Below are 70,172 nucleotides of genomic sequence, written 5' to 3'. Positions count from 1 at the left end.
CCTAGAAATTTTTTATTTGGGGAAAAAATGGTTTCCCCTGCAATTTGATCTCTTACAGAAAGGATGGATCCAGAAGATGCCGAAGAGGTGGCCGCTGAACTGCAAGGCAAGAAAATTGATGGTTGGGGCGTCTTGCAAATTGCAGCAGGCACCGGCTTGGTGGCTTATATTGTATGGGCAGGAATTCTCATGCCCGGTTTCCGCAAAGTGCCCTTAAAACTGCAGGTAAAAGCAAATAATTTGACATGGCGTTTTAAAGGGAGAGTGAAATGTGTGTTGAAATGTGCAGGCCAGTGAGAAAACAGGGAAGGGGACATTTGTCCTCCCCCCCCCACCCTTGCTTTTCACATGTCTAGTGCTGGATGTATTTAGAGAGGGGATCTTTGAAGGCAAAACTTTGGGGTTTGGCAGGAAGGATCTCGAGTGGATTCATAAAAAAACTGAAACGGTGACTCTTTAGTTGGACATGCCTGTCTCTCTGATCTCTCTTGTGTGTGGATAGACAGGCAGATATTGTCAGCCCCACTAGGTAGACCAGACCAAGAAATCAACTCCACAGGAAGGCTAAAACTACTTTTATTGTTAGTTCTTTTTAATCCATTCAATCGTGTCCGATTCTCAGAGACTGCCTGGACAAGTCCCTGCGGTTTTCTTGGCTAGGTTTTTCAGAAGGGATTTGCCATTGCTTCCTTCCTAGGGCTGAAAGAGAGTGACTGGCCTAAGGTCACCCAGGTGGCTTTGTGCCTAAGGCAGGACTAGAACTCCCGGTCTCCCAGTTTCTAGCCTGGTGGCTTGATCTCTACATCAAAATGGTGCTCAGTAATAAGAACTCCCTGCAGTTTTCTTGGCAAGATTTTGGAAATGGTTTGCCATTGCCTCCTTCTTAGGGCTGAGAGAGAGGGACTGACCCAAGGTCACCCAGCTGGCTTTGTGACCAAAGTGGGACTAGAACTCCCGGTCTCCTGGTTTCTAGCCCAGTGCCTTAACCCTGACACCAAACTGGCTGTACCTCCTTCTGTACTCCAGTGAATTAGAGCAGCGATGTAGTGGGCAGAAGGAATAACCGTGAGGAATAGGAGGAAGAGTCACAACCAAGACAACGGTCAGATAAGAGAAATTTGAGTCCCAGGAAAGAACTGTAATTTGAGAAAATGTCTCAGACTGGACCCTCCCTAGTTCTCGTGAAGATAAAGGGAGGGACAGGAAAGCACATTCAGCCTTGCAAGTTTCTGTTGCCGCAACCTTATAATAAAAGTAGCATCTGCACACATCACTTTGGTTTCCTAATCTGGTCTACCTTGAAAGGCTGACAGGCATCTGGCTGAGCTGCTTCCGAATGTTATCTCGTTTCTAAGGACTTAAACATCTTTTAGCCCCGTTTGTCTGGGGAACAGTTCCTGCATATTTCCATCAAGGTCCTCTTCCTGACAGGTAGTCCTCGACTTATGACTACAATTGAGACTGAAATTTCCATTGTAAGTTGTTGCAATCGTAAGTCACCACATGACTGGACCTGATTTTTATTATCATTTTTACGACGGTTGTTAAGCAAATACAGCTTCCCCAATGGAAGGTTTTTGCCAGAAATCAGCAAACAAGGTCGCAAATTGCAATCACGTGACCACATGATACTGTAACCGGTCATAAATGCAAGCTGACTGCCAAGCACCCAAATTGCAATCACGTGACCGCGGAGGTGGTATGTCGGTCGTAAGTGCAAGTACGGGTTGTAAAACACTTTTTCCGAGGCCATTGTAACTTTGTAGCATAATTAAACGAACAGTCATAAGTCAAGGACTACCTGTATTCTCTACAGCAGTGTTTCTTAACCTTGGCAACTTTAAGATGTGTGGACTTCAACTCCCAGAATTCCCCAGGTGGCCAGGGAATTCTGGGAGTTGAAGTCCATAAATCTTAAAGTTGCCGAGGTTGAGAAACACTGCTCTACAGATACTGCCAATTTATAAACACATCATGCATCTAATGATGGGGAATAAAAGGTTATGTCACGATAAATTCATTAGCTTTTAAGGTGCCGCAAGGATTTTTTCACTACTACAAATTTGGTTCATCTACACCTTCATGTTGGCCACCAGAACAACCAGGTGTTTATTCCAGGAATGTGCTCTGACCATGAGATATGCTGTGGGTCCAGCATGATAGGTTTTGTGGTTTCTCCGGTGCACAACGCATTTCCTCTTTCCTCATCCAGGTGCCCTATGTCCCAGCAAGTGCTAAACAAGTCGAGAACGTGATGGAGTTGCTCAAAGGACGCTCTGGGAAGATTGCAGATTTGGGCTCAGGGGATGGCAGAATTGTAAGAGAAACCAATTGCCTTGCTGGTTCCTCTAAGAGCATTTAAATGGTGGATCTGCAAGTACTTTTTTGCCCATGAAAGATACTTTGCTGCTCATGGGGGAACTTCCATGTGTGAAGGACATCTTTCTTTCTGTTGAATGCGTTGCAATCTTTTCCCAAGTGATAACACAGGGTAATCACTCTTGATGTTTCATTATACTTGTCCATACAAAGTCTACACCTATTTTATTTTATTTTATTTTATTTTATTTTATTTGGTTTTATTGTTTTATTGTTTTATTGTATTTTTTATTTTTTATTGTATTTTATTTTATTACACTTTATATCTTATTTTATTTTGCCACAAAAATGGCATAGCTTTAGAGGTCTCTATAGTATTTCAGTTAAACTGTTTTCCTTCTGTGAGTTTGTTCTGGTACTAGATCAGCTGTCATGTAATTTTTGGTGCTCTTTTGATTCTCCCTAACTCTGTTAAGAATGGAAAGATGATAGTGTGCAAAATATTTGAGGTTCCCTCCTTGGTATTTCCCATTCAAAATTAACTAGAAGATGGGGATAAAGATTTTTCTTTCTCTGAATCCTAAGAGAGCTGTAGTCCATCAGAATAAAACCAGAGCAAGGTGGATTGCTTGATCTTCTGGAAAGCTGCTTCTGAGGAATAGAAATCCAGTAAATAAACAAGCATGGTCTGTATTTTCAGGTCCTGGCGGCCTACAAACGAGGCTTCAGGCCAGCTGTTGGCTATGAACTCAATCCATGGTTGTTACGACTTTCCAGCTATCGTGCGTGGAAAGCTGGGTGTTACGGAAAAGTTTCTTACCACAAGGAAGATCTTTGGAAGGTGAGAAAAACAGCAAAAAATTGGAATTCAGAGCATAACACCAGGGCATCCAAACCCAGTTGACTGGATTCACACATGGTTTTGTGCCTCTGGAATAAATGCTCTTTAACCAATCTTTTTGTGGGATTGCACATCAGTGGCAGCTGTGCAATCCCAGGAGAGGGCACATCTGCTTTAAGGAATTGCCGATAGGCACATTTTTGCTTTCAGATCTGAAGCTCTTCATAGTCCTAATGCTATGAATTATATGATTCTGATTAAGAGACAGTACCTAGAAAGAACAGGGAAGTAGCAAAAGATGGTGCCAAAAAGTGTTCCATAAGCATCTGCAGACGGGGGGTCAGAATTGCCAAGATGGCAGAAGAAACACTGTGCTCCAACCCATCCCTCCACCCCAAAATTGTGTGCTACATCAGTGCATGGTTAAAAGGGGCAGGGCCTCCATTGCACATTCTGTTTGCCACCTTGCCAGTTTTGGTCCTCCCCATGGATGATATCTATGGCACGCTCAATCCAACTGTTGACTGATTGATTGACCATGTACCATCAAGTCAGTGTTAACTCTTAGTGATCACATAGATAGATTTTCTCTACAGGGATCTGTCCTCAACCTGGGTCTTTGGGTCTTCCAAAGATGCACCCGTTGCCACTGTAACTGGCAACGGGTTACATTCCCCTAGTTGCTGGTCATCCTCTTCCCTTCCATCTTTCCCAGCATGATGGACTTCTCAAGAGAGATGGGTCTTCACATAATGTGCCCAAAATATGGTAGTTTGAGCCTGGTCATGTGTGTCTCCAGTGAAAATTCTGGGTTGATTTGTCCAGTGATCCATTTGTTTGTTTTCTTGGCTGTCCGTGGTCTTCTCAGAAGTCTTCTTCAAAACCAACAATTGACACGAACAACACATGAGCTCTCTAAACAGTGCTGTCTGTATTGTATGTAGTGATCAATCACCCATTGTGCTAAGTTGTGGTTTGTTTAGCTACAGGCTCTCAAGTGAATCACACTTGGCCGAGATCAAACTCCCTAAGCTCTCATTTGCAAGCCAAAACCTCTTGGTTCGTACAACACTCTGTGCTAAAGCCAAACCAATATTATGGCTTGTAAGTTAAATGTGAATACCCACCCAGTGAATTGGACCAAGAATACCCACCCAGTGAATTTTTCCCTTTTGCTGCAGATCCTTTCAATGAAAACTGCCTTAAGCATTTCACAAAAGTAACCTTTTCTCCTATTTTATCTTTTGCCTTTTTTTCAAAGGTGAATTTATCGGATTGTCAGAATGTAACCGTGTTCCTGGCACCGAGTGTGGTATGTACAACATTTGTCCAGAAGAGATAGGCCTTCCTCCAAAAATATATCCATGGAGATGGTGGTGGTGGTGGTTAAAAGTCTTGTTTGTGGCAACAGTAAACTTCATTACTGTCACTGACCAGTTCAAACACGAAAAGAAAAGTTCGGAAACGGAAGGGAAGAAACACCGTAAAACTTAATAATTACAAAACTGATGCACTAAAGTATGGCGTGTTTTACAAATAACAAAACCAAACTTTGCCATGTTCAGGAAAATAAAATTACATTGATTAGGTGATAACCACTGTAAATAAAATGGATCCAGATGGCCTGGAAATCTGGGGAGTTATTAGCTGCAACAAGGCATCTTTATAATAGGAAGAATTCCTGTTTGCCAATTGGTGTTTTTTTGTTTTTTCAAGGAAGCAACAGGCTTGCTTTTCTTTTTTAAAAAAACGAAGTTAAGTCTTCTTGGAAAGGAGGGTGCAATCAGTGGGGCAAAGCGGCAATTTAAAGAATTTTGGAGAGTTAGGGAAATATGACTCCATTCAGCATCCATGACCATTTCATGATACAAGTGCAAAGTCCTTTGGAATTTGGGGAGGGAGAGGATGTGATTTTGGGAAGGGCTTGTTCTCTGCCCTTCATTCAGCTTCAACCAGGAAGTTCCCACTATAATCACTGAAAATTGCAGTTTGCCAAGGCTCGGAAGCTTTGCTGAACTATAATTCCCAGAGAAATCATTTGGGGTGCAGTATGGAGGAAGTGCATATCAAGAAAGAAAAATTATTTCAAATCAAATAGGCATCCATAAACAGAGCAAGAATGGGCAATCTTTTGGAAACTCAGCTTGTCCAAATGGTCAGATCTCCCAACCTCGCTAAATCTTGCAAGTTTTCAACATTCTCATCATGATTCAATAAACCTAACCATTGTGCTGAACTTTAAATTCAATTTTGGGCATTGCAAGCCATCTGGATCTGCAAAATGATAGCAGATAGAGGATAGTTTTAAATAAATGAAAAATGAATGTATAAACTTACTGGAGCATCAGTGAACTCTCTCATGAGATTTAGCCTTTAGCCTTTGTAAAAGTCCGTATATGCAGTTTAATTTAGTAGGGAGAGGAGTGCAGTTTGGGGCATTAAAGGCAGTCTCTTCCCTGCGGGCTTCATGATGTAGACCCCAGAGTGTTCTTTCTCAAAAGCCTGTGTCCTCTGTGTCCTGCTCTGTAGCCATCAAAGGGTTTACTTGGATTTAGCTTAGCATGTGGTATGAAGCCATCCCTGTGGGTTTCTAAATCATGATTTCTAGCTTAGTGGTCTATGTGTACCCAAGCAATGTGGCTGTCCAACAAACGGTAGGTAAAGCAAACCATGGCTTAGCGTAGTGTGTGTTTATTTATCTACAGGACTTATATGGCCTCCTATCTCATATAATGATTCTAGACAGCTCATAACAATCCATAAAAATGATAAAAACAAAACCATCCTTCCCTCCAGGCGCCAGACCAAACAGCCTCCCAGCTCACCCCTCATCCTAGCCCAAAGCTTGGGGGAAGAACCAGGTCCTCATCACCCTCCAGTTGGCTAAAAAGGTGGTGATCCCTCAGATCTCAGGTGGGAGGTGTAGCCTTTGTGTGCGGTGAAACAAGGAGATATTTATAACCACCTAAGCACTGAATGATTACATAAGAAGGTTGCCCATGCTGGATCAGACCCCTGCCCCATCTGGTCTGGCATTCTGCTCTCGCAGTGGCCAACCAACTGCAGAAGGAAGCCCACTTGTCTCCCAAGAGATGGCCTTCGGGGGCAGTCCCACTGCCCTTAAGGCTAAGAGCCAGTGATCTCCATGACTCTGGGAATTGGTCCAACCCTTTCTTGAAGCCAGCCAAGCTGGTAGCCAGCACCGCATCTCCATTTCAAACTGATGCCATCTTCTTCAGCTTCAGCTGTAGCCCATGAAAGGGCACAGCTGGTCTGTCTTTCTTCCCTATTGAGAAACAGATCCTTCCCACCCACCACGGAGGAACGGTTGGTGAAGGTGATGGAATTTGCAGAGATGGCTAAATTGACTTCCTCGATTAGAGAAAATACGACACCTACATTTATGGCTGACTGGAAACCCCTTATGGACATTTTGCATGAAACAGAAAAAAAACTTAGGATTTGTGGTTCTGAGGATTAGAAAAAAAACTAGATAATAAAAAAGAGTGCTTTTCTTTTTGTAACCATAGAGTAAGAGATAATTTTCTAATTATACTTGTATTTGCTGCAAAGAAAATCAGAAGCTGCTGCTTTTCTATTTTTTCTATTTTCTTTTTGCACTTTTTTCCTTTTTTCTTTCTTTTCCTTTCTTTCCTTTCAATTAGCTTTTGTTCATTTTTATCTTTTTAAAACTTTCAATAATTTATAAATATATAAAAAGAGAGAAATAGATCCTTCAGAAGGAAACCTCTGCTCTTTCTTCTCTTCCTAGCTGACTCTTCTGGAGAAAAAGCTGCTGTTGGAACTTCCAGAAGACGCTCGAGTGGTCGCTGGGCGTTTTCCTCTCCCCAGCTGGACTCCCACGGACACAGCTGGGGAAGGTGTGAACCAAGCCTGGGCATACGATGTCAAGGTGGTCCAGCAACTGGCGAAGGATGAGCCAGAGGGGAGCCCAGTGTGAGAAGAGGTCACCTTGGACATGTCAATTTCTCGAGACCCCCATGTATCTTTCCTGGCCATTGGGCCACCTGGAAGGGCCCTTTCTCCATTGCTGAATCAACAGCTTATTTAAGCCGGGGTGTGTGTGTGTGTGTGCGCGCTGTTCTTTAGGAGGAAAAACAACACATTCTCCCCCCCACACACCTTTCCCCTTCAGGGCAGTTCTCTAGAATTTTAGCCCAAAGATTGGTCAGCAGAACCACCCACGTGGGACTGATGTGCCTGTTTATTTTACTGATTTGCAAACTGCTGTGATCTTTTGCAGCACCTGTTTTTTTTTTTTTTTCTTTCTTCATTCGTACGAGCGGCATGGCAGTCCCTACCTTCTCAAACCCAGTTCCCACTAAGAACGGCGGGCTGGCAGAAGGAACGAATCTGTGATCTGCTGGATTCTACGCCAGTTGTGGACATGTCCTTCTCGAGTGATACGTTTGTAGATGGCTTGCTCGGGGATCACTTTTAAAAGTGTCATGTTTCTTAGACTTTATTATGAATGCCAGCAGTTGGTGGAGAGTCCTTGGAAGAGGATGGAAGAGAATGCAATTCAGTGAGAAATGTGTTCCTTGCAGTCATTCAGGAGCTCACATTACAGATGGTCCTCGCTTAATGACCACAATTGGGACCGGAATTTTGGTCGCTAAGTGATGCAGTTAAGTGAATCTGACCTGATTTCACCTTTTTTGTGGTGGCCATTAAGTGAATCACTGAGGTCATTAAGCGAACCACACAGATCCCTATTGATTTTGCTTGCAAGAAACTGGCTGGGAAGGTTGAAAATGGCTATCACATGACTGTGGGACACTGCGACAGTCATAAATGTAAACTGGTTGCCAAGCGCCTAAATCGCGATCACGTGATTGTGGGGATGCTGCAATGGTAGTAAGTGCAAGGACTGGTCGTAAGTCAGGGATAGCACCATCTTAAGTCTGAAGAGTCACTAAACAAATGGTCATTAAGCGAGGACTACCTGCATATTGTGGATGGACTGTCCAAACTTCAGGTTCAGATTCATATCTTCCCGTGTCATGCAGTGGACAACCTTGGGCTGGTTGCAGTTTCTCAACCTGCCCTACCTTGGAAGTTTGTTGTGAGGATAAAGTGAACGTTGGTGCTAAATTATTTCTTCTTTTTAATTATTATTACAATTTTCTGGAGTTTTACTTAAATTGCACCAGTGATAGCAACTGAATACAAAGGGGGGGGGTAAAAAGAAAAAACTGAAATATGGTAATACAATAAACCTAGTGAACTGAAAATAAAATCATAGAAATCACTACAGTTTTCAGCCAATAAATTAAACAGACCAAATGGAATCATATTTGATCTTGTCTCCTAGAAAGACAATACAAAGTGTTGACAGATTTTGTTTAACTTTTACAGGATGTCCTTCCAAGAACGTATAATCACCTTTTTCACAGCCCTCCAAACAATACATCCAAAGGCTCTTCATAAACAGACAAATTCCAGATTTTTGGAGTAGAGTTGAACAACACATTCACTTTTTTAAACCTTAAATTCCACCCAAGGACCCAGTTGGCCACTATGAAGGACTTCAGGTCTTTTTCTTCCTAATATCTCTGGCTCGAAATGCTGGATCCAGTAGTTAGGCCAAGAGTCCAGTCCCCTTGAGAACATTTGCAAGGATTCTGGTGAGAGCTACATTTCCTTGCGGTGCTGCCTTTGGGGTATCAAAAGCATTGGAACCTCAGATGCTCCAGCACTCAGGGCTCGGGATCTGTCAGTTCCCAGGAGTTTCTGCATTCTCACGATCTCCTGCTTGTATCTGCAATGGAAGTGCAGAGGAGGTATGGCTGCTGTTTACCCTTGTTGGACATGTGAACAACATGAAGGGACATTGACATTAATATATATGATTAAAGATTTATATATATATATATATATAAAGAGTTTATGTGGTCCTTTGGATACTAGAAAGGAAATAAAATATTAAATGGAAATAAGATGTTAACAATAGCATATTAATAAAATATATCTTGAGTATTAAGAGTTGAATTAAGAATCCTCAAATATTAGTATCTTAAGAAAAACTGAATAAACCATTGATTGCTTGATTGATGAGCCGTAACCACGCAAAAAATCAGAGATGACTGAGAGTTTCCACAAAATCAGAATTGGGGGGAACCTGGCAGTACGCTTGTGTGATTTCCATCAACTGGACAATTACACTGAAATTTATACAGAGCATCAAGAACTGCACTCCAAAATTGGGCAGAACTAGGATCCCATTGGGAGGGGGTTGGGAGTTTTAAGCCATGAAATAGCGGCCTTCAAGCTTCTTAGCCTGAAGACAATCGTTTTGCTACTTAAGCCACACTCCGTTTCAAAAATGCAAAGACGGAGTGGCTAAAATTTTGGGTCCCGCTTCTTGGACCCCTGCTGGTTGCAAAGGTGGTCATCTGTGAAGCTTTCACCTTGGGATTTTTGAAAGCTCAGCATGAAGACAAGACCGCTTTGGGCCCAGAGAAGAGTTTTGCCTTTGGTCTCACCTCACCAGGTGTTTGTCCACATACTCCTGCAGTTCAGCAACCTGCTCTTCTGCCACCATTGCCCGGGCCAGCAGCTGGCTTCTCTCCCTTTCCAGCTCCACCTGAAGTTATGGGAAGGGAAGGAGAGAGCATGATGGCCAATAACTGAATGTCTGTAGAGGAGTACTGTCAGCCCTTCAAGATAGACCAGAGTTGAACAAAGTCATAAATACCCCACCTATAGGGTTATGGTAACAGAATCTTGCAACTCTGAAACGCCTCTTCCCTCCTTGCTTTTACCCTAAAGAGAATTACGGATGGTCAGAGCTGAGACACTTTTTCCAATTACATTTCTGCTTTGGGACTCAAATTTCTCTTATCTGACTGTTACCTTCACAGCAGCATTTCCTCCTGTTCCTTAAGGTTATTCCCAGCCCATTACAAGTATAGAGATGGCCTTGAAGGAAATATGTAGCAACAGTTGGGAAAACAAAAACTTAACGCAGAGTGTGAGAAAGAAACTCAAGATTAGCCTGCCTTGATTCTCTTTGGTATAAGGGGGAGGGAAGGGGAAACAGTGTCTGGCTCTGAAGGTTCTGTTGTTATATCCTTTAGCAATCAAGTGGAGTTCTAGCATTTTCTGTGGGGTCTGTTTCCTGACCTGGTCTAACTCAAAGGGCTGACAATGTCTAAGATTTATGGGCAGGTTTTCTGTCTATAGATGGGAGATGAGCCATTTATGGGCTTTTTGTAGCCCCAAATCCATTGTTATGGCCCCTGGAGCATCCCCAGATGGCACCACTGAAATTCCACACTAAAACCACAAACTTCAAGCAGTATGACTTTTCTCAAAATAAGACCTAAAATGAAGGTATGCTATGCCTCCAGAAGCTTTAATGTACCAGTTTAAGCTTTAGGCTCCCCCAGACCCAACCAAAACATGAAAAAGGCTTTGGTCAGGCCCGCTGTGACATAACTGTGCCCCTAGAGCCCTGAGGAAACAAATTCCCTTCCAAACTGGAAGATGAAAGTGCAAATTAAAAGTGATTACAAAACCATGGAATAATCTACAAACACAAACACACATGATAGGTTAATTATGGGAAAAAAAGCATGTGTGAACTGCAAAGTGTCATGTTTAATTCAGATTCATTTTAAATGCAATGACTAATCTTCAGCTTTGGGAGTGGAAGCCAACATGGGAAAAATGCACCCTAAAGCCCTTTCATGGATTGGCATTGCCACATATTTGAGAGTTTGACTTACTTGTGTAGCGTGGGTGAATTCCCGTAGCTGCTTCCTGAGTTCAGCCCAGCCCTCATCCTCCAGCAGACTAGGGACAGAGACACAGAACACATGTGAATTTTAAAAAAGCCACCATTGGCAGGCTGTCAGTGGCTGTGTGTAATGGTATATGAGAAAGACCTTGAAAGACGGGGCAAAGAGAGGCTGCTTAGGGAAGGGTCAGATAAGAGGGAGCATAGCCCGCAGCTGCATAATGGGGGTAGAAAGAGGCTCAGAAGGGACCCTCCCTAGTTTCTTGGGCTGTAAAGGAGATGGGGGGGGGGAGAATTGTGCTTTCAGACTTGCAAGATCCTGTTAATGTAGCCTTACAATAAAGTAGAATAAAGGGACCTAGCTATATCTATTCAAAGAACCTTACGGAGAAGGAAGGAAGGAAGGAAGGAAGGAAGGAGAGAAGCTGCCATAGCCGATATCGAACTGATTGGTTCCTTGCTCTCAGTATGCTAAGGCCACTTCATCAGTTCTGTCTGCCACCCTGAATTCATCCCTGGATCAACATCTCTTCCAGAGATTGAGCAAATGCGAAACCAAACTGCTCCCTCCTAGTTCCTGCACAAGAGAAGCATTCTCTAAAAATGGAGGTGAGGAACCATGGGAAGAAGGCGCCATCGTCTTGACCCTCACCCATCTTTTATGTTTTCGTTCTTGTTTTTTTTGTACTTCAGGGAGCAAATCCCCTTGCTTCACTTGTGGGGTGTTGAGGATAGGTGATCTAATTGTGGGGAAATATGCGAGCAAGCCGTGGGAAAGTTCTGCCGAGTTGGTCCGAGTCCCGCATAAGTAAAATATAGGTCACTTTTGATGGTTGGGGAATTCTGACTGTATAGAAAGAACGGAATGAACTCTGGAATGCATTGTGCTCCAATTTGCATGCGTAGAAAGACTTTGGGTATCCAAAGCTCCCTCTGGAGGGCACGTTCATTGCCGCAAGGAACACACAACGTAGTTTTTTTCTCCCTTTCAGCAATTTAAAAGAAAGAGATGGACGTTTCAACAGCCAGGCCTGGCTCCGAGGTGCCCGTTTATTTCTTAGGGCAAATAACACGGTGTGTTTTTCACCGATCGGCTCTTGAGTTTTTCTTTTTAGGCTGGCATTTATTGTTAGCCCTCTTGAACAGCCTGTTTTGCCAGATAGGCAAAACAAAAACAAAAAACCACTGATTATTTATACGCCGGGGGTGCCTCTTCCCCTTTTGCTGATTTGCGTTTGCGGTTTTGTGAACGTGAGAAGCGCTTTGGGGTTTTGTGGCATTTACTTCTGTAGCTGGGCTTAACTGTAAATACTTCACTGAAAATTCTTGACACCCTGTCCTTTAGCAAAGGTGATATGTCAATATTTAAAATAAATGCGTGGCTTCTACTAGCTTTCTCCTTGACGTGCTGTGTTTCTATATGCAAGTTTTAAAGTGATTTTGTTGTATGGAGGAGCGTTCGGTCTGCCCCCTGTTTGCAGAGGGGAGAAGCAAATCTTAGAGAGGTATCTCCATGGCATCACCCCAGATGCTGGGCTGACACCTACCGGATAAAATTCGCCCTTAAGGTTTCCAAATTGATGAGCCCCTGGCCAAGGATGATCAGATGAGAGAACGAGAGAAGGGAAAAAAAACAGCATTTGTTGCTTGCAAGGCAAAGGTGGGTCCTCACATCTGGTCCCTCTGTGAGAAAGGAAAAATGTTTCATCTGATTCATATGGCCCTTTGGCATTATTATGGGGAAGACACCCTAAAATCCCATTTGAGAGTTTGCCCGTGTGGAACTGGAGATGTCGAAACAGTCCAGCATGTGTTACTTTATTGAACCATCTATATTCATAGTACCTCTTATTCATCTTACCTCTTTTGCATCAGTTTCCAGTTTCCAGGCGATGTGACAATACAGGTAGTCCTCGTTTAGCAACCACAATTGGGACCGGCAACTCGGTCATTAAGCGAAGCCATCGCGAAATGAAATGGCAACTGTGCTTATGATCTTACTTCAGCTTCAGACCTGCAAAGGTCATAAATGTGAGGACTGGTTGCAAAGTTGCCTGTTCATCACCATTGTAACTGCGAATGGTTGCTAAACAAGGTGGTCACTAAATGAGGACTACCTGGTACTTACATGCTCAGCCTTTGCTCAGATTGTAAATTGTTTATAACTCAGGTTGTAGCAAAACACTGTGCAGCCATGAAAATTAGGTGCCCATTGATGAAAGGTCTCCCACTGTTGTAATATAGTCTTATTTCAACGGTTACAATTGCCTGTATTATTTTACTTCTATTCAATGATTTCTTGGCTGTTAGCTTTTCTTTCTGGCCTTTGGCTGTACAGGTAGTCCTCGACTTACGATCACAAGAAGGACCAGAGCATTTGTTATTAAGCAGCACAGTTGTTAAGTGAGGCATCATGTGACTGCATCCAATTTTATGACCATTCCTGCTGAGGTTGTTCAGCAAATCACTGTGGTTGTCAAGCAGGACATCACGTGACCTTCTCTGCCAGCTTCCCCATTGACTTTGCTTGTTGGAAGCCAGCTGGGAAGATTGCAAATGGTGATCGTGAGACTGCAGGATGCTGCAACTGTAGTAAATGTGTGATGGTTGCCAAGCACCCCAATCATGATCATGTGACTGTGGGGGTGCTGCGATAGTCATAAGAGTGAGGACCGGTCACAAGTCACTTTTTCCAACGCTGTCTTAACTTCGAACGGTTGCTAAACGAATGGTCGTAAGTCGAGGACTACCTGTAATAAAGGTTTGAATTCATACAACCCCCATGGAGAAGGAGAAGTACTCACTGGGAAGATGTCCCGGAGGTAATCTTTTCACTTAGTTTTACCTAAAGCAGCAGAACAAGAAAAAACAATGAATTTATGAGACCAAGCTGAGCCTTTAGAAGTCATTGGTTTATTCACCCAACCCTTACATTGACTTCTTGGCAGGAGGGATCTATTCATTGGTTGATCTTCCCAGCCACACCTCATATTACCCACCCAAAAGATCCCCTTCTGGGAAAGAGAACGATGTGAAGTCACCTTCATCTGCAGCTCATGGAGCTGGGTCTCCAGGCTGGCCTTGTCTCCCCGCAACCGATTTAACTCTTGTGAGGTGCTGGTCAGCAGTTCAGCATCCGTGATGGAAAAATGGTGCTCTGGTGGACCAGGGTCCAGCTCATGAGAGCCCAGTAACTGGATTTGCTCACGCTGCATCCTATCACCAAGCATGGATGTTATTGACAACAGGCCTACAGTCTCAGCAGAGAGGTGGGATCCTAAGCCAGCATCTGTCATGCTCCCCAATCAAACGTTCCCAAAACAACTGATTGGACTTGCATGCATGAATGAAGTCAACATGTGTCAGACCTTGCGAGTCAGTAGAAGGGAGGGGAATGGTCAGGAGTGAGAAGACATCTTGTTTGGACTATCTCTCGTGTCCAAGGTCAACTGGCTGAGCTGTTGCAGACACCTGCAAGAGACTGGCACGAACTGAGGGAAAGCGGGGCTGCATACCAGAGCGAGGGAGAGGGAATCTTGCACTCATTGCGCTGTTTAAGTTAGACCAAGTGGGGGAATATTCATCTGCAACTTTTTTTTACTACTCTGTACACTTCTTCCATTAAAAGATTTCTATTGTATTTACGTATGAATTGGATTTAATGGTAATAGAGTGTTGCAGTCATCACAGCATCAGCAACTTTAATAAAACAACTACAAACACCTTGCCAGAACTTAATTTGTCTGTCTGGTCCCATCATTGAGATGAGGATATGCTGAAAGTTCCCTCCCCTCATGAGGTTCATGGGACATCCCTGAAATAGCCCCTAGGTTTCCCTTGACGTAAAGTCCAGTTGTGTCCGACTCTAGGGGGCGGTGCTCATCTCCGTTTCAAAGCTGAAGAGCCCGCGTTTGTCCGTAGACACTTCCTCCATGGTCATGTGGCCGGCATGACTACACGGAACGCCGTTTCCTGCCCACCAAAGCGGTACCTATTAATCTACTCACATTTGCATGTTTTCAAACTGCTAGGTTGGCAGGAGCTGGGACTAGCAACGGGAGCTCACCCCATCACGTGGATTCGAACCGCCGACCTTCCGATCAGCAAGCTCAGCAGCGCAGCGGTTTAACCCGCAGCGCCACCGCGTCCCCTGAAATAGCCCCTACTCTATGGAATAATCTCCACCAGAACTACGTTCAGCTCTCAACTTGCTGCAATTCTGAAAACAGGTTAAAATTTCAATGCACTTTTAATCCCAGCTGTAGGTTCTGATCTGGGATTTATCTTTATTACTATTTTTAAGTTTTCTTTCTGTTGATGTTGGATGCCACCCAGAGTCCTGTGGAATGGGGAAGGGGGGTGGGTGGGTTTAGAAGACTGCAAAATAAATTGAACTAACCAACAAACACGTTTTTAAAAAGTTGTTTGTAACTTTTTAAATGCAAAAAATGCACAAAAAAAATCCTTGTATTTTGAGGTAGAAGCTGAACAAATCTGGTCTGTGGCCTTAGAACAATGTTTCCCAGCTTAATGTTGCAACTGAGAAACTGTGCCTTAGAAGGTAGTACAGGATTTAGCTCTTTCATTTCTAAAAAAAGCATGCTAAATTTGTATGTTCCTGAAAATGTCAGCCTGGAAGATATGTGGACACTGGACAATACCTAATGCATTTCCCTAAACTAGAGAAAGATTCCAGTGGTTAGGCAGAGAAATATATTTTCTTTCTCCCATGACTTGCTGCAATCAGCTCTTAAAAATGAAGAAAATATAAGCAAATCTATATAATATAAGCAAGCTGAAAAAATCTAAAATACCTTCTAGATGACACACAGTCCTGGGTCTGACTCTTTTCAAAATGATGCATGGCCTATTATATTGCAGGAAAAGATCTAGGGGCATATCATTCCTTAGCATTACAGTAATGCCTTCCCCTGATATAGTAACATAGTAATACAGTATATATATAAAATTCCCTTCTCACCCCTACGGCTGGTATGCGTCTTCTTCAATCTCGGGTCCTCTGCCAGAGGCCTTGGAGTTTGAGGGTTCTGCACAGTATCTCAGCTGTTCCTAGCACTGCACTCTTCTGGACAGAGAGCTCTGATGTGGCTCCTGGGATCTGTTGGAGCCCCTCTCCTGGCTTGGGGGTCACAGCCCCGAGGGCTCCTACCACCACTGGGACCACTTTGGCCTTCACTTTCTACATCCTCTCTAGCTTCTCCTTCAGGGCCTGGTACTTCTCCAGCTTCTCATACACCTTCTTCCTGATGTGCACCACTACTTCTATTACCGCTGGTGTCTTCTGGTCCTTGTCTACTACCACGATGTCTGGTTGATTGGCCAGTACCTGCCTGTCTGTCTGGATCTGGAAGTCCCACAGGATCTCCACAGCCTTCTGTGGAATCTCCCATCGGGATCTGGGAGGGTCTAGCCCATACCCTGTGTAGATGTTCCTGTAAACAATGCCAACTACTTGGTTGTGCTGTTCAGTGTATATATATTGGGGTTTTGCTGTTTATTACTGTTTTTCCTCTTGGTTTTATTGCTTCAGTATCTTGTACATCACTCAAAGCTGCTTAGACAATTATGGAGGTTTATAAATGGGGGAAAAAAATAATAAAACTGGCCTGACATACAATGAAAGCGTTTTGGAGGTTAAGCCAAAGCCAGGTACTTAGGAGATGCAACGTCCAAAAAGGCTTGGGTTTCAGCTTAAATACTGGGGTGTGCTGTCCCCAAACTTGGCCTCTTCTCTTACCTGTATGCAATCAGTAGACCCTCATGCTTCTTGACCAAATTTTGCATGCGTTTCTTGTAACCGCGAGCAGCTCTAGCCAGCTGTTCCTCCCGAGATCTATAGGAAGCCCGGATGTCTTTCAGCATGCTGTCCACAAAACGCTTCATTTGAGTGGGTTCCTTGGTAGCAGCTGATGATTTACTATCAGTGTATTCCTTGAAATACAAACAGATTTGGAGAGACTGCAGAATGGGGCACCTAGCATTAATTGCTTCCCCACCCAGCCGCTCACTCTACTTGGTTGGCTGATCTCCAGTTCTCACCACCATCCCTGGTGTCCAATTAGCGCTCTCCTGTTTTGGCTTTCAAAACATGATGAACAGGTGCAAAATGGAGATAGTTACCTACTTATTCCCTGCCATCAAATGTGGGTGTTCTTTGACTCTGGCAATGTTTGGGTTGCTCTAATGGGAACTCTTGATTTGGATTGCTTGAATGGGGCAAAGCAGGATGATAGAGGCATCGGGACTTACTCCTTTGGGGACCCACCCCAATGAGAAATGCTCACCGCCAGGTCTGTGATGTACTGAACAAGGCGCGAACGGTATTCCTCATTCAGCTCTTTCAGTTGTAATTGTAGCCTGGAATTCTCGGATTCTACTTCTTGAAGCTGGCCTTGAGATGACAGCAATATCTGTAGCCCAAGCAGAAAAAAACTTGCCATGCTACCTACAAAAGATTCGGTCAAAATCAGAAAAGTCCCGCAGGATTAGATTTAAAAAGGCATTTGATGCCGAAACTGCCTGTCGTGGCCAACACTGCCTTTCTCAGCTGTTTTCCCAGAAAAACGTTAACTGTTTTTGAAGACATCGTCTACATTTGATAAGTAGGGCATGAAGGCCACTGGTTACGTAGGCAAAATGGCATCCAAGTTGGAAAATACTAGCAGATTTGGGGGATTGGATAGTCTTCAGACTAAGGAAAGAAGAATACCCTAAGAAATCAATGAAGACAGACATGTTCAGAGGCTACTGGGTGCTGTCTAATATGGCTGTGCAGTGCTTGTGGTTCAAGAGCAAAGATGATTCAGAATATGCCGAGGGAGTCACATAATGCCTGTCTGCATCTCCTAAAAGTGGCTGCAGGCTCTCGTTCCTCTTCTGCCCGCCACTAGTGCTAAAATCTCTCGTCCAAAAAGTTTTTTCCACCATGGATGCAACTGGTTGGTGCAATCTCCTTGGTTAGATTACGGCATGTGTAATAAATTTGCAATGGTAGCTGCAAACCACTGATTCATAACCCTAACCCTAACCCATTTGGTGTGTGAAGAAGCTCAAGATAGCCAAAATAATTGATTGGGGCACGAAACTCAGTGGTGGGTGAACAAGGAACAAGAACCCAGCCATGCCTCTTTTCTTGAGCTCTCAAGGTTGTCCTTTTCAGTGGTAGCGCAATTCTGGGCAAAGAGACATTTGGTTTAAGGAATTGCAGATAGTGGCACATCCATGCTCCCAAACACCTTTATGCCCCTGAAACTGGGGTGCTGCACAACTGTACTCTTGGTGAGATGGATAAGCTAGACAAGTTGGAAGAAGGAATGGAATGGAATGTCTGGGGAAAAGAGGTAGGAGGGATTAACTGCAACATTTATTTCAAGCCCTGCTTGTCACAGCTAAAAGCCACTGACGGGTCTGTTTTCCTCCAAGGAAAACACGTATTCTGAAAAGCAAGAAAGCTTGGCAGCTATCAATCTGTGTGCTATAACAACAGACAAAGTTGAGAAAGCAGTCCGCACAGCATCATTTTCATTTGTTTGCTCTAGAACAGCCTTTCTCCATCCTTGGACCCTGGAGGAACCCTTGAAATATTTTTCAGGGCCCCGGGGAACCCCTGCACATTCAGGCTCAAATATAGGCCCGAAATTACAAAATTATTATATTCATTTCATGGGTAGGCCTGTATGTAACAATGTTCTTGAACTAAAAATAAAGAATGAAACTTACCTCTTTGATGTGAAGTTGCCCACATTTGAAATACTTTTTTAGATACATCGTAATCTCCCAGGGAACCCCTAGTGACCTCTCATGGAACCCTAGGGTTGAGAAATCCTGCTCTAGAGCTCTCGTAAGTTGAAAGTCATCAGTGGACCTCTACAAAAGCTTGCAAGGCTGGAAGTATTTCTCCCCTCCTTTCCTTTTACTCTCCAGAAAACTAGGGAGGGTCCCTTCTGGATCGCTTCCCACACCCTCCCTCCTTCTGTGGGCTGAGATACCTTTACCAGTTGCCCAGTCTGTGACTCTCCCTCCTGTCCCCCAAGGTCATCCCCACATACCATTACACATCCCTGCTTTTGATTTTGCACAGAAAGCATTGCTGATTTATTCTTACCGCTGACTCTTCTGCCAGTTTATGCTGTGTGTTCCGAATTGCTTTCTTGGTCTCCTGCAATTCCTTGCCCATGGTGATCCTGAAGACACCCAAAACATCACAAATATTACTCTTTGTCCTTTATATTGGGTGAGCTACACTTCACTGACCAGGAGCTTGATTTAATGCTTTTAGGGAGATACAGTGGATGGAGCAATTATGCAAAATTAGTGAGGCCTCTCTTTTCTGGCACTTGCTGTTATTGGAGGCAGGGATATATTTCTCTATCTTAAGCCTATTTTATTTTTAAACTGAAACGGTCATGTTTTTCATTCCTCCAAATGGCAGGACACCAAAGTTTGGTGCCTCAGTCACATGAAGCCCTAGGAAGCTCCAAAATGCAGGCTTAGAACTCCTGAGACCACAGCTGCCACATGGTCTTGGCAAGGAGGAGCACATGCTTCAGTCTGGTTTCATCTTGTATCCTGGGCAGTATGTTTTTTAACAAGATCAGCTGAAGGGCAGGAATTATACGGCTACATTTCACATGAAAACGTGAAGCTGTTTCTTCATTTTGGAAGTGTTTGGAATAGGGATGCCCAATGATCATGACTCAAAACCAATCTCCCCTGCTTTGGATCCCACATTTGGATCCTGCAGCCAGATGAATGGATCTCCAAAATGTGTAGCTGGCAGACTTCATTGAGCTTTCTCTAGCCTACTGATCCTATCTCCAATTTTCAACATCCAGGAGAAGTTGGCAGAAAAAGAGTATTAGCTGGAGTATGGATGGAACTTCCAGTAAGATCAGCTGTCCAATCTCAGTCCATAACTCCAGGAAAGTGTTGGAATAACCTCTCTCTATTCCACCTCTAGGGCTGCTCTCCATGGTCCTGAATTCAAGTTCTCTTGCTTGTTTTTTTAAATAATTTTTATCCCACCTTTATTATTTTTATAAAGAACTCAAGGTGATGAACATACCTAATACTCCTTCCTCCTCCTATTTTCCCCACAACAACAACCCTGTGAGGTGGGTTGGGATGAGAGAGAGTGACTGGCCCAAAGTCATCCAGCAGGTTTTCATGCCTAAGGCAGGACTAGAACTCACAGTCTCCTGGTTTCTAGCCTGGTGCCTTAACCACTAGACCAAACTGCCTTTGGTTGTAATGCTGACTTTTTTTATAATTCTTTATGAGCCTCCTCCTCCTCCTCCTCCTTCTTTCTCTAGAGCCGAATTGGAATGGGGAGATGGATTTGGAGTGTCCACCTATTTTTCCCTGCTTTTCTTAAGGGACCAAGCCAAAAGAAGAGGATGATGTATAGTGATTAAAAAGGAGGATCACAACTATTACCACATCTATCATCTTGTCAGCTCAGGGACAGAAAGAGAAGGCTTTGGATATGCTAAGATAACCCAAAACAAAGAAAATTTCTTTAGCTACAGGCACAATTTGATGTTTCAGCAAGTTTCCAGTCCCTGAATTTCTTAAAATGTTTTTAAATGTTGTGGTCCAATATCTGTAAAAGGATGAAGGAGAAATTTATGACAGGACTCTCCAGGCATCTTTCTTGGACAACAATTCCCACTATTTCTTAAAGAAAACTATTGGACAGCTAAAATGTTTGAACACCATAAAAATTTGAAAGGCACATGGACTCAGCTGCTTTAATAGGACTTGGGTATGTAGAGGTCTCACTCACATTCTCTCCTCCAGTTTCTGTTGCTGGGAATTGTACATTTCTCTCATTTTTTCCATCTCTTCGGTGATGTGACCTTGGTTTCCAAAGAACTGTTGGAGGGGAAAACATAGCAATCACTCAGACCAGGCCATCCCACTTCAGGATTGTCCATCCTGGCTTTTTCCAGGCTGATTAACTTAGATTACAAACCCCATAATTTGGGGAATGAAGCGGCTGTGCCTTTACACTCACACTTTTCTCCAGTTTTTGGCGTTCGTGTTCTGAAGCCACCACATCTTCTGGCTAAAGAAAGGAAGCATGCATTGGAACTGTTAATACATGGAATTAATACAGGAGCTCACTACACTTTTAGATCACAACTAAAATATAAAGCCTCAGGGCATTTGAATGCCCCCTCACCAACATTTAAAACAACCATCTAAATACCATTTTAAAATGTGTTATGCAAATAGGGGCCATTAAGAAATTTATGCAATTTTGATGGACATCTTTGTTTTATGATGCATTTTCTCTGTTTAGTGAAGGATACAAGACTGATCTAAGCTGACCTCTGTCTGTAACAAACACAAGTGAAAGTAAACCAAAGGGCAGTTCCACCTTTCTCCTGCCAACATCCAGAAAAATCAGTCTTTCAAGAGATCATCTCTTAATAGCTCTCATAAGGAAGCAAAATTTGCTAGGCAGTCTGGAGAAGGCTTAACATTTCTGATCAGATGCTCCATAATCTTGTTCACAGTCATTTGATGGCAATATCACAATTTTTTGTTGCTTTTTTTAATTAATTAGTGATGGTTCAAGATATAATTAAGACACACAATGCAGAATATGTTTGTAGCAAGGAGAGGCACAAAAAATCCAGCTACCTTGACTTTGCGTGCAGAGAGACGATGGACCAAGGCCCTCACCCGCTTCACTTCCGCAGATGGTCCTTCAGCTTTGGTTTGGGACTCAGGGCTGTGGTTTTGGATATGGTATGGATGCTCTCTCTTGGACTTAACCAAATTAAGTAACTCTATGCTCAGTTCTTCATTCTTAGAGACCTACCAATGAGAGAGCAGATGAATACAGTTGTTCCCCCTCCCCCAAAATAGTTGCAACTTCACAAGATCACTGAACCTTGGAGATTCCAGTGTTCTCATATGAGATCATGTAAGATCTTAGGGATGAGTCTACTGAAATCTTGCAGTGTTTGGTTATCTCACAAGATGTTGCCCCCTGTTTTAAAAGCCCCTGGAAATACTACCAATTCCAAAAATACTGACTATTACGGCAAATAAGCAGGCATGACTGTTGAAGCATTTGTATTAAGATAATTTGCAGTAAAATGAACTTTGAATCTAAATCCACAACTTTGCACACTGAGCTCAGTATGTCACCGAGCTTTAGATCCTTCCTTCCTTCCTTCCTTCCTTCCTTCCTTCCTTCCTTCCTTCCTTCCTTCCTTCCTTTCTTCCTTTCTTTCTTTCTTTCTTTCTTTCTTTCTTTCTTTCTTTCTTTCTTTCTTTTTCTTCTTTGCCGCCCATCTCACATACGACTCTGGGCGGCTTACAAATAATAAAAATAGCAAATCACTAGAACAGTTCAATATAAATAAATAGAAAATACTAAATACTAAATACAAAATTCCAGATGGGAAGATCTTAACCTTGGCACCCTTACAATACTTTTACCCAGCCTTTCTCAACTTTTTGACCCTGGAGGAACCCTTGAAATATTTTTCAGGCCTCGGGAAAGGAACCCCTGCACATTCAGGCTCAAAGATGGGCCAGAAGTTACAAAATTATTCTATTTGTTTCATGGGTAGGCCTGTAGATACGCATTCACAGTGTTTTTAAAGTAAAAATAAAGAATAAAACTTACCTCTTTAATGTGAACTTGCCCAAATTTTAAATAATTTTTTAAATAAATTGTGATCTCCCAGGAAACCCCTAGTGACCTCTCGCAGAACCCTGGCTGAGAAACCCTGCTTTTACCACTGACCCCTGATTTCTCCCTCCCCAATTTGGTAGGCTGCCTAGTGCCTAAAACAGTTGAAGGATTAATCATGAGCAGCTCATACTTCCCGTTCATGCTCCTTGCCCAGTGCAAGGTAGTTGCTCTTCAAGACAAGGTACTCATTTGCCAGCTCCTTGTGGTCATCCTCCAAGGTGTGCAGGCATTTCTGCAAAGCATCACGTTCCCCAGTGGTCCTCTCATCATGGAGCTCAATCTCCAGAATACGATTCTCCAAGTCCAAGATCTGGAAGAGTAAATCCGGAGAAAGAAAGGCATGTCAAAATTAGGCATAGAGCAAAAATGGGAGTAGAAAAGTAGATCAAATTTTAAACCCACACTTCCCATGAAACAGCTGGATCATGGAGGTAGAAATGTGTTATGTGGATGCTGTAACCCAGACAAATCACCCAGTCAACTAATCTTGAGAAGATTATTAAAGTAACCCCCCTTTGTTAGTTGTATCATCCAAATGGCTTACTTGAGGTTAGTTTTTTGTCACCCTTTTCCCATTCATGATAGAGGCAAAGTCCTAGAGAGGCTTCATAAAAATGGGGCTTCTCTAGGCACTTCATCTCTGTTGCCACTTCCGCACTCATGTGGCTATATGGGGAGTGAAAAGGAGTAGCAAAGGATGAGGTAAATCCCTTCCTATCCTGTCCACATCACATTGAGCCCTACTTGTATTGTTCTTTTCCATTCTGATAGGATAAAAGCCAGGGAGTGAGAAAGGAAATGACAACCTCCCAGCATTCTTTGTGAGAGCTGGGAGGACTAACTAAAGGGCCAATGGCCAACTCTCTGAAAGTCTTACCAAGTAGACCAAGCAGGAAACATGACCAAATGGGCTCATTCTACTTCATTGTAAAGCTACTTTGACAGAATCTTGCAAGTCTGAAAGTACAATTCTCCCGCTGTCTCCTTTATATCCCAAGAAACTAGGGAAGGTCCCTTCTGAGCCTCTTGCCCTGCCCACTATCCAGCTGTGGGCTATGCTGCCTCTTATCTGACCATTCCCTTCTCTTCGCATTAGGCTTGAACTAAAATAGGGGGAAAAGTAAAGTACCAGCTTATAAAGATGTCACAAATAAGCATCCTACGAAAGATCCCATACCAGATTCTTCAATTCAAAGTTCTCGGCTTCATGTTGTTCTCTCATTTTATTAGTTTCAATCTGGAAATCAATGAAGTCTTTGGAAATCTATGAGGATAAATGCATCAAGCTTACTTTGTGCTCCTGGTGGCAAAAAGCAGCAGGGACTAATTCTGCCCCCCTACTTGCACACTTGAAATCCGAACTGATGTGGTAGGTGGCCCCAGAAACAGTGAAATGTGACCTTCTGCATGTGAGACATTTTTATTATTTGCACAGAAATGGGGCCACCCTTGCAGAACTGATGCATGAGTTAATTGAGGAATTGTACACCAAGTGCTTTGAGCCCAGGAGAAAACTCTTATTGCCTCTCTGCATGTCTCAGGGCAGCCAAATTGTCCTTCTGTTACCTTGAGCTTATCCTCTTCACTGTAAATCAGTCTGGAGGACAGGTCCATCTTGGAGACACCCAGTTGTCCCAGCTTCTCCTGCAACTCTCCCACCTTGCTGTAGAGCCTTTCGTTTCGATCTTGCAGCTGAACCTGGGCCAGGAGGGAGGGAGTTTCAGTGCTACTGGAGAAGAGTTCAATTCTGGCGTCTTTCAACAGAAGAAGAACCAGAGGACCCTAAACAACTGCCAAGAATTGGCACTTTCAAGGCTTTCTCAGGTGAACCTTGGGTCCAACATGTGTCAGATCTTGGCTGCTGGTGAGGTCCCAGATCTGGCCAAAATTGCACCGAGAAGGAGGGAAGAGGACATGATCTTGAGGAGATTATAGTTGTGGAGAGAGAGGTCTCTGCCCCAGAGAAGAGTGCAGTCTAAAATTTGACTGATAGAAGGCAACAGCACAAGGAGCAGAAGATGGAGGCACAATCAAATGAGAAAATGTTATGCTTCCTTTCAGAATTGCAGGAGATCATTTGCAGGATACTAAAACCACAGGGAATATTGCAGTAATGTCAACAAGTGGATTTTCCTTCTCCTGGGTTTTTGAAAGGGGTGTTTTGTTGTTGTTTTTCTTTGTATGTTTTTTTATTATATCATATCAATGGTAGGGTGCATGGTACGGTCTGTGTATATTTCCTGCTTCATAGTGGCAGCCAGCTGCCCTGCCAATTTTCAGCAATTGTGCTGTGAAATTCAGCAGTTGGGTTGGAAGAAGCTTAAGAAAATGGAAAATGGGTTTTGTCAGAACCCGCGATCAAAGAACTGGTAGATCGTTTGATCGTGTTCTCTGCCATCTGAGTCAACGCATGTCAAGCATCGGGTGGGAGGGGGAGATTTGCTGAGAGTGGGAAAGAATCCTGTTTCGTCTAAGGATGGTGTTAAGGTCGTATCAGTCGGTTGGACTTGGAATGCTGGGCTGTTGGTGAAAGGGGGGGAAGGAATGTGGAGGGGGGTTCTGGCTTGCCTGTGTGCTTTTAATTGGGTAGTTTGCACGGGAATCCTTAGTCATGGCCTTCTGCTTCCATTCTGTACACTACAATAAATCTGAAATCTGCATTTTGTCTGAATGCATGAGTCAGGTTGTTATTGAGTCAATTGTGTCAGATCTTTAGAGATTTGGAGACTGCAAATGGGTTATCTCTGGTTTGGGATTAGTTTCAGTAGATGCAGATGAGAATTAATGAGATGGTTGGTAGGTAGGTAGGTTGGTAGGTAGGTAGATATAGACAGTTAATAGGAGAGAGAGAGATAGAAGATAGATAGATGATAGATTGACAGACAGACAGATAGACAGACAATAGAGATAATAGATAGAGAGATCTCCCCCCAAATCCCTCTTTGAGATGGGAATTCAAAGGGATACCAACTGTGCTGGGTGTTTCTGCTTCTTGGATCTTGGTTATAATAATATCAATATAATAGGACAGGGAAGCATTCATTTTAACACTTAAGGTTTTCATGCACTTACATTTTCATTGGTGAGGCACTGAACCTGCGCACGGAAAGTGCTGATGTTGCTGTTCTCAAGACCCTTTGCCAAGTCCATGCAGTCCCAGGGGTGAGGATGGTACTTTGCCTGTACGGAGCAAAATCCAGGAAGAAGCCAAAGAATAGTGTCTGAATGGCAAGGGAGTTGCCACTCTAGCTGCCACTCTGGCTGGTGAAGGCAGGGTTGCTATCAACTCCAGTTGCTAACAGGCGTGGCTCTCAGCTTGGTAACAAGGTGTAGAGAGGCAGAATTGAATTGTCCTCTCCTCCACCGAGAAATACAACACTGCACGTCAAATCAAACCTTCTGGAAGAACGCTACCCAAAATAAAGTGGGATGCTGTAGGATGGTCCCAGAAGAGGGCTGAAATGTGGTTTTCCAGCAAGGAGTTGTCTGAATTATACAAATGGCCAGATTTCCACTTTTTTGGACCAAACCTTAAACTTTGACAGGTGTGTTAGGGGTCACCCTAAAAAAACTAGATTGGGGCTACAGTAAAGGCTTAATGTATTTAACTGGTTCTCCTTTCTGTTACCTTAAAACCTCTTTGGCAGAAATGTTGGAAGCTTCTGGCAGCTGCAGTGGAAGTTTTGTCTAAAATCCCAGGCTGGGGAAGATACAGTATGTCTTGTTTGTGCAAACCCTCTGGGCCATATGGAGTTCTTTGATAGCAATCACCACCAGAGAGCGGTGCCAACAAGCTCTCCATGCCAGTTGCAGGCTGTCTGGGGAGGCTGATGCAGAGGGGAGGAGAGGGCGAGACCCCATTTCTGGGTCACCCAATGACACTGATGAGGAATCCTTAGCAGTAATTGGGGATCAGTGTGATTTCTTTGCACCACACGCTATTAACTTAACAGGTTGGTGTTCATTTTGCCATTAGCTTGGGAAGTGTGGACAGACCCATTGACAAGTTCCATCCTGCAAGGGCGCATGTGTGTATTTTGAAATGGTGCAAGTATTTGCACCATTTCTGAATGCCATTTTTCCCCCACACAATAAGCATGTTCAATGCCTGCCATTCTTCAAGGACTGCAGTTTTAAGAAGTATTTTAACCTACAGCGTTCTTACTTGATAAGGATTCCAGAACCACATCACAAAGTTTGAAGGCGTTTATATGAGCGGTATTATAACTATTATCGTCATCTGGATTTTATACTCTATTTATGTTTTATGTTATTATATTGTATTTGATATTTTTGTTGTTGTTTATTCGTTTAGTCACTTCCGACTCTTCGTGACTTCATGGACCAGCCCACGCCAGAGCTTCCTGTCGGTCGTCAACACCCCCAGCTCCCCCAGGGACGAGTCCGTCACCTCTAGAATATTGTCCATCCACCTTGCCCTTGGTCGGCCCCTCTTCCTTTTGCCCTCCACTCTCCCTAGCATCAGCATCTTCTCCAGGGTGTCCTGTCTTCTCATTATGTGGCCAAAGTACTTCAGTTTTGCCTTTAATATCATTCCCTCAAGTGAGCAGTCTGGCTTTATTTCCTGGAGGATGGACTGGTTTGATCTTCTGGCAGTCCAAGACACTCTCAGAATTTTCCTCCAACACCACAGTTCAAAAGCATCGATCTTCCTTCGCTCAGCCTTCCTTATGGTCCAGCTCTCGCAGCCATATGTTACTACGGGGAACACCATTGCTTTAACTATGCGGGCCTTTGTTGTCAGTGTGATGTCTCTGCTCTTAACTATTTTATCGAGATTTGTCATTGCTCTTCTCCCAAGGATTAAGCGTCTTCTGATTTCCTGACTGCAGTCAGCATCTGCAGTAATCTTCGCACCTAGGAATACAAAGTCTTTCACTGCTTCTACATTTTCTCCCTCTATTTGCCAGTTATCAATCAAGCTGGTTGCCATAATCTTGGTTTTTTTGAGGTTTAGCTGCAAGCCAGCTTTTGCACTTTCTTCTTTCACCTTCATCATAAGGCTCCTCAGTTCCTCTTCACTTTCAGCCATCAAAGTGGTATCATCTGCATTTCTGAGATTGTTAATGTTTCTTCCAGAGATTTTAACTCCAGCCTTGGATTCCTCAAGGCCAGCTTGTCGCATGATGTGTTCTGCATACAAGTTGAATAGGTAGGGTGAGAGTATACAGCCCTGCCGTACTCCTTTCCCAATCTTAAACCAGTCCGTTGTTCCGTGGTCTGTTCTTACTGTTGCTACTTGGTCGTTATACAGATTCTTCAGGAGGCAGACAAGATGACTTGGTATCCCCATACCACTAAGAACTTGCCACAATTTGTTATGGTCCACACAGTCAAAGGCTTTAGAATAGTCAATAAAACAGAAATAGATATTTTTCTGAAACTCCCTGGCTTTTTCCATTATCCAGCGGATATTGGCAATTTGGTCTCTAGTTCCTCTGCCTTTTCTAAACCCAGCTTGTACATCTGGCAATTCTCGCTCCTTGAACTGCTGAAGTCTACCTTGCAGGATCTTGAGCATTACCTTACTGGCATGTGAAATGAGTGCCACTGTTTGATAGTTTGAACATTCTTTAGTGTTTCCCTTTTTTGGTATGGGGATATAAGTTGATTTTTTCCAGTCTGATGGCCATTCTTGTGTTTTCCAGATTTGCTGGCATATAGCATGCATTACCTTGACAGCATCATCTTGCAAGATTTTGAACAGTTCAGCTGGGATGCTGTCGTCTCCTGCTGCCTTGTTATTAGCAATGCTTCTTAAGGCCCACTCAACCTCACTCTTCAGGATGTCTGGCTCTAGCTCACTGACCACACTGTCAAAGCTATCCCCGATATTGTTATCCTTCCTATACAGGTCTTCTGTATATTCTTGCCACCTTTTCTTGATCTCTTCTTCTTCTGTTAGGTCCTTGCCATCTTTGTTTTTGATCATACCCATTTTTGCCTGGAATTTACCTCCAATGTTTCTAATTTTCTGGAAGAGGTCTCTTGTCCTTCCTATTCTATTGTCTTCTTCCACTTCCACGCATTGCTTGTTTAAAAATAATTCCTTATCTCTTCTGGCTAACCTCTGGAATTTTGCATTTAATTGGGCATATCTCCCCCTATCACTGTTGCCTTTTGCTTTCCTTCTTTCTTGGGCTACTTCTAGTGTCTCAGCAGACAGCCATTTTGCCTTCTTGGTTTTCTCTTTCTTTGGGATGTATTTTGTTGCCATCTCCTGAACAATGCTGCGAACTTCTGTCCAGAGTTCTTCCAGGACCCTATCTACTAAGTCCATTCCCTTAAATCTATTCTTCACCTCCACTGCATATTCCTTAGGAATATTAGTGAGCTCATATCTAGCTGATCTGTGGGTCTTGCCTAATCTCTTTAGTCTGATCCTAAATTGTGCAAGAAGAAGTTCGTGATCTGAACTACAGTCAGCTCCAGGTCTTGTTTTTACTGACTGTACAGATGTCCGCCACCTTTGGCTGCAAAGGATGTAGTCAATCTGATTTCGGTGTTGTCCATCTGGTGAAGTCCATGTATAAAGCCGTCTCTTAGGTTGTTGGAAGAGAGTGTTTGTTATGCAGAGTGAGTTGTCTTGGCAAAATTCTATCAGCCTATGTCCTGCTTCGTTTTGTTCTCCCAGGCCATACTTACCTGTAATTCCAGGTGTCATTTGACTGCCCACCTTAGCATTCCAGTCTCCTGTGATGAAAATAACATCTCTTTTAGGCGTGTTGTCCAGTAGGTGCTGCAGATCCTCATAGAACTGCACTACTTCAGCTTCTTCAGCATTTGTGGTTGGGGCGTATATTTGGATCACTGTGATGTTAGATGGCTTGCCCTGAATTCGAATTGAGATCATTCTGTCGTTTTTTGGATTGTATCCAAGCACTGCTTTAGCCACTTTACTATTAATTATGAAGGCTACTCCATTTCTTCTGTGGTTCTCTTGTCCACAGTAGTAGATCTGGTGGTCATTTGATGTGAAGTGGCCCATTCCAGTCCATTTCAGTTCACTGACGCCCAAAATGTCTATCTTTAATCTTGACATCTCACCAATAACCACATCCAATTTGCCCTGGCTCATAGATCTGACATTCCAGGTTCCAATGGTGTGTTGATCCTTAGAACATCGGATTCGCCGTTCACCACCAGCACCGTCGGCTGCTAGCCGTCCTTTCAGCTTTGAGCTAACTGCGTCATCACGTCTGGGGCTAGTTGAACTCATCCTCTGTTCCTCCCCAGTAGCATTTTGACCATCTTCCGACCTGGGGGTCTCATCTTCCGATGGTATACCGACATATCTCTGGTTGTACTGATCCATTTAGTTTTCACGGCAGGAATACTGGGGTGGGTTGCCATTACCTTCCCCAGGGATCGCATTTAGTCTGACCTCTCTGTCATGACCTTCCCGTCTTGGGTGGCCCTTCACGGTTTAGCTCATGGCATCATTGAGGTGCTCAAGCTCCAGCACCACGACAAGGTAACAATCCTTTGCTGAAGATTTAGGTTTATGATATTTAATGCTTTTATCGTTATTGTAAGCTGCCCAGAGTCCCTCCTTCGGGGGCAGATGGGCGGTGGCAAAATTTAATAAATAAATAAAAATAAAAAATAAGTGCTGTAAAGAAGATCAGAAGCCACTTTGTATCTTTTTCCCTTTTCTATTTTCCTTTTTTTCCTTTCTTGCACTTCTGGCTTTCTCTGTGATTTCTTTTTCTTCTTTTCTTTCTTACTCCTGATTAGGTTGTATTAGTTTTTAATCTTCTTTTCAAAAAACTTTTAATAAAATTATTTTTAAAAAAAGTTTGAAGACGTATGAAACTAGATTCTATCTCAGGGAGACGACGACCCAATAGGGACTCATCAGGCAGCTGAAGGAGATGCTCAGAGTGAAGCTCCCCAGAGGCATTCTGGGGCGGCTTGCACACAGTTTCCGCCTGTCTTGCAACCACCAGCATTGACTTCTTCTGGTCCAAGTGCTTTTTCTCCTGATCCTGGACATCATCCAGTCCTTCAGCCCTGAAGACCCTGGAGAAAGGACCCAGTGGAGCCCGATCTCCCCAGGATGGTAGTGCAAAGTATGGAACAAGAAGACATGGACCATGGTACCAGACCAGGTGCAAGGTGGGGCTGGGTTCAGGACCTTCCTTGCCCAGAGTCCCGCCCTCCCTCCTGACCACAGATGGCTGGACAAGCAAGAGCAGGTCTGCCTGGGGCTTGGGGAAGACTTGGACAGGGGGACAGATCAGATTGGTTCATTTAAAAATGTGGCTAGAGCAAAATTGTTGAGCATCCCTAGCCAGAGGTTTCAGGGCTAACCATGGGCTTAGAAGGAGAGTAGCTCTACTGACAGCGATGGGCATATTAATGATAACCAAGAAAGCCAGATGACATACCATTGCAGAAATGGCAAACTTTGATATTTCAGACACCAGGAGGATAACATTTAGGATTCTGTGTTTTTATTCCCATGCATGATCCCATGCATGATCTCAAGGCAGCACCATAGTGTTCCCTCCTCCTGTTTTCTCTGTATCAGCAACCCAGTGAGGCATGCCAGGTTGAGAGAGAATGACTGGTCTGAGTCAGAATATTGGGTAGATACAGTAAGTCTGTGGTGCAATCCTGCCTATCTATCTAGACCAGTGTTAATCAACCCTGGCAGCTTTAAGATGTGTGGCCTTCAACTTCCAAAATTCCCCAGCCAGCCATGCTGGGGGATTTGAAGGCCACATATCTTAAAGCTGCCAGGGTTGAGAAACACTGGTCTGGAATATCCCAAGTCTGGATCATGTTAGGATCATTTTAAGACTATCCTGTGCCTAGATCATTTTATGGCATTGCTTGCACGCACTTTCATTCAACAAGGCACTCTAGAGACCAAGTCACCCATGATATTAGATCAATTTATTATATCGGTTTGAATCAGCAGCAGCATCCCATACATAGGTATCACTGCAATGACATTTGCAACAGCAACTTCTTTATCTTTGATACTGAGAGTGTGAATGGTGGCATGGACGCATCAGCAAATGTGGGCATGGGATAGTCTCTAAGGTAAAGGTAAAGGTTTCCCTTGACATGAAGTCCAGCCGTGTCCGACTCTAGGGGGTGGTGCTCATCTCCGTTTCAAAGCCGAAGAGCCGGCGTTTGTCCGTAGACACTTACGAGGTCATGTGGCCAGCATGACTACATGGAACGCCGTTACCTGCCCACCGAAGTGGTACCTATTAATCGGCTCACATTGGCATGTTTTCGAACTGCTGGGTTGGCAGGAGCTGGGACTAGCAATGGGAGCTCACCCCGTCACGTGGATTCGAACCACCGACCTTCTGATCGGAAGCTCAGCAGCTCAGCGGTTTAACCCACAGCGCCACCGCATCCCTCTAGTCTCTAGGGCAGTGTTTTTCAAACTTGGCAACTTTAGGATGTGTGGACTTCAACTCCCAGAATTCCCCTGGGGAATTCTGAGTTTCAAAAACACTGGTGAGTTTGAAAAACACTGCTCTAGGGTTTCAGAAACACAGAAAAATTAGGGAAGGACTCCCCTCCCCCCCAAGGAATGAATAGCTTACTGGTTGTGGAATAATGTCTACTTTGGCTGGGTGGAAAAATAATCTAGAAAACTGGGTGGGGAGCGAGAGATGGAACAGAACAGAGTAGCCAGAATCCTGAGCTGCAGACTTCATCCTGATCTGCTGCCTGGAGGCTGTGAAACAAACTCAGATTTCTTGAGTTCTTACTGCTCTCTGAGACTGTTTTCTTGCAGATGTTTCCTTACCAACCTAGGGAACTTCATCAATGCTCGGGAGAGTGGGGTTTGCTGGGTATTTATATATAGTAGTTTGCTCTGCCAGTCTCGGTGGTGGGGTGGCATCCTCCTTGATGGTTCCTGGGTCAGGGCATTGTTTCTTCCCTGGTTGTTTATATGTGGTGCTGTTTCCTGCTTAGCTGGGTGTTCGCTGATGGAATGCGTTCTAGGCTGTTGCTTCCTTCTCAGGCTTTTGATCCTTTGCAAGAATCTGCAAGAAAGCAACCAAGCTGAGACAGCACTAAAAGCCCAACAGTTCAATCCTAAGATCCATATATTCTCTTCTATTGGAAGCTCAGATTTGATCCCTGCCAAGTAACGCAGCTCCGTCTGGCTCAATTCCAGCTCCAACTTTGACTCTGGACAGAAGAGTGTCCTCTTTAGGAGCAGATTTGCAATGTGAGGGTCCACCTAGGCCTGCAGCTCCAGCGCCAGCTCCAGCAAGAAGTAGAGGGAGGGGATATATGATGTTCCAAGTTGTCTTCAAAAGCAGGGGTGTTCTTACTGGCAGGACCTTCCAGGCCAAAGAGAGGCCCCTTTGCTCAATTTTTACAGATGCATCAACTTTAGGTCTTCTTGGACTGAGAGGCCCTGACAGCAAGGACATTGTGGGGTTGACTACAGCAATGCTGTCTATAGGGGGCTGCCTTTGAAGACAAATTGGAAGTAGAACTGATCCAAAATGAGATAGCTACCTTAAGTGAGGGTAGCAGATTTAGCCATGAGACCAATGGTACAGTCACTAGATGGGCTTCCTGTTTGCTCTGACATACCTACATTGGCTCAGCTCCTGGTTACTTAAAGGACTATCTTTCCCAATAAGCTTTGACATCTTCTGGGCATTCTTTAGGCTTAAGACCATCTGAAAACTTACCAGCCCTCCATGCCTAATCCAAGGGATCCTAGCTGTGCGGAGATTCATTGAATGGCACAGAAAGCAGTGGAGATAAGCATCTTCTTCCCTCCCTCCTTCCCTCCCTCCTGTCCCTGAGCAAAGAAACAGGTTTGCTTAGAAGATAAATGACTTTGCTCCTCCAGAAGTTTGTTTCCAGACATTTCTCGCCCACCCACACGTCCCCCTCCTGATCCCCCTTGGATTACAAAGCTTCTGGTTCACAAGCCTTCCTCAGTGGAATATTAATCCCATTTTGTTTATGGCTGCTAAGGACAAAAGTGTGCTTTCAAAAATGGATTGGTACCTTCTGATTTCTTGACTTCTTCCTTTTTAATCAACAGGAAGAGGCAGAACAGTGAGGTTATTTTACTTGGTCCATTTTCATTCGACTTTTATTTTTATATCCCTTATACTAACTCTTCAGTTTTCTTTTGTCCCTGACAATTGTACTGTTTTGTTCCAGATCCACTTATTCCTCTAGCATTATGCTACAGAGCTTTGAGTAACATTAAGGTAGACAATGCAATTACAAATCAGCCCTGAATTATTTCTGTATAATATAGGGAGTGGAAACAATTATAGCTACAGCCATACTGTCTTACAATGGAAAGGTCAAAATTGGGCTGAATCCACTGAAATTGAGGCAGTGGTAAAATTGCAAAAACAAAAATAAATAAATCAGTGCATGTTCTCTTTGACTTAGTTGCATGGATATTTTGACAAGTCAGTAACACCAGATGTCATTGAACTAGCCTTCGGACAGATGGAATTGAAACATAAGTCCCTGAGAGATACACGTCTATGTGATATTCATTGTGGCTGATTTAATTCCGACTGGGCTACCCTATCTTGGAGATGCTCAGGTTCTAGATGGGTGGGGACCATGAACCACATATGGCCTCTGGGAGACTGCTCCATAAAGTTCAGGTGGCCTGGACAAAGAAATAGGCAGGGCCAAGAGAATGGCTGTATGTGATTTAGCTTGACGCTTAATGAAAAAACAATTATATGAGTCAATATGATGGTTCCCCCTGTCTTCAAGGAGCCCTTGAGTTGCACCCAACTCCTGGTGACTTCATGGACACATCCATGTAGTTTTCTTGGCAGCAGAATAGAAGTGTTTGGACATTACTTTCTTGAAGAGAATGTATGTAGCTCAGGGTTGAACGGTGGAGTCCTTGGTGCTCTCTGAGCTTTGTTGTGGGCTTGCAGACGTTTCATTATCCCACTAGGTAACTTCAGCAACAGCACTGATGATGTTCCCTAGTTGGGTAATGAAACATCTGCAGGCCAACCACCAAGCTCAGAGAGCACCAAGGACTCCATTGTTTTCTTGAGGGATGTTTTTTACTTCCTGGTCTAGAATACAGTCCTGGATGGATACCCTGGTCGTCTTCCATCCAGCATGAAACAACTCTTGTCCCTGCTTTGTTTCTGAGCTCAGAGAAGGTCAGCTAGATGCTGCCAAATCCTCAGATGCATTTTTCATATTTTCCCCTTCTGTCACATTAAAAAACACAGTTCAGGGATTTGGGGAGGGCTTCGGAGCTTTTGTTCATGACTCTGAGATTGTTCCTGGGACCCAGACTGTACCATATTGCAAACATGTCCTTAGACATATCTCAGTCTCCAGATCTGCCACTACCCTGAAAACCCATCCCCCAAAATTGGACCTTCTAAGCCAGGGTTCCTCAACCTTGGCAACTCTAAGCTGTGTGGACTTTAGTTGAAGTCCGCACAGCTTGGAGTTGCCAAGGTTGAGGAACTCTGTTCTAAGCTACATCCTCAGTTCCAAAAGTCTTCTCACATCCATCTCACCAAATCCCAACCATAATTGTCACTGCTGCCCAGGATCATCACTCAAAGTCATGTTTCATGTGGAAACAACTTGTACCTCCCACCAAAATGTTGGGTTAAAGTTATAGGCATCCTTCAGCATTGACCAGACTAGCTGGGGGGTGCTTTGGGAGTAGTTTAAGCAACATCTCGAAAGCCATTGATTCCCAACCCCTTGTTTGCTTCCTTTGGAGGGGAAAATACTGGAGGAGACCAACATTTTCCTTGAATATGCATTTACAAATGTGCACGGTGAACTGATGAGAGAAAGGAAGGTTGCAAGATGGGACAATAAGGTTCCTGCCCCCCAACTTTGGATTTCTTAGAGCCCAGTCAACTTGTCAGTGTCCATCACTGGCCACCTCACCAAGCTGCTCTCGGCTGGCGTTCAGCTCCTCCTGGCCAGATTCAGAAGTCCAATTAGCCAGTAGATCACTAAAATCTGGGGGGTTGCTGTTGGGGGTGCCTATGGGGCTGAGGGTCGGCTCCCTCCAAAAGGACTGAGGCAGCTTCCTGCCCTGCATGGGGGTGACATGTGCATATTTCTTCTCCAGCCTCATCAATTTCTTATTGTCAGGAGAGAGGTGCCGCTGAAGACACCTACACAGGCCATATTCAAAGAGTTCAGCCAGGGGACCCAACTTTTCATCTTTCCTGCACAGGGATCTCCAGAGCTGCTCAAAAGGTTTGTGGGGGTCCAAAAAGTCTTCCTTATCCTCAGTCTCCCCACGCTGAGAAATCCTGATCAGATCTGTGTAGTATACCACTTGCCCTGACAGTGGTGGGGAGCAGAAATCTTCATGGGTGCTGCAGGTGCTTTCCTCCTCCTCCTCCTCCTCCTCCTCCTCCTCCTCCTCCTCCTCTTCCTGCTCTTTGTTCTTCCTGCCAAAATATCTCTGGATGTCACTGCTGATGCGCTCAGCAAACTGGAGGAGCTGCAATGTCTTTTTAGCGTTATTCATGCTGGTGTTGACCTCCGTAGCTGCATCTTCATGGGCAGGACTCACAAGATCTTCTGCTAGCTCCATTTCTTCCTTTCCTTCCTCTTCTCCCTCATCTCCCTCTTCCTCTTCTGTGTCTTCTTCTCCAGATAAATATTGGAAGGCCATCTCCTGGCCAGCCATGGAGAGCCGGAATGGATGCTTGAATTCCGTTGGTAGACTGAATTTGCTTAGAGTTTGTATCACTCCAGCTGCCATGTTTTTCTTCCTTTGTTCTTCAAGTGCTTGACCTTCTGGACCAAACACCTTCTGGACCAAACACCTTCTGGACCAAACAAACACAAGAAAGAACAGGGCATCAGTTGCTGGAAATGAAAGGCACTGTGAGACCAGTTCCTATCAACATTGCCACAACCTCTTTCTAGGGGCAAACACTGGAGACTGGAGAAAAGATGAGATGGAGCCATGGAGAAAGAGAAAGAAGGTTGGTTTGTTTCTAACATTTCTATCCTGCCTTCTTGAGATTCAGACAAGGTCAGTGTTAACAACAACCCCATGAAGGGTTTTGAATAAACCCATGTTCAGTGAAATGAAGAGGTGGCCAGAAATGCAACATGATCAAAACCAACAGTCTCAAATCCAGAATGGACCAGAGACCTGGGTCCTGCAGCAGAAGTAGCATCATTTGGGGAAAAAAAAAAGCAAAACGTAGAGACAAGATTGGATTTATTTGCCAGTCTCCCTCATCTTTGCTAAGAGTAGCCTTTTCCATGTCATGATGGTGCAGGATGATGGGACTTGTAGTCCCATACACCTGGAGGGCACCATGCCAGGGAGAAGCTGATTTATACTGTCCTCTGGGTAGGCATCTTGTACGCAGAACAGAAACATTCCTTTGGCAGATTCTGGGTCTACACTACAAGACATACTTGCCATTGCCTCCAAGGATAAAACACCATGCATAAGTTGGGGAAAGAACCCCCATTTCGATGCTGGAAACCTAAAGTAGAGTTTTGTATCATTAACTACAGCAATATTCAGTGTTTTTCCTCTGTGGGTTGCCCAATGGGCTCCCTACAAAGGGAAAATACATATATTATGGAAAGGAGCATATTTTCTCTGTAATGGGCTAGTTCACTATATCCAGGGAATGTGGGAAGGGTCTTGATTGGAAAACAAGACACTTCCCACACCCAAACTGCCCCATTAGTCCCTTCTCCATCTTCCGGCTGAGCTCCAAATACTGCAACTAAAACGGCAATGGTTGCAGAAGTGGTTGCACTGTATGATTCAGGCCACGTAATAGCATTATTTTTGAATGCACATGGCTCTTTTGTTTAGGCCTTGCACAGAAAATTAGCCTTGCAGAAGGTAAACCAGATAAGGACCCTTTTTCTCCAACAGTCTATTCCGTTTCCACCTGATGAGCACATACTTTTCAGGCCATGTCTTCAGAAATAACACGCTTCTCTCCCCCCGCTGGCATGAAAATGGCCCAGAGATTTGAGTCTCAAGACAGCCACGTGTGGACCCCTACTCTCTCATTGCTCCTTGGGTAGCCTTGGAGCAATACAAAATTTGCCACTCGACCTACCTCGCGGGGTTATTAGGAAGATCAAACAGGAGACACCTCTCCAAGCTCCTTCATGAAGAATTAAATCAAGGCAGTACCCCGCATTTTGCTGCACCAAAGGGTCTTTAACAAGAAGCCAGGGACCCAGAGGACAGTCCCCCCCCACCCCATGAAACCTCCAGTCCTCGGGATGCTTACCTGATCCCTGCAGGTTGGCCCTTATGTGCCCTTCTCTGCTAACTCTCCACCCATCCACCTGGAACCAAAGTATTTATACTGGAGCTGCCAAGACTGCGGACTAGCAAATATTTGGAGCCTGCATTGTAATTGTAGACTCCGTAAACAAAGCTTGGGTTTGCTTTAGTGCCCGGCAACCGGAGAACACCGTCGACAAGGAGCCTGCGAGGACAGGAGATAGGGACTCACCTTAATGGTGGACTTCCTGGGGGATTTTCAAGTGTTATGCCCGCTGAGTTCCCTCTGAGCTCCACAACTCCAGCTGCCAAACCGCCTGGCGCCCATCGACCCTTATCTCTCACATTGATTTGGAGACCAAATTGATCCTGGTCAAATAGGCATAAAATTAAATTTCATGGTCTTTTGACTCCAGGAGTAGGAATCATCTCCAGAAGAAAGTAATGCTTATCCAACAATTTGTGAGCAAACAAGGGGTTGGGGCAAAGTTCTTCTCGTTGGAAAGGTATCTTCTAGGGGTCCAGGGGAGAGCGGGAAGGCCAAGCTGCTGGGGTAAAAATATTGGGGGGGGGTCTTTCATTTTAGACTTAAAAAGAAGAGGGGGTCTTCAATTTAACAGAACCCAAAGGAAAATAATAATAAAACACTAGAAAAGGAGAGAATGAAGGAAAGGCAGTAAGAATATTCGGTCTACAAGGGTTTTTCATACATGTGCGTGGAGCTTTGGAACACAGCAGGGGTGTCAAAAAAGTCAAGATGAGGAGCACTTTTAGAATACTTGTGTTTGAAAAAAATGAAGTTTTGATTTTGGGTTTTAATAATCAAATGGTTTGTTTTAATAGAAATAATGTTGCTATGGTTTAACTGATGGTAAGAGATTATATTTGTAAATTTATCTAGATGTGTATTGGAGAAAGTCAGAAGTCACTTTCCGTTTCTGTTCTTCTGTCTATTTGCACCTTTATTAGTTTTTTTCTTTTTTTTCTTTAGGTCTATTCTCTATCTTTTCTATCTTTTCTATTTTGTATTTTAACTAAACTTTGAAAAATAATAAAGTTCCTATTAAAAAAAAAGAAAAGTCAAGATGTGGGCTGTGATGGTTTTTATGTGCATCAATTGCGCTGCTGTGGCCGCCATCTTTACTTTTTGGACCCCACCCTGCAGATATCCTTGCAATGCAGTTTCAGTAAAGGATGACCACAATTCATCAGATTAATAGATATTGATTTTAGAATGTCAAAAAAGCAGTTGTTTGTTTTTCCTGTTAATTTGTTAAAATAAGGGATGTTTATTTTCTGTGTTCACTGTTTTAGCCCACTTTTTCTCAGGGAGTAAAGCCAGTGCAGTGAAGATCTTGCCCACACCCTTGAAAAAAACCAATCCTGTGAGGTAGGATGATCTGAGATTTACTGACTGGTCCAAAGTCACCCATGTTCTCCATGGTTGAAAAAGAATCAATGAGGGTTCCCCATTTTTCCAGTTTTCTCATTTACAACACCCTGGTTCTGGTAAAGCAAAAAAGCTTTAGTCTGTATCATTCGCACCCAACTCCCAAAGCTTTAGGAACAGAGAATGGAGAAATCTTTTCTTGAAATAATAGGCAGATAAAAATACAGAATTTATTTTAATGGAATTATAATTATATATATATATTAAATATAGACTTTAATAGATGTCTTAACAAATTTTTCCAAATGCATACAATCTTGTGCAAAACTTCCCTTAACAGGTTTTTGAAACAAGCCATTTTTTCCTAATACATTGTTTCAAGGCACCAGTTTCTCTAATTTAGCAAACAAAGACAAAGTAAGAACAGAATCTTTCAGTTCTGGGCAGTTAAAAAGCTGAAGATCCGGCTGTCATATTGACTGCAACATTGATCAGTTCCTAGAAATATGAAGCAGATAAAACTATTCTCCTTTCCTAATGGAAACCGAGAAAAAATGCAGAAGTTTTTCTTAAACCGCCCACCCGCATCCCACTAACCCCTGAGACCATGTGGGCTGAACAAACATGTGCAAGTTCAGGACTCCATGCATCTTTTTAAAAAATAGCAGCGATCTGGTCTTGTTCATTCCGATTCTTTCCTCCTCTGGGTGTGTATGTGAGTTTTGTGTGTATGTATAATTTTTATTAGAGATTTTTTTTGTAAAGGAAGGTATGAACTAATACAAACGAATATAAAGTAAGAAAAAGAAAAGAAAAAGAAATCAAAGAGGAAGCTAAAAGTGCCAGAAAGTGGGGAAAAAGTAGAAGAGAAACGGAAGAGAAAGAAAAAAGATACAAAGAAGTAGCTTCCGATCTTCTTTACAGCAGTTATTAGTCCAGTTATAAATTTACCTCTTTCTCTAAAGTTACATCATGACTCTCTTCTTTCTAGAATCCATCCTACCTCTCGTCAAAAGTTCATTTTTTTTCCATTTCACACAAAAAGTCTATAAGGGATTTCCAGTCAGCGATAAACGTAGATTTTGTCTTTTCTCCGATCAAGTCACTTTAGCCATCTCAGCAAGTTCCATCGTCTTCACCATCCATTCCTCCATTGTGAGCAATGCCAAATCTTTCCATCTTGGTGCATACAATAATCTCTCTGCAGTTATCATACACAAAAATAAAGTTCCATGACTTTTTTCCAACTGTTTCTCCATCAATCCCAGAAGAAAACTCTCTAGTCTGCATAGATCATATCCAATGGAATTGTCTGTGGGACAAGGAAAGAGCATAAAGCAGAACTTCAAACCAGGCCCAACAACCACATGGAATGCAGGTGTCCATTTCAAAACATGTTGGCCCTGCCTCAGGGACCTCTGTGCATTTCTGATACTTTCCCCTTCTAAAGCCTGGTGGTAAATTCTAAGCTAAGGTTCATGGCCAGGAGGCCAAGGGAACTTTGAGTTGATGACCCTGCAAAGAAAAATAGGGCAGTATCAGCCAACCTTTGAAGCAAAGTAGATGGACTCAATTACAGCAGCAATGGGTGCACTGTTGGAAGACCTGAAGCACCACGTTGGAGACAGAGCGTCCTGGAGAAAGTCTGTCTGTCTGATTGCTAAGTGTCGACACCAATTTGGTGGCCCATAATCCATCCATCCATCAGTGCAAAGACCCAGCTCTTTGAGAAGTTCATAATGCTGGGAAAGCTGGAGGGAAAGAGAAGACTACCAGCAGCAAAGAAGATGGACTCACAGCAGCGATGGGTGCACCATTAGAAGACCTGAAGGACCAAGTTGGGGGTAGATTTTCTCCTGAAGAAAACCTGTGTGATCGCTTAGAGTTGACACTGACTTGACAGCACCTAATCAATAATAGTCAGTCACAAGCAACTATTATCCTGTTCTCAGTAGGTTGCACTCTACTTTTGGAGAGGAAATGGAATCATGGAAGGAGAATCTCTCCCACCAAGGAAGTGAGCAAGCTTTTGAGGGAATCTCAGCTCTTAGGCTGGATATTAGGCGTCCTCCCTCCTCAAGGGGCTACCAGATCGGGACTACAAATACCCAGACAGCCACTAGATGACAGCAAAGAAATTGTATGTGCTGCCTCTTGTGGTTGTCCATGTTTTTGCAGCCCAGGTTTGGTAGCTCTACCACCTCCCTCCCACAAGGGGAAAGAAAAGGTGGGAGAAGGAGAAAGACCTAATCTCCCATTAGAATAATGGAGGATTCCTTGTTAGACACTTTCAGAGACTATGAATTGCTGTCCATTTCTTTATCCTCCTACTTGCACAATTCTGGAAATCCCAGAGCAGTTGTTGCAATGTCCCCAATGGGCCTATTTTCATTATTCTACTGAGCAGCAATTTCCTCTCCCTGCCCTCATTCTTTTCCTTCCCTGACATCCCCCCTGCCTCCTTTACAGGATACTAATCATGACTTGGACAACTTGATAGGCCTCCCTTTGCAAACTGATTTATTGATACCATTTGCATCATAAATCATGCAAAACAACGGAGTACTATTAATAAAAGACAGGGGTGGAGAATCTGGTGCCCCCAGATATTGCTGAAGGACAGCTGGGAATGCTGGAAATTGTAGTTCAGCCCTTTCTGGAGGCTCAGAGCATCCCCCAAGAGATGTGTGTTGCTCACTTGCTGGCATGAATCTTGCTATTACTGCCTGGAACTGAACAGCTGGACTCACATATTCGGCTAAGCCATCAATCCTGGCTTACAAAGCTCAGTGGCTAAGTTGAAGCAAAGCAAGCCACAGGAGTCTACGATTGGGTGGCCTACCAGTCTGTGAAATGTATACATCAGTGTTTGAACTGTTGCCTTTCAATGGCTCGAAAGCACTTGCTTGCAGAAGCCTTTTGAAATCCAGCTAAAGAAGGGCCCCATCTTGTCTGAGCAGCATGGGTTGTGACCCCCATGGGGTGTCTTTTTCTCACACTAGCCGTTTTTTCTCCCCTACAGCCCAGCAAGGGCTTTTCAGTGAAGAAGCGGGCAGGAAAATATATCCTGGAATGTGACACTGAACAATGATGTTATTTCTGATGGCAATCCTTCCCCCGCTGTGCCAGCTGTGAATTCTGGCTGTCGAACTCCAAACACACCTGTAAAGTATGAGGTTGTTCCTCCTTCGTCCTGTTTTCTTGGTAGCAGTGGAGAAAGGATTTTTTTAAAAAACCTCCCAGCCCAGCCTACACCCTTGAGATATTTTAAATAAATAAACGGGTTTCCTCATGGTCTCCCATCCAAACCCAAATATGAACCCACTTTGACCCCGCTACACTATTTGGAGAGGCAAGGTGCTGCTGGATCTGGATTTGAAAACTGGGACGGTCGACTCCTCTAGATGTGAAAGGGACCCCAAGGGTCCTGATGTGCCCCGTGTCTTAAAAGATTGGCGTTGTTCGTTTGTGCACCATGGAGCCAGAAGCAGCCTCGGTGACGTCAGGTGAGCATATTGGAGGGGCAAGGACTGCCTTATCAGCTGCTGCTCGGATCTGTTTGTCAAGCCTGCAAATGGGCCAGATAGCTGCTAGAGAGGCAGGAAGGCTGCCAGAGGCAATGTTTAGAGAAGACTAAGTACCTCCATGTGGGGCTGGGTTTTGCACGTCATTTGTGCAAAGGGCATTGGTGAAAGAAATCCAGGCACACCTCTAGAGTTGGGGGACAAGACCTTCTGTCCCTTTGTGCAATGGGCTGGATTTTAAAAGCGGGCTACTTTTGTCCCCAGTCCTGCTAGGGTTCAGCGTTCTAGAGGGGGCAGCTGGGGATGCCAACCTCAAACCCTTTTGCATTTCCAAGTGTTGGAAATTAAGCACTGGGGGTGAAGAAAGGGACAACCTCAGGGGCACAGTACTTGGCCTAGAAGAGCTGAGTTCAGTTGCATAATGTGGAGGTCCAGATATTTCCCCCTTCAAGAAAAAAAGAAGGAAGGAAGGGAGGAAGGAAGGAAGGAAGGAAGGGAGGAAGGGAAGGGAAGGGAAGGGAAGGGAAGGGAAGGGAAGGGAAGGGAGGGAGGAAAACAGTTATTAGCTACTGAAATCAAAGGTCCCCTAGATACATACATTGTACAGGAATAGGGATGTATTATTTTGGGATGTATCTCCCACAATCCCTTGCTGATGGTTTTGTTTGGCAAGAGTTGATGAAAGCTGATGTCCAAAAGGTTTAGGAGGCCCCAACTTAACTACTCCAGCCCTATCATATTATTACGGGTCATTGGAGATGGATGGCCCCTCTGTGATAGATGTGATTCACCCAAGGTGGGGGGAAGTGGTGGCTCTCCAGATGTGCCAGGGTCACAATTCCGGCACCTCTTATCTTGCCATCTTGGTTGGGATTGCAGGGAGTTGTCATTCACCAGCACCTGGAGTGAGACAGGTGGCCCACCCTTGACTGTAGGGCACCCTTACCAGTGATGAACTGAAGGATGAATTACTCCATTATGCCTGTTGCCTTCGTTCACACCGACACATAAAAACTAAGGCCATTTTTCCTTTAGTAATTTACAGCATCTTCAGAGCATCACCCAGCTATCGTTGAAGGGACATAAAGTCTTTCCATGTTACTCTCATTCTTGCACATGGATGGTTGGATGACCCTAGAAGATACCATAAGTTCTTAGTGGGAAAATGATCTAAACCAGCTGGATTTACATAATTCACTGAGCCACAAACTAGTCAACCACACATTAGCCCAACAGGCTGAGTCTATGTTCACCACCTTTGGATTCCCAACAGATTCATGTTCCTCAGCAGACTCTTAGGGAACAGAATTTTTTTGCAGAGAACTAGGAAGCTCTCCGATAATTTAAGCTGCATCCTTGCTGAAGCAACAGAACTCTAAGGCCCAACAGAAGACTCTCAGAAAATGGAAAATGGGGAAATGTCAGCCCTCACCTTGAATAATAGGAAGCACCATCTCCAAGAATGTTCTCCAATATCTAAAATGGGCATATGAGAAAAGTACTGATGGGCCTTCTTAAGAGACTATTTCTAACAATAACTGGACAAATATCTGTGGGGATGTCTTGGAAGAGCTTTCCCCAACCTGCATTTCCTTCAGATGTACACACTTCCCAGAACACTCAGCAAATCCACACATCTGGAGGACATTCACAGCTGGAAAGGCTTTCCTAAGAACATGGGAGGCTTCCTTATAATGAGCTGATTCATCCATTGCCTGAAGCCATGGTCAGTTTAATAAGCTACCATTAGGTGGATTCAAATATCATGCTAGGCCACCATGTTTCACAGGGTTGGGTTCAGATGGTGCTTGGCCTCAAACCAAACAAACCGGATTATGTCCCGGAATGAAACCCATCACAGAAAGAACCCTTCGCAGAAAAAACACTGGTCCATCAAGACTTCGACTGACAGGAGCTAGCTGGGATTTCAGGCAAGAATCTTTCCTAGCATTACATGAAGACACCCTAGGATTGAACTGAGGTCTCTCTGCTCCAAGAGCCAAAGGCCTTATCTTTGAGGTATAGCACCCTGCAAGTAGAAAGACGGCTACAACTGAGTTTCTCTTAATCTTGGCCCCCTTGAACCTCGGTCCTAATGTTGGAGAGAAGGAGATCCATGGTGGTGTGTTGCTGAAGGGCTAGATGCCAGCCTAGCAGTTACCTCTTGGTTAAGCATGTTGGGTGAACACTGCAACGAAGTTTGGACTTCACAGGATAACCTGTATGGCTTGGCATATGTTCCTGCTGTCTGGGCAGCTCTCTTCCTCCTTCAATTTTTCTCATAAATTATTGTTGCTGTCCATCTTTTGAGCCAACTTCTGTCATTGTCTCAGGGGCTCGAAAGCAGCAACCCAGGTTGGGTGGGGTGAGCGGCTGCTACTCCATCCCTATATGTGGACCGGGCCTCCCCTTCTTGGCCTCCATGCAAGAAAAATCAATAGCTCCAATATGTTAGCACTCCAAACGAGCTCCAATATTACACGGCCATTAACCCAACAAGCACTTAGCTTGCTTCTGCCCATTAGACGGGACACCAGGTTGTAGCTTTCTACATGCTTGTATTCACCGGCATTGTAAAAACAAGGCCATAACAAGTGCACGGGACTCTGAGATGAGGAACAGAGGATTGAGCATGTTGCCCATTTTTTATTTATATCTCTGAGTCAGTCTTGACTCCTGGCAACTGCCTGGACAAGTCCCTGCAGCTTTCTTGGCAAGATTTTCGGAAGGGGTTTGCCACTGCCTGCTTCCTAGGGCTGAGAGAAAGTGATTGGCCCAAGGTCACCCAGCTGGCTTCGTGCCCAAGGCAGGACTAGAACTCACGGTCTCCTGGTTTCTAGCCTGGTGCCTTAACCACTACACAAAACTGGGTCTCCCATAAGCGGCTGTTATTAGCAGGTTTGCACACCGTGCTCTGCCATTAGGTGGTCTGCTTGGATTGCACTTAAGTATATTATATAAACCATTCATTGTGGATGGTAGTCCATGATTTATTGTACTGTGTTATCAACTCAGAAAACTACGGTTTATTAAAAAGTATGGTTAAACAAGTTATGTTTAACTGGTGTAGAAGCCTGCCCCCCCTCTCATTTCCCTAGAAATGGACATTTCAAGACCATCCTTTTACTCCAGAAGCCAACAGTGTCTATCTGAACATGTAAATTCATATAATTAATTAGAGGAATTATATTAATGGGGATCATGCATCAAGTAAGCCATGGTTTCTTTTAACTAGGGCTTGTTGAACATAAAAAAGCAACCTGGTGAACACATGTCATAAATCATGGCTTACATTCCTCAAGTGCTGTGTTTATATATTGGGCAATAGGTAAACCATGATGGTTTGTTTCAAAAGTATGGTTCAGTGAACTCACCTTATATATTGTCACTGGCAAATCCCAGCTAAAAATGATCCAAGTTGATTCAGGAGCTATGGGACAAGCCAACAGTTAAGTGTTAGAGTAATCAGATCAGAGATGGCAAGCTTGGAATGGACAATCAGGGTTAATTGATGTATTTATTTATTTTAGGAAACTTATATACCATGCCTCAGGCCAGTTCACAGCAACAATAAAAACATGAAAAAACCAACAACAATTACTGGCCTACAGCTTTGCCGAATCTGAATGCCTGGGGGGAACTTTACAGCGCCTTTCAGAAGGCTAGAAGGGTAGAGCCGTGCTGGATCTCAGGGGGCAGGGTGTTCCACAGGAGAGGAGATCAGAAGACAGGACCAACAAGCAAATACAAGACTCTGGCTAGGTTCCCAAACTGTGGTTTTGATTGGTTGAAGGTAAGAACCCAACTCGAGGGGTTGCACTTCCTTATCAGAGACTGTTGTGCAATCTGGGGGTCCCAGTGCAGGTGGCAGCTGTGGCCAAGTAGGCCTTGGCATAAGTTTGCCTTGTGTGCCAGTTGTGCCCTTTCCTGAACCAGGAGGCCCTTCAGACAGTCACTCATGCCCTGGTCATGTCTTGATTGGATTACCCTTTAATGTCTGCACATGGACCTGCCCTTAAAGACCACTCAGAAGCTACAGCTGGTCCAGCATGCAGCAGCATAGGCAGCAAGGGGTGTCACAGTATGCATGCATATCCTGGCTACTTTGCAAGCTGGACTGGTTGCCAGTTGTCTTCTTGGCGCAATTCTAGGTGCTGGTTATCACCTATATAGCCCTGTATGGCATGGGGCTTGGTTTCCTGAGGGACCACCTGTCTCTAGTTGTTTCTGCCCATCCAGTGAGGTCAGCTAGAGTGGGATGTCCCAGGTCCTGTCAATTAAGCAGTGTCATTTTGCAGGACCCAGGAAGCCTACCTTCTCATTGATGGCTCTGTAGAATGATGCCCCCCAAAGATTCATACTGCTCCTGCCCTTCTGACTTTCCACAAACTACTGATGGGCTAGGATGGGGGTCAAGTCCCTCTGATTGGTTATTGGTTACTTGGTTTGGGGAGTTTTGGACTCCGGTCTCCAGTGAGCTGTCTTCTTTTTCTTCTTATGTTTTCTTTTAATTTTTATCTGTAAGCCCCCCAGAGTCACCACTGAGTCAAGCAACCTTGAAATTGAACTAACAAATAAACATCTCATGACAGAGCATGCTATGAGATTCAAGTGTGGTTGATTCATAATCAAATGCACCATGGCTTAGCAGAACGCATAAATGCAGCCACACCCTAATTTTGCTCAAACAAGGCTCAGATGAAATCTGAGAGCAATTTCAATTCCTTCCCACCCCAGACCTGCCTTTCTGTCTGCATGCTTTCATCTCCAGAATTCTTCACAACAGCCAAGTTGGTGGAGAAATCCTACAGTTGAAACCCACACATTTGGAGGGCAACTTGGCAAAGCTGTCCTAAGATCCAGTAGTCCATCTCAATGGTAGATATAGCCAGTCCAGAACGGGAAGTTTCTTCTTTTACTCTAATTGAAGCTTGTCTTGACTGGGGATAAATTCTGTTCCCTCCTTGGGAAGATTACTTTTTCTGACCCAGAAGCTGCTCCCTTCTCACTGTTTCGTCAGAACCAGTAAGCCAGACTGCCCATTGGTTCACCAAACTGAATCAGGGGAGTCACTGCAACATCACTCAAGCCACCCCAGAATCATAATTAGTTACTCTCCAACATAATTGCAGCATAATTGCTTTAGAGAATAACACTACAAGACTAAGACAAAAAAATACAGTCTGTTAAGAGTACTGATGGATCTAAATCCACAGTTAAAATGACTTTCAGAAATTAGTGGCAGAAGACCTTCTTCCAAAAATCTGGGCCATGAATCTGAGATCCCCCATTTCAAGATTTCATAATTGCAGCCTATTGACCACCAATTAGACTACAGCCCCCATCACCCCCAGCCAGTTGGACCCATAGTTCCAGGTTCATCGTGGTTGAAAGGCGGTGGTCTGGAAAACGCCAGATTAGGGAAGGCTGTTTAGATGGTTGTAAATTGAGAATACCTTTCCACAACCTCCAGTGGGGACTTTTGACAGTTTGCAGAAAGTTTATGCTGTAATACATGTAATTAGTCCTCACTTACTGCTAAATGATGCTTGGAGCGGCGTAAATACTTAGTGACCTCTGCTGTCTAGGATCAGAGCTACACATTGTAACATACCAGGGTTATGAGATTCCACCACTAGTCTTGCATATAGAAATTCATTAGCTCAGCTTGAAGGGCCCCACCGCTTTTGGTTGGCTGCCATTTTCTTTGCCATAAAGTAGAATAAAAATCCACCTTTTCAATGCTTCTTCCAGTTCCTTCCTGCCATGTTTTCAAGTGTTAATTGCTGTGCTGTTATACCCAAGAATGTTCTTCCTCCATCATGTTATTTGATCAAGGAAGAGAGAAGAGGACAACCCCACTCCAGATTCTCTTTCACATGTTGGAACCAAACTTCACTCCATCATCATGCCAGAACTGTGGTAGGCAAACAGAAGTTTTAGAAATATGCTCCTTTTTAACCAGCACTCAAAATCTTCTGTCCCACAGATGAGCCCATAATGAGCAAGTGTAGTCCCACAACATTTTTTTTCCTCTCCCTCCTGCCCCCCATTCTCTGGCAATGTGGTGTTTTTCCCCGTCTTCCTGGAATGATAAAAACCACAAATAAGTCTTGTTGAGTTTGTGTTACTTCCAGAACGTTGCACATTTGATATCAGATTGCATGAAAACCATCTTTCTTTGAAGCTATCTGGTGGAGGTGGACTACGATTTCTGTAATTCCAAATCAGCAGGGGAATGATGGGAATTTGGGCCAAGGAATAGCACATGAGGGATTAACCCATAGCACAGAATAAACTGATCTTAATGAAAACTTACATGCTACATGCTATCTGCACAGACCTAGAGATACATTCTGTTGAATATAGTGGGATGTTTGTTTGTTTGTTTGTTGAATATGTCCCTGCATCTACTTAAGCCATAAGGAATTTGAGTTGATTCAGGAACATATACTTTCAATATACAATCCAACAAATAAAACAGTAAGTTCCCAATCTAGGAATGTTTTATATGTTATAGAGCTATTTATATTGTAATTTATGTGTTTTAATTTTAATTGTAACCCCCCCCCCGAGTCCCCTTTTTGGGGGGAGATGGGCAGTGATGGAAATCTGAAATATCAATAAATAAAATGGCGATCAATAAAAACACACCATATCATAGCTGGGTTGATGCAATGGCATGCAAGGAAGCTAGAAAAAAAATTAAAAGAACAATTATGGAGCAGCTATGGAAAATTTACAATATAAACTCATTCTGGGTTGCAAATCCTGCCTCATCTTACCAACTGTTCCTTTGGTTTTTTTAGTCACTCCAAGAGGCTAAGGAAGTGCCAGAGATCAGAAATAGCTGGTCAGATCATCCTGAGGGTGAAAAGATTTACAACTTCCAAAATTTTTATTTGTTTATTCCATAGATCTGTATACTTGTATTACCAGATTCCATCCTGACTTACAGCAGTTTACTTTAAATACCAAATTCCAGTTTGGTGAATATACAGTTTTTTCTTGCTGTGAGCCACTGAAAACTTCTTTTTTCAGGCCAGTTTGCTCAGTTTTAATGTCTTTAAATTCCACTTCACTCATAGCCATGAACAAAGTTGAGCAGAAGACCTGGTGGCTGTGTTCACCCAACATAAAAAGCATGGTTAGCTGAATCTTGGTTGGCTCTTTGTTGCTTAGAAGATTGTGGAAACCCAGCATATTGCGGAGTTAATGGTTAATGTCTTGCACAAGCCAGAACACAGGGATTCAGTAACCACGTGAAGTGTGTTGTGTGAATGCAGCCAGAAGCTGACTTACAGATTCTGGCCAAGTCAACATAACCTAAGCTACGATTGTGTTTACTAGGATTTATTAAATCCATCACCACTGGCTGACTTCATAAAGTACACCAAGCCAGTATTTCTCAAACTTGGCAACTTTAAGATGTGTGGACTTCAACTCCCAGAATTCCCCAGCTAGCATGCTGGCTGGGAAATTCTGGGAGTTGAAGTCCATACATCTTAAAGTTGGGTGGGGAATTCTGGAAGTTGAAGTCGACACATCTTAAAGTTGCTGAAGTTGACACACACTGTACTAAGCTATAAACTCTGTTTTACAAACCACAAATACCAGGATTCACACAACATTCATTCATTTTGTCAAATTTACCACTGCCCATTTAATTTTATCCCGCCTTTATTATTTTTATAAATAACTCAAGGCAACTAACATGCCTAATACTCCTTCCTCCTCCTATTTTCTCAGCCCAAACCAAACAAACCACTTTACAGTTTGGCTAGTCGCCCAATATTCTGATTGCTAAGTATTTTGGTTGTATCTGGCCTTAGGGCTGTAAAAAATTTCTGAAATATAAAATAAATATGCTCGTTGCCCAAACTCACTCCACGACAGAGTGGATAGGCTTGTCATACAGTCCCTATTTCAATATGCTTCCGCACAGCATCTGAGAACTCTCTAAATGTTATTCAACTCCACTTCCCATCTTCCCCAGCCAACCTAATAAAGCTTAACGCGAGCCCCTGTTCATGGGCAAACAGAAGGCCCATCTCAGGTCCAGAGCCGAACTACAACTCCCGAAGACACCTCTCCGCTCCCATCTTGCCCCACGCGCCGGCCTCCTAGCCCAGCGTGCCTTGCTCGCCGAGCGTGGAAGTGACAGAACGCGGCGACGTCGTCGTCTTTCTCCTCCTTTCTCTCGTCCCCTCTCCCGCCCCGCCCTCTTTCCTCCCGTCGTGCCTTGCGGCGGCAGGCGACGCCGAGAGGCCGTTAGAGCTGCTCGCGCCCGGGGCTCGCGACGGGCCTTTCCTTCCCCCCCCCCCGCGGTTTCCAAGGAGACGCGAGTCCCTCCGCGGCCGCCTCGCCGCCTTCCCCGCCGGCCGCCATGTCGGCCCAGGCCCAGATGCGAGCGCTGCTCGACCAGCTGATGGGCACGGCCCGGGACGGTGAGTTGGGGCGGGCGAGGCAGGGCCCTGCAGGAAGGAAGGAAGGAAGGAGAGCAAAGAAGGAAGGCCGCGCCTCCGGCCCGGCGTGGACGGTTCCGAGGCGAGGCCTGGACGAGGCCACCCGCCGCCTCCCCTCTTCTCGTCGCCCTTCGCTTCGCGTCGCCCCCCCCCCCGCCGTCTTTGGCCCCCCTGCTCGGCACAGTGAGGTGTTTCCGCCCCTGACAGGGACAGGCCGGCGCTGCTTTCTCTGCGACCCCCCAGCCCCCTCCCCGCAGTAATGCCACCCCAGTAGCAGCGCTGTTACTCTGGGGTTTCCCTGAGGATTAATCCCTGCAGACATTCGGGGCCGGGGAAGGCTGAGAAGGATCAGCGCCCAAGGCCGGGCCTGAGTCGCTCTTCCTTTTTGAAAAGAAAAGAGGAAAAAAAGGCTTTTACTTTGGTTTTGTTTTTTGGCTTTGTTACTTCACAGGTTTCCTGGCTTGAGCCCTTGCATTGGTTCTGCCTGGGGGGAAAAACCCTGCTCGGCATACGATGCGGGCCTTGGGGTTGAGCTGGGGGCACGGCCCCATAAACGGAAGAAATGGGCAAATAGGCTATGGGAGGAAAAAGGAAGGGGTTCCCGGTGGCTGTAGGGGAGCGTAACCTGGAAAGCGGAGCGGCAATACGCTGTTGCTTCCGTGGGTGCTATTAAGTGTGATGGCTAAGCGGAGCTTCCAGACCCAGAGGCAGTGTATACTTGAGTAGGGTGAAAGGTTGGGGAGGAAAGATTAGTGAGGGCTGGGGTGCTGTCCTCATGCTCCCCTGATGTGCCTTCCAAGAGGCAGTTGCTGGCTGTTGTGGAAACCCGGCAGCCAGAAATGGACTTTAGCCTTTGGCAAAGTTCTGGTTTAGTTATACAGGCCGTCTTTAGCAAAAGGAAGCTCTGTACGACAGTGAAACAAAGCCACCTGAAAGGCAAACCAGTCGGGCCAGTTAGTCAGAGGAGCCGCTTGGCCAGCGTAGCGTTGGTCGTAGTAACATGGGTGGCAAAATGGTCTTCAGCGCAGCTTCTGGCGGCAGGTGCTTAAGCAGGATAGACAAGTCCCTGGCACTTGCGTCATCACGTCTTCTTGGTGCCCGAGTCCAGATACCTGCTCAAGCAGGTGGTAGAGTCCTTGATGTAACATCTGATCCCTGGAAACATCTGCTCAGTAATATAAAACACTTGTACAGATGGTATGAGGGGAACAATCAGGCTTTGAAAGTAACATAGGATCTGGTGTATACAGGACATTTATAGGGCTTTCTTGAAAGCATTGGCAGGGAGTACATATTACACTAAATTTTTATAACTTGGACAGTTGAAGCTGCCTATAAAACAAGGCTTTAAACCCCAGATACGTCGGCTGCAGCTCTGCCTGATGAGTTGAAAGCCTGACATTTCTGGTTTTACGTGGTGAGGCTTTTCTTTTGTAGACTCGCCTGTAGACGTAATGCTTCGTGCGTAAAAACACGAAGGTAGGCCTGTTCTGCCTAGAAACAGGACTTCAGCATGTGCCCCGGAAAATTATTTCCCTTGAAAAGCTGTGCATTCCTGAGAAGGTTTGTATCTGCTTCCCTACTCACAATCGGCAACTGAAAGTCTGGCACATTTGCAGAACTCTCCAGATAACCTTTTGCACTTGGTTTCGTAAATGAATAAAGTGCTCGTTCTTACTTTGTGTATTTGAGTTGTTTTTTAATTGCTTCCCATATTTTTATTTCATACAAACTGAACAATTGTGGCCCCTCTATTTTATTTATAAAGGTTCAGTGTATCTTTGCCTGCCTACATCAATCTGCAAGGGAGTTGCAGAAAAGCCTCATGTTCATCGAGCCGTGAGTCACAACCAATTTTTAAAGCTGTTATAACAAAAAAAGTGTTTGCTGCTTTTTTTCACAAGTAACTTTAAAAGTGTAGCTTAGAAAAGAAGGAAAAAGAAAAAAAAAACATTTTCAGTAGACACAACAGGATGCTTGCAAATCCTGATCTATAGTCATACACAGACTAGCTTTTTAAAAACAATTGTCACATACCATTACCACTTTGCCTTTACTTTTTATGTATCATTCCCCTGACTTCCTTACTGCAGGTTTGGGCAAGAAAACTTTTCCTTTAAAACTTTTCAACAGCGGGCATAAAATTCTGCAGCTGAGGTCTTGAAGAATGCAGATGGGTATAGTATGTGTTGGAGCTCGCAGTGTGTATCAACTAACTTTTTTTTTTTTTTTGCTTGTTTTAAGTGGCTCCCAAATGAGGGTGGGGAAGGGGAGGCGTAAGATAATTACCACTTTTTAGTCAAGCATCTTAAAGTTCTGGTGGCCTTTAGAAATTCAATGTGTGTTAATATGTATGAATCAGCAGTACTTAATGAAAAGATTCTTGATTCATAAATGGCTGCCTATTAAAATTTCTGCGTGTGATTCACGGCCTTCAGCTAGTATGGGTTTTGGTTTTCTGAGCCTTTGTTTTCTCCGTAGAAAAGATCTTCTGTGGGCTGGACCCAGGTTGTTTTTTTTACATAAATATCTGACTACGGATCTAATTATGGTCAGCACCATGCTTAGTAAGTGGTGCATGTCAGGTTAAATGCTGTGCCCAGTATGATTTTCAGCTGTGAAAGAAAAAAATCCATAACTTACGCTTTTATGATTTTCTGAGCAGTTCTGGGGTTCGTGAATGATTTTTATCTGCATAATGAGGCAAAATAAAACATACCTTAATTTACCTTGCTTAATCAGCATTTAACAGTTTTTCATATTTATAACCAAAAATGAATTTCAGGAGATGAAACCAGACAAAGGGTGAAGTTTACAGATGAACGGGTCTGCAAGAGCCATCTTCTGGACTGTTGCCCTCATGATATCCTAGCAGGGACGGTAAGTCTTCTTTCTAACGGCACGCGTCCTGGTCACTGTTCTATTTCGCCATTCCTCAACCTGTTCTCTGCGGCTGTATTGGATTGCCACTCCCCAAATTTCCAGTGTGTGGCCAGGGGCCATGTTGGAGAGAAGTATAGGACTCAAGTCTAACATTTCTGGAGGGCACAAAGTTGGAAGAAGTTTGGTTTCGTGCCTGGAATATGCTCTATACAACTGTGGGCATAAACCAAAACAGAAAAAAAGCTATAGGTATTGTGCCATTGTAGGGTTTGATATCTGAGAAATGTGAAAATTTAAATATTTTCAACTTTATTTTTTTAATAGTTTAAAGTACTAAGTTTAAAATGTTTAAGTTACTTATCTTTATTAAATAGGTAATCAGGTGATGTATGACAATAATAAAACACTTTTAAAAAGCAGTAAAAGTATAATGGGGCAATCATGCTTGGGGAAAATATAAAAAAAATATATAATTTGGTGTTGCTGATAGAGGAAGAGGTGTCCTTTTAGGAAGCAGGATCCCATCCCATACCACACAGAGCTCTAAAAGTCAACTCCAACCCAGAAGCAGATATGCAGCCCTTTGTAATATGATGCCATTTGGCTGGGTCACATGAAGCTTCAGGGTCATTTTCAAAAGTGGTTGTATATATATCATCTAGTCACTCAAATTAGATGTCTTAAAATGAGGATACATCCCAGAGGGATTCTATGAAATTATGCTGTATGATCCTGTGTTTTACTTGGAACAACAGTACTCCAGTTTGTGTAAAAGAACCTTTCATAAGTATTGAGATATCCCAATATTACTATTGCTGTATTGCAGTGGAAAATCCAATCTGTATGATTGTCTTGGGAATATGAAACAAGATGAGTAGCTGATCTACCATTATAATTCATTTGCTAATCACCATCGGTTTTATATTTTGCTTGTCGTAGTACACTTGATTTTCAGATGGTATTGTCTCCCACTCCCCTTTTTTTCTTCAATAGCGCATGGACCTTGGGGAGTGTACAAAAATTCATGATTTGGCGCTGAGAGCAGATTACGAGATTGCAAGTAAAGAGAGGGACCTGTTCTTCGAGCTGGATGTAAGTGCTTTACATTTTGATAATAATAAACAGATACGAAATTGGGAAACAGTCAGATATTCTTTCTGTTATGTAAGATTATTGCAGTAGGCGTAATTGCTGTGTGGCCTGTGCAAAATATTTAGCAGGTTCTTGGCTATGCAGATATTCGGCTGTTAGGTTGTGACTTAATGTTATATGCTTTATTGTAATGAGATTAATAAGAAAGGTACTCATTTATGAATAAATCATTCTCGGAAGCTTCAGGGGCTTTTCTGCAGAGTAAAGATGTAGCAAATTGTTCTGTGCTTGTCACAGGCTCCAAATTTTCAGTGTGGCAGAGCTATAACAGGTTAATTTATAGCATATGTGATGGTATGTGTTGATAACCAGAAGCACTTTTCGCTCTGAGTCATTTGTTTGCAGATAGAGCCCTGCTCCACAGAAGAGTGGAGACTACAGGTCATGTAGTACATCCTGCTCCTAAATTCAGCCCTTATCAAATTTCAAATACTGTGATTTAAAACTTGGTTACCCACGTCAACTTTGGAGAGTGTCTGAATCTTCTTTGCTCAGAGGATTCTGACTTACCACTCACATGTTGTCTTAAAACAAACCTTCATGCTTTAAAAGCTAAACTTTCACCTAAGTGTCTTCCCCTTTCCTTTCTTTTGTTGCTTCATTCTATTAATCTTAAACCAATATCACTATGAAGTTGTAATTATATAATGGTGCTGCAACATTGTTAGGCTATTACTTTAGCTATGAAGAAACAGTTTTATAAAGGACATTTCCAGTTCTTCAGGGAAAAACATCTGTTTCCATCTCTTTATTTTTTTTTAAGTCAGATGTCAACAGTCATCAGTGACAAGAAATAAAGGGAAACAGGGCTCTGCATTTCAGAGAAGCGTTATCATATTGGCCTTTGATACTGCCTTCACCCCTTGGTTTTTATCACTGAAATAGAACGTGGAGGAATGGTTTACTAATGTTAGCGCTGTCTGTTTTTATACAATCAGGCAATGGACCACTTGGAATCTTTCATTTCTGAGTGTGACAGAAGAACAGAACTATCTAAAAAACGACTTGCAGAAACTCAGGAGGAGATCAGCGCTGAAGTAGCAGCAAAGGTATTTCTGTTGTGCAGTGACACTCTTTGTAAAATGGGAAGACTCCTGGAGTTCATGGCCTCTCATTGGTTGTTACATGAGTCTTCTGGTGGCTGTCTACGCAGTTGGTAGGCAAAATGCATCTGACTCATCTTAGGGATCCTGCCATTTCATACGCTGCTTCAGTGGCAATCTATACTTAACAGTTGTGCTAAACCATGTGATATAACTAGGAAGTATCATAGATGTTGTGAGCTTTTGAGTTAAGATCTTGAAGCCACCTTGAAATTCTTTTAAAAAGATGAAATATAAACCTAAAAACAAATAAAAAGCATAGCTGCAAGTTCAGTATTTACATTGGGGATAACATTAGTTTATCTAATAGATGGTGTGGAGAATTGCTTGTATGGTGTATTCGTGCTTCACACGCTAAATAAATAAAATTGAGCATGTGTGCTTTTACAGTATATAATAATTGCCTCGCTTACTAGTTACTTTTGTCTCATGGCTTTCTACCAGTGGTAAAATTCATTACAGAGCCAAAGATGCACTTGTTGAACCAGGAGATTAAAAATGAATGTGCTTTCTTTTAAACCTGTTTCATGCCAGAACTTCAAAAAATAATACTCCTTCCACAAGGGCTGCATGGGGACCGCCCCCCCCGACCCCAAAGGATACCTGGATACTGCCCTGAGTCCTTCCAAAGTTGCCATCAGATCAAGCTCTTTAATGTGACAGAAGAGGAAAATTATTAACCCAAATAGGGTGTGATCCTATTAATAGCATTTAGATAATTTAATTGGATTTTTACTCAACTTAAACTAAAAATAGTTTGGTTTAATTTGTTGTCCTTGACTGCCCCTGGCATGGCATTCCAAGTTTAGGAATGGTCCTCATCCCCAAAGAGGTGATATATTCCTCCTTTGATGATAATAATAATAATAATAAAAAAATACATCACTCACTTGCCCAAGAAGCAAAGGAGCTGGGAAATAGGGCTTACTTCCTTGATGATGAAAACCCATCTCCACTCTCCAGGCAGAGAAAGTGCACGAACTCAATGAAGACATTGGCAAGCTCCTGGCTAAAGCTGAACAGTTGGGAGCCGAAGGGAATGTGGATGAATCCCAGAAGATCCTAATGGAAGTTGAGAAAGTCCGTGCAAAGAAGAAAGAAGCAGAGGTTTGTTTTGTTCTTACCTTACTCGGGTTGGATATGCAGAAGTTTGATTTACTGCTTCGTTTAGCCAAAGGATGCCACAGGAAACCAAGGGTATAAGTTGCAAAGAAAAATGTGGGGTTGCCTCTGTCTAAAAATAGAGAAGGAAATTGTAATATTTATCTTCTTTTTGACTAATGCAGCTTACTATTTTCCTGAGATGGGGATTTTTAAAAATATAATGATACTTACATAAAAATAAGTAGTAGTTTTATCATTTACAGAAAATGTGGTAACCAATTAGCAGTTTACCAACCAGAGCCAGTGCATAATAAGATGATTTGTGGCTAGACTAGTGTCACTAGTAGTATTTATGATGTGTTATAATTAGGAAAGGATGCTGCATGAATTATTAAAAAGAATTGCTGGGTAACGATGAGTCATCGACTAAGGTGGAGAGAAGGAAGACAGGGAAAAGGGAGCTATGGTAGTTTTAATTCTGCGCCGTTCCTTATCTTCTGCAGGAGGAATACCGCAACTCCATGCCTGCATCCAGTTTCCAGCAACAGAAGCTGCGTGTCTGCGAGGTCTGTTCCGCATACCTCGGTCTCCACGACAACGATCGTCGTCTTGCTGATCATTTTGGAGGCAAACTGCATTTGGGCTTCATTCAGATCCGTGAGAAGCTGGACCAGTTGCGGGTAAGGGCTGTGGTTACTCAGGGTGAAGTACTGTTTTGCTTGAGGAGAGCCTTGAAGTCAGCCTGGACAGTTTTAATTCCAACAGTTGGAGATGTTTTGTGCTGTGGCTTCAGAGCACACAATATTGGTCTAGGTGAATCTGTATTTGGGCTTTCTCTTGCTCTTTAAAACTTACAGCGGGTGAATAGCCTATATCAGAAGGTTCTATCAAGAAGGGATAGTTTTATATACACGTGACTAAGTTCATGTGTGTGTACTATTGTATGTGTGAACTGACCTCACGGAGGTGATGGGAGATGTCTGTGCAGTTGCATGGTTGTTATCAAGTAAATAGGCCTGTGTGAGTCAGGCCTGTTTAGTAGAGTTAGGCCAGGGGCCACTGGCTCTTTGACCACCCTATTTAAATGGTTGCCTTTGGCCAGTGGGTACATCCATAGGTTGAAACTAAAAACTTGTCATTACCAACAGGCAAGTCTATTACTCTTTTAAATAAACATTTCTGATACTTCTCATCTTGAGGGGTAACTTAAGGTACTGTATGGGAGACCAACACTTTTTTCAGCCAATAAACATGTAAAAGCAATGTGTGGCTGAGGTTTCTGTCGCTGCTTTGCCTCCAGTTTTGAATTTTGTCAACATGAATATGAGAAGCACCATGTTCTTTCATTGTGAAGAAATCAAAGACTACCGCAGGTGACATTAATGTTGGGAGCAGAGTGCTGGGCTCAAAAGGGAGATTCTGATCTTGTTCTGTTACTTTGTTTTGTTTTGTTTTGCTTTGCTTTGCTTTTTTGTGGCTTTCCTCAAAAACTCAGAGTTTCTCATATGATCATTTTCTTCCAGCTTGGGTATTTGGTACTTTTGCAAATTATGCTCATGTGGGAGCTGTTTTCTTCCCCATTAGCTTCTGCCTTGATATTAGCATGTTGCCTGTTTCACATTAACTCCCTAATAATTTGCTTATCAGTTGTTGGGTAAAGATGTTAGTCCTGAAGCTGTTGGTGGGAACATTGACCGTGCTTTTTGAGATTTGCGGACCCAGTATGTCAGGAATACATCAGGATAGACTAACGTACCAATGTACTGAGCTAATGATAATGTACTCAGATGACGATCTTAAGTGGATTCTACATATTAACTACTCAATGCCACTTTTAAGTAGCTGAGGTTTCCCGCCCCCCAATCTGCTTCCTTTAGCTGCTGCTTTGAAGTTTAGTATGTGGCTATCAGGTGCGTGTCCCTTACTATAGAGGCACATTCCTATTAGGATGACATCACCAGACGTCCCTGGACGCCTCTTCCTCAATTAACTGCTGGAATCCTTTTGATGTGGAGCACAACTACATCGGATCACATTTCTTGTCTTGCTCTAGAAAACCGTAGCTGAAAAACAGGAGAAGAGAAATCAGGACCGGTTGAGAAGGAGGGAAGAAAGAGAGCGAGAAGAACGTGTGGGACAACGGTGAGGGATTGTGTGACGGTGGTGGTGTGCACGTTGCTTCCTGACCCAGTGGCCTAAGAGGTCTTCTGCTGCTGTGTGAAGGTCTCAGAAAGAGGTGGCACAGAAGAAGTTGGGCTAAATTTGTTCCCAGGCAGCACACGCCCATGTTGGTGCCCTTGTCCTCTGAAAGCAGCAGAATTTAGGAAGTGGGAGGAGGAATGTGAAAGTTCAAGCAGATGCCAGAAGTATAATAACAGGACTGCTTGATAGAAGATGAAAAGTATTGATTAAACATCTGTCTCTCTGCCGTTTAGAATTATTTCATAATCATTTGTGAAGTTCATTCTCAGCCTTTTTAGTGTGTTATTTTCTGGGGTCTTAAAAATGTGCAGCACATTTTAGAGCAAAGAATCCTGTTTAACCAGAACGTGTGCGTAACTGCGTGCATACTGTCCCCAGTCCCTTCTCTGAAATAAATGCTGTTCCTTTTTTCTAGATCTGGATCAAGAAATAGAGATCGCAGAAGGTAAGAGAGGCTTTATGTGTGTGAATGAAGGTGCGTGTGTATATACATTGAGGTGATGGTCCTTCATTGGAGACAAGCTCATGGATAGCTTTTTGCAACTCTCCACTTGTTGGCTTTCTCCCAACACAAAAGCAGAAAAGTCCCCCAATCAGTTCTAGTGTCTTACTGTTTCTGCCTGTTGTAGGATTCACCTGCTGAGTTGCCATTGAATCGAACTGCTCCAGGTTGGCATCCTTGGAGCTCCCCTCTTTTATACTCTGATGGCTTTTTGATATATTTGAGTTGCTCAACTGCTTGGTGATCTCATTCAGCACTCTGGAACAGAAATCCTCTACAGACTTCAGGACACACACATACACACCCCACCCCACCCCACCCTGTGTACTATACCTGCTGAACTGTATTGGTTTATATGACCAAGGACTATTAAATATATGGGAGCTTAGCATATCAGTAGTTCTTAACTAAGAACCTGAATTAATTTTTTTCTGGTCTAACCCACCCACAGGCAACTGAAAGGCCACATGAGGCCTGTAGTGCACTCTCCCAAAAAAAGCTGGGTAGCCTCACCTTTAGAGAAAGGGAAATTCAGTTCCAGAAGCCGGTCACTCCATCATTTAGAATTCTGCACGGATCCACTGCAGGTGCTGTCACGCTGGCACAACGTTCTCCTTTGAGCAGAGGCGAAGAGCGAAAATTACTTTTAGCTGGCACTTCTTTTCCGTGTGCTGTAGCTGTTGGGAAGAGAAAGTGCCTTCTCCACAGAGACTCTCTCTAAAACACAACTGGTTCATCTTTCTTAAACGGGAGATGGGCTTTTTGTGTGAAAACAGTGGATATACGTCTTGTGCAAAAGAAAGTAAAAGACATATTTCATGTGATTCAATGGAAGCTGGAAAAACATTACCTTCCTATTCTGCACGGTTGTAAAATGTCTGAAGGGATGTCTGCAAGCCATTGGAATACCATTTTGTGCAACATTTTAGTTGTAACCTTAGTCTTTGGGCATAAAATATGTATGCCCAGAGTCGCCTCTGGTGAGATGGGCAGCTATATAAATTGGATTAATTAATTAATATGCGCTCATATGTATGTTCCAATGATTTTCTTGTGTAAGGCTCCGTAGCTCACATGTGCAGAGTCATTCAGAGAAGTACTATAAGGCAGGGCTGGAAGGGCGTGGGGTAAAGACTAAGCCCTTCTGTCATTGATTTATTAATGAAAATTAATAAAGGCCAACATTCTCCTGTGTAAAGAGGCCATTCGTTCATTCCTTCATTATTTAATTGGACCCAGTGGCAATTGTGTAAATTGCTGAATGCCCTTGAAAACAGGAGAGAATAAAAATCTGGTTTTGCTTGAGCTTCAAGTACTGATCCTTAAGGATGGTCTTTTCATCCACATAAAGGCATGCTTATCTTAGTACTTGGAGAGTTGTAAGACAGCAGTTGATTAGTACAACGTTGGCATAGTTGTTTGTGGGATAAAATACCGACTCTTGTCGTCTCCCCCTAGAGGAAAAGTCAGGCATAAATAATACATGTATATGAAAAGGAATTTCCTTTCAAAGGGAACAGTGAGGAAATCCAGCGACTCTTAGTGCAAAATCTTCTGCGTCACCGGACTGAATTTCATGCAATTCCCCTGCTGCAGATCGCGGTCTCGAGAGCGGAGGCGGCGACATTCCCGATCCCTTTCCCGCGAGAAGCGAAAATCCCGCTCGAAGTCTCGGGAGCGAGAGAGGCACCGGCGCCACCGCAGCCGTTCCCAGAGCCACAGTCGGGGCCACCGCCGTGGGTCCAGAGACAGGAGCTCCAAGCATAAGTACGGCCCGCATGTCTCACCTCTGCCTTGGGGGAAGGTTTAGCAGAGGAACCTCATTAATTTCAAACCACAGAGACGTAAACTGAAAGACAACAGGATGCATTTAGAAATTGTGGTGCCAGATCTCGAGGCCGTCAATGGGTTGGGTCAAAAAGCATGCTTGTAATGATGCAAAGAAGCAGGGAAGGCACACCTCTTTTCTCCTACGGTAAACTTTGAATGTAATATGCAGGGATCTCATCCACTTTAAAGACCACAAGTTCCAGCAGCCATTTTGAACTCATACCTTTTACTGCACACTAGAGCTGCAAATCCTGTTTTCCACAGTGTGAGAGAAGTCTTCCCTGCTTCTTTGAAACACTTGTTTCTCTGCCTAAAGGCGTGTTCCTTACTTAGCAGTTGGCATATTGCTGTCAGTAAGATATTTGTTAGCGTTTCTGAAAATGTACGGATAGGCACGAACATTGATGCGCAAGGGTGGCCCAAACCACTAGTGCTGGTGTGTTACGTAGACAGTCATTACTAATTTGACACCATGGTTTCATTCCTATTTAGAGAGAAAAAAAGAGAGAGATCCTCACATTATTATTGGGGATGTTGTTGGCACGGATTTAGTTTCTAGTTTGTAGGTGGTAGTTCCATTTAAAACTTATCATTCTATCCCATAAAGAAGGAAAAGCTTAACAGAAGTAATTGATTCCCTGCATACAAGTTTCTTAACCAAACCCCTTTGAAAATCCCTGTTCCCTAAAATCACTGGATTTATAACATCACCCATTAGATGAGTGAGTGAGAAATGAAGAGTATTTATCCCTTTTCTCTGCACAGAAAGGAGGATTGAAAAACAGGATTATTAAAAATGTGTGGAAAGTGTTAACTCATGGTCGAGATACTAAATTCATTTTTTAAATCTGTCTTAAACATGAACAATAAAGAAAAGAAGTTTGGACAATTAGGAAATGAGGAAGACCCTGTAATTACTATTACTAAAGAGCAGGTAAGGGAAGACTTCAGAAAACTCAAATGTACTGTAGCTCATAAAGTGCTCCCCAGGGGGAAGAATTGCATGGAGGATATTTTCTGGAAAAATGGGGAATGCCAGAAGCCTGGAAAGAAAATAAAAGATTGTAAAATTTCCTGTTCCTTTTAAAGAGTAATCTGTTGCAATTTCTTAAAATTTCAGCATCTCCTGAAGAAACAGTATCTGGCAGGTGCAGAAGTTTATATAAGAGGTGGTGCTGGATAAAGGAATTAACATATTTATGGATGTGGAACTCTTCCCATCTTTTTATTTCTTTTGTAATAGAGATTTAAGTCGGTATTACATTCCAGAATTATGAAAGCGTCGTTCAAGGACTGGATTTGTTGGAGGGAGGGACACCCTTGTTTTAATTTCAAACAGCAAGGTTATTCCTGAGTCTAAAGGACCCCTCCTCAGGTAAAGGTTTTGGTGCACTCCTTCTGGAACACAATGCCTAAATTTTCAACTCGGGTCCATAGCAGCTTGGAATAGTTAAAAACAAATAATAATTCTGCAATCCTTTAGATTCCCTTCGTATGCTAGCTAGAAAGGATGGGATGTATCATAATGCATTTGGAGGCCCATCCTGCTGGAGAAGACTATTTGATGGTATCAAATTAAGAGTATTGCCCTGTAGTTGCAAAAGTAACAATTTCAATTAGTTCCATGGCTTGTGTCCTGGCATCTTTTAGCAGTTGAAAGATGGCACATTCTGATAAACCAGGGTTGAGAGAAAATGGAGATGGCTCACTTGAGTGAGGACCCAAGATTAGTGGAATTACCCAAGTTTATCACCAGCGTCCCATTTTATAGACTGAAACTGAAGCAGTCAGGCTGGTGTTGAAGGTTGCCAGTGCTAGTTTTAGCAAGTCATGTATGTTGGAGAAGGAATCTTCTCAGCCTTAGGAATTCCTGACTCTCTTTTCCTGTTTTTTTCTTCCTCTGTTTGAGCACTAACATCATTGTTTGTGCTTTTCTCTGGGTGGCGGTATGGATTGGACCCAGAAGGAGAGGGCAAGTGAATTTATTATTGTAAGGGGAGAGAGGTTGGGCCATTCATAAAACTGTCTTGCCTAAAGATTCCTTGACACCTGGTGGCAATAATGTCCTTGGCCAAGTCATCCTTGGAGAGCTCCTTTGGTAAGCTGGGTTTTAGGGTCAGCGGGGAAGCTTCTAACACTAGAGTGTAGCACTGGTTCCTGCGAAGAACAGTTGAAGGAGAACAGTATCTAGGTTCGGGTTGAATTGCAGAGTGGAAATGAAATTTAAAAATGTGTGTAGCAGATAACAAATTGTAATATGGTCAGATACTGACCAGAGAAGTTAAAGAGTGGGTGATCATTTTGTAGAATATCATAAAATACCTGTGTTTGATGCGATGCAGAGTAGGGAAAAAAAAACCCTCCTTGGTGTTGATATCACTATCAAAGCTTAGGATACGAATGGATAAAAACGTCTCAGTAGTCAGTGGGGCAAATTTATTAACTGTCAAATCTCACTTGGGGAAGGGTTATGGTGCTCCATTCTGTTCACATTCCAAGGCTTTTTTCGTGTCTTGAGATTGCCAATCACCAGTTTTTATTTACTGGACATGAATATTGCCTTGGTAAAAGTAGCCATGCCTCCTTTTCAGTGAATGTTTCAAGGAATTTGCTTTTTCCTCCTGAGATAGGGCAGTCCATCCATTGCTATGAAGTTGGAGGAGTGGGTTTAATTTATATTCCAGGGACTCAGGGCCAACGCCCTCTGAATGGCGTTCTTGTCTAGGAGAGTTCCAGTGTTTAAGGGTTCGTGTCCTCTTAAAACTTGACTTTGAAGCACTCTGTTGATGCACAAAAATCAGTGGGCGATATGTGGAGAACACGAATTCCCTTTTGGGGAGTTCTGCCATGGTTCGCCTGGTCTTTCGCGCTGCTCTGCTCTTCCCTTGGGGTCAACGTACTATGTTCCAAATAAAAACAGCCTTTGAATTCTTACCCCTGAGACCAACTTTAGATGCCTGCCCGTCCAGAAGAGCGGTGTGTTTTTTTTCCCCCCTAACTAGCCAGGGCCAGGAAGGAGAATTGCCAGAGAAGTCTTCGGTTCCTTCTCCCGGCCACCTTTGTGTCTGTGTGGCTTGCACTTGTGGATCCTCAGTAACGTCGCTTCCTTTGTGCTTCAGATCCTCTAGGGATCGGTCTTCAAGAGAGAGATCGCGGGACCGGGAGAAGAAAGAGAAAAGTTCCTCCGAAAGACGGCACGAGAGCACCAACGGCAAGTCCCGCTCAAAGCGGTCGGAGGAGAGGGAAGCCGGCGAGATCTGAACTCCTGCAGGACCCTCTTCTTGTACTGTAAATAGTCTCGAGAAGCATTCTACACGGCCCAAGTCTCCCATTCGTATTCACTGAATACAGCGCGTCTTTTGTAGTTCTGAATTTCTATTGTTTCTGCAGCTAGCGATGGCAGTTCCCTGCCACTGATGGAAACTTTGTTTTTATTAAGCATAAACAGGCCCAGCAGCCAGCGATCCACCCACCCAGATTAACACCTGAAACGGAATGCGGCTGCTGGAAAGCGATCCTCTGAGAGGGATTGTGATCTGCTTTGAAAAGGTATCCTCGCCTGCTCACTTTGAAGCATCACTTGCATTTCTGTCGCAGCGTTAAGTTGACACCCCACCTAAAGAGATGGTGGTGCTTTTCCCCCCACTCTTCTAAACACTGCAGATTCATTTAGGGATTCCAGTACTCTACTTCAAACATTCAACTCTGTGTAGGCAAGCCAGCAGTTCAATTTACATGCACCCTTGCTGTAATTTTGGGGCAACTGCTACAACTGGATATGGTTTGGTTTAGGGGTAATTGTATTTGTAGTCTGGTGAAGTTAACGCAGCCTTCTAATTTAAATGAACGATAATTGGATTGTTTTGCCCAGTGCCCTGCCCTTCAGTGTAGTTTTTCACAGCTTGCCTGTTTTTCAGCCCATTCACTTCCTGAATTTTGCTTTCCTGTCCCAATTTGTCAGTTACAAGTAGACATAAATATTTATTGCCCGATGGAGAGGTCTTAGCTTAGGCTTTGGCTGCAGAATCTCAGACACTTCGGAGTAATCCCAAACAGGTCTTAAGAGGCGCTGTGTTGAGAGGTGCCCTTGCCTGGCAGGTGATACCAAGAAACGTATTCATTTGCTGCACTTGGAAGCTGTACTTGCAGCAGTGAACTAAGCATTGGTTGGAAGAAATCAGTGAGATAAAAGAGCATAATCTACTGTTGCTAGGATCACCTTAAGACTTAACAGCAGCTGAATTCTGACAAATGACCATTGAAGGCAGATAAAAGTTAACACAGTTCCCACACGTCCAGTGAACTGGAAATGTTTGTGCCTCTTCTGCATTCCTTCCCCCCCCCCTTTGGCTTCATCTACAGAAGTGCAGATTGACAGAATTATACTAACCTTAATGCACATTTAGAGTTTCTTTTCTTTCCTATTTTTCTTTTGCTGTCACTGCTCCTTTTCCTGGTAGAGCAATGCGGGCACGTATCTTGTTTGTGTGAGGTGTTGAGTGGATAGAAGAAGCCACAAGCAGGTGCATTTACTGTGGGGAGATGGCCCCACCTCTGATTCAGGCTTCCAGAGTCACAGAGAGATTCCATTGGGTCAGATCATTCCTGGGAATCTCACATCTGAAATGCACCCCCCCCCCACCTCAGGAAGGTTGATGGGTCCAGTAAAAGAACCTGGCAAGGCAAATCACGTTAAATGTGCAGAGCGTTAGGAATCCATCCCTCAGTGAGGATTTTTATGTTTGGTATTTGCAGTTGGGCAGTTTGATCCGTAACAGCACTTCCCCGCCCCACCCCCCACGTCTTTTGAGGAGTTATGGTCTAAGTAACAAAGATGTAAGTAAAGTGCTGTTGTCCTGCCAGTCTGAATTCACATTAAAAGCTTATCTTTGTGGCTTGGAGTGGTCAGTGCTCTATTTCAGGGTCATATTGATGTTTAAAGCATCTTGGAAAACCAGGTCCTAACTAGCCTAGCCTAGAGTACGAGGATTAGAAATATACTGAAGCTCGCTATGGGCAATATGATGAGAACCTGTAGCCCATAAGATCCTGCCTTTGTATTACACATTCCTGAATTGTAAACACTTGGTACAATGCTGGGTCAGTATTTCTACAGTGCTATAACAAGACCGAGCCATCACCACTGGCTGGCTGGCTGCATCACCACAGAGAAGGGCTTCTGTTAACATCTGTATAAAAGAGAGTTTTAAGAGTTGGAAGTAGGTTTGAAGGCAGAAAGTTTCCACCTCTGCTGAAAAGTGTAAGAATTCCAGTCATCTGGTACCTGCATAAGCACACAACACAGAGGCCGTATTTGCTTTTTGTTAGTGGGATGAACTAATCATTCAACTTCAGTGAGATTGGGAGGCAACCAGGCATGTTAGCTTCCATTGAATTCTGCTTGAAGAGGAGTGCCTCCTTTTGTTTGTACTGTTGCTCATCATGGGGATCACCCCAGTCTGCTCATCCTTGCTTGTAGTTCTTCATAGCCTGGGCTTTGCCCCAGTAGTTTCCTCATTCAGCCGTACCATTTACTCACCGTCAGACTCCTGCAAATAGCCAGTGCTCTGAATTGATTCAGGCGGACTCAGAGCACACTGATTCATCTTGATTTAGGTGACTGATTGTTTCGTCCAAATCAGATTGGGGCTGATTTGGACATCCAAATAAAAATAGAATCAGTTTTTGAAATCATTTCACTTGATGGAATCAGACTGATTTTTCTAATGAGCTCAATTTTTTGTCTGGACTTCATTTGCACCCCCCTGTTATTACACATTAGATTGATGGCTAAGGGCACCAATCCCCTAAAATTACCAAATAAGTTCACATGGAAGTAGAATCTGAATACTTCCCGGCTTTTACTTTGTATTTTAAACCGATGAGTATTTAACTGTTACCGCGAAGTTCCAGAAACAGCGTTGTGCAACATTGCCTTTAAAAACGGAGGTAGTGTGATACAAATGGTGTACATGTATTTACAAAATGAATTCCTAAAATTCATAGAATTCGAAAGAGGCATTTAAGCCATCAAGTGTAATCTTCTTGTTTAGTGCAAGAATCTGTGTTAAACATTCCTGACAGGTTTGTTTTATTTTTTGGTCTAGTCTCTGCTAGGACACCTCCAGTGAAGGGGAACCAACCCTTGCTTTGGAGGTTGGCTCATTACTGGTCTAAGCCCCGCTCTTCACAGAGGTGATGCAGAAATGTGGCTCTGGCTGTTACGAAATCCCTTGTATTTGTTGATAACATTATTCAGGGTTGTTTTTGGTTGGCTTATATTTTCACTGTTTCACTCATAACCATTTTCTTTGTTGGAAGCTGTGGAGAGAAAGAAAAAAAAATAGCTGTATCTTTTTGAAAATGATAATTAAGGTATAGGTGGGGTTCAAGTGGTAATTAACATTTCTAAAGGCCTTGAAGGATTGTGGATGAATACCTTTTCTTTTTTAAAATCATATATATTGCATTCCAGCATTGAGGATTTGCAGTTGGGTAAGCAGCACAAGCTCTAGAGCCCAAAGGGGTTTGTAATCTTTAAGTTCAACTTTTCTGTTTACACTCAGCTAGTGTGCATTTTTATTCAGATTCTGGCCAACCACGTATAGCAAATAGCTGTCTGTAAGGGAAGATAGATAGCTGGAGGTGGGTTGGTTGGGTTTTCGGTCTCTCAACTGAATTGGTTCATGTGTTGCCCACTCTCTGCTATGTAACCGATTCCCTAACGAGTCTGAAGAGTGATTAAAAACTTGTTGGGACTGCCTGGATGATTTCTCCATTCATGCTACCTCTGCTTTGTTGGATATTAACTCACACTGGTAGGACTGCTCTCCTGCCCGTGAAGCCGCTGTCCTTCTCTTCTGGGGCAGGACGTGGGTCTCCTAGAATTCTGTCCTCATCAAGAAGGGGCCACTCAATGAATAGAAGGAACTTCTGTGGCTGCCTTGTACAGGATGAGTCACGTTCCTGCTGAGTATCGACGCGAGAGACCCTGGGAGCCCAAGTGGTGTGTGAGCCTAACATAAAAGGAAGCCTCCCACCGGACGAAATGGGATCAGAAGTCCTTTCAGCTTGTACTTGGGAGATCTCCTGTCCAGGCATTCTTGAAACTCTGGGTTGACCAAGGTGGTCAGCACAATTGCATGTCTAAGTCCAGGGGACAGATGGGGAAGTAGGTGGGGTGGGGACTAGAATTAATCTAAGAAATGTTAGACATAATCAGTTCAAGCAATTTAAAAGCCCACTTGAGTTCTTAATCTCCGTCCCTTCCAGCCGATTAATGCCCAGCTGGAGCAGGTGGGATTTCCCGCAGTGGAATCTAGCGTGCTCCTTGGCCTTGTTGGCTGGGGATGGTGAGAACAGTTCAGCCCCTCTCGAGAGCACCAGCCTGGTTTGTCAGTGACTGGCAGCAACAAAAACAGGTCTTTGCTGCTCCAGCAGGTGGCATTAAAGCCTCTGCCTAACATGTACCAGGCGCAAAGTGGCAAAGCAGTCTTAATTTTTCCTGTCATAGCTCTGTCCTTTTATGACCTCCTGTGTCTTACTGCATAACAAACGCATTAGATTTTTAAGGTGCTAATGGGGTAGATGGGCCCAGATTTTGAGACGGGTAACATGCCACCTTCAACTGTGGTTTGCTTCTCAGTAATTTATTGGATAGACCATAGTGGGCCAGAGTCAACCTGACAGGCCAAGGCAAAACGCGTTGCAGCTTACTGCGGTGAGGATCAAATGTCAAATTACATTTCTAGCCAGCGGCTGAAACTTGCAGGACTGAATTTATGCATGGCCTTGTCCCTGTAGTCACCAGGAGTCAAGGCTGACTCAAAGGCACCAGCTAGGAAAAGAACTGTGACCTTAATTGGCTGAATTAGGATCTGTCTGTTTCTTCAGAAGAAAGGGTTGGGGGGGAAGCTACTTTACAGTTCTGAACAGTTCTTACTTGGACAGGTGTATTTTATGGAATTGCTACATTTATAATCTCAGCTTTCAGTACAAATAAGTGTTCAGGGTGGTTTATGAAGCAACAGATGGTCAAGTAAAAATGAAAGATGTATAAGCCACGAACTTAAAAACTGGAGCAGCTAAAAAGCGAT

General features: G+C 43.6%; 4 protein-coding genes across 8 annotated transcripts in view; 2 read left to right on the top strand and 2 right to left on the bottom strand.

Moving 5' to 3' along the window:
• The window catches only part of ANTKMT (adenine nucleotide translocase lysine methyltransferase), a 10,851-nt gene extending 1,785 nt beyond the window's left edge, over positions 1 to 9,066 (top strand). Inside the window, exons 2-6 of one of the 2 annotated variants that reach the window (XM_063314890.1) lie at positions 59 to 225; positions 2,213 to 2,317; positions 3,020 to 3,160; positions 4,422 to 4,472; positions 6,933 to 9,066. In XM_063314890.1, the coding sequence (XP_063170960.1) occupies positions 64 to 225; positions 2,213 to 2,317; positions 3,020 to 3,160; positions 4,422 to 4,472; positions 6,933 to 7,121 (648 nt within the window). In that variant the 5' untranslated portion in view covers positions 59 to 63 and the 3' untranslated portion in view covers positions 7,122 to 9,066. The remainder of the gene's footprint in view (positions 1 to 58; positions 226 to 2,212; positions 2,318 to 3,019; positions 3,161 to 4,421; positions 4,473 to 6,932) is intronic. The other variant, XM_063314891.1, reaches the window with a different exon arrangement.
• Positions 8,816 to 25,806, bottom strand: CCDC78 (coiled-coil domain containing 78). Its single transcript, XM_063315089.1, is given in 17 exon segments — positions 8,816 to 8,942; positions 9,667 to 9,767; positions 10,912 to 10,978; positions 11,173 to 11,177; positions 13,051 to 13,059; positions 13,723 to 13,767; positions 13,964 to 14,138; positions 16,681 to 16,874; positions 17,228 to 17,353; positions 19,048 to 19,126; positions 20,728 to 20,816; positions 20,959 to 21,009; positions 21,591 to 21,767; positions 22,787 to 22,966; positions 23,834 to 23,920; positions 24,223 to 24,354; positions 25,729 to 25,806. Coding segments are annotated over 17 exon segments (1,722 nt in total).
• A 9,748-nt stretch (positions 25,807 to 35,554) lies between these two features.
• Positions 35,555 to 36,412, bottom strand: PERCC1 (proline and glutamate rich with coiled coil 1). The gene is made up of 2 exons (XM_063315088.1): positions 36,221 to 36,412; positions 35,555 to 36,049 (listed from the first exon to the last, which is right to left on the bottom strand). Exons 1-2 carry the CDS (start codon positions 36,410 to 36,412, stop codon positions 35,555 to 35,557), a joined length of 687 nt encoding a protein of 228 aa, XP_063171158.1.
• A 14,672-nt stretch (positions 36,413 to 51,084) lies between these two features.
• Positions 51,085 to 68,839, top strand: LUC7L (LUC7 like). Of its 4 annotated transcripts, none has more exons than XM_063314756.1 (11): positions 51,085 to 51,282; positions 53,069 to 53,139; positions 54,086 to 54,180; positions 55,177 to 55,275; positions 56,274 to 56,384; positions 57,402 to 57,545; positions 58,046 to 58,222; positions 59,596 to 59,684; positions 60,160 to 60,189; positions 61,843 to 62,013; positions 65,196 to 68,839. In XM_063314756.1, the coding sequence occupies exons 4-11, from the start codon at positions 55,180 to 55,182 to the stop codon at positions 65,335 to 65,337; spliced, it is 960 nt and encodes a 319-aa protein (XP_063170826.1). In that variant the 5' UTR covers positions 51,085 to 51,282; positions 53,069 to 53,139; positions 54,086 to 54,180; positions 55,177 to 55,179; the 3' UTR covers positions 65,338 to 68,839. The 4 variants fall into 4 exon arrangements, with proteins under 4 accessions (XP_063170826.1, XP_063170824.1, XP_063170822.1 ...); XM_063314754.1 differs by lacking the exon at positions 53,069 to 53,139 and adding an exon at positions 62,949 to 63,010 and having other exon boundaries at positions 51,122 to 51,282; positions 65,196 to 65,386; XM_063314755.1 differs by lacking the exon at positions 51,085 to 51,282 and adding an exon at positions 53,394 to 53,482 and having other exon boundaries at positions 52,069 to 53,139.
• The last annotated feature ends 1,333 nt before the right edge of the window (positions 68,840 to 70,172 follow it).

The sequence above is a fragment of the Candoia aspera genome, chromosome 14 (genome assembly GCF_035149785.1).
Source record: "Candoia aspera isolate rCanAsp1 chromosome 14, rCanAsp1.hap2, whole genome shotgun sequence".
In the NCBI taxonomy this organism is placed as follows: Eukaryota; Metazoa; Chordata; class Lepidosauria; order Squamata; family Boidae; genus Candoia; species Candoia aspera.
This window is presented reverse-complemented; position numbering and strand designations above follow the sequence as displayed.

Coding starts and splice junctions, on each gene's coding strand:
- PERCC1 (XM_063315088.1), bottom strand. CDS start 36,412: ATGGCAGCTGGAGTGATACAAACTCTAAGCAAATTCAGTCTACCAACG. Junction 36,050..36,220: donor TGGAGCTAGCAGAAGATCTT/GTGAGTCCTGCC, acceptor GAGGAGGAGGAG/GAGGAGGAGGAGGAGGAAAG.
- LUC7L (XM_063314752.1), top strand. CDS start 51,222: ATGTCGGCCCAGGCCCAGATGCGAGCGCTGCTCGACCAGCTGATGGGC. Junction 55,276..56,273: donor ACCTGTTCTTCGAGCTGGAT/GTAAGTGCTTTA, acceptor TTATACAATCAG/GCAATGGACCACTTGGAATC. Junction 56,385..57,401: donor GCGCTGAAGTAGCAGCAAAG/GTATTTCTGTTG, acceptor TCCACTCTCCAG/GCAGAGAAAGTGCACGAACT.